Raw genomic sequence first — 72,089 nt, 5'->3', positions numbered from 1 at the left:
GACTGGGGCTGAAATTCAGCCCTGGCATTTGAAATCACACAGGCCCATGCTGTCCCTGCCCCCGAGCACCAGATGGGCATATATTACTATATATATAGAGGTGTTATCAGTCATTGTACAGGAGGAGGAGGCGAGCTGTGACATCACCTATTGTGAATGTGGATCCTGTGTTATCTACTGTATATAGAGGTGTTATCAGTCATTGTACAGGAGGAGGAGGTGAGCTGTGACATCACCTATTGTGAATCTGGACCCTGTGTAATCTACTGTATATAGAGGTGTTATCATTGTACAGGAGGAGGAGGTGAGCTGTGACATCACCTATTGTGAATTGTGGATCCTGTGTTATCTACTGTATATTGAGGTGTTATCAGTCATTGTACAGGAGGAGGAGGTGAGCTGTGATATCACCTATTGTGAATGGTGGATCCTGTGTTATCTACTGTATATAGAGGTGTTATCAGTCATTGCACAGGAGGAGGAGGTGAGCTGTGACATCACCTATTGTGAATGTGGATCCTGTGTTATCTACTCTATATAGAGGTGTTATCAGTCATTGTACAGGAGGAGAATGTGAGCTGTGACATCACCTATTGTGAATGGTGGATCCTGTGTTATCTACTCTATATAGAGGTGTTATCAGTCATTGTACAGGAGGAGGAGGTGAGCTGACACATCACCTATTGTGAATGGTGGATCCTGTGTTATCTACTGTATATAGAGGTGTTATCAGTCATTGTACAGGAGGAGGAGGTGAGCTGTGACATCACCTATTGTGAATCTGGACCCTGTGTAATCTACTGTATATAGAGGTGTTATCATTGTACAGGAGGAGGAGGTGAGCTGTGACATCACCTATTGTGAATGTGGATCCTGTGTTGTCTACTCTATATAGAGGTGTTATCAGTCATTGTACAGGAGGAGAATGTGAGCTGTGATATCACCTATTGTGAATGGTGGATCCTGTGTTATCTACTCTATATAGAGGTGTTATCAGTCATTGTACAGGAGGAGGAGGTGAGCTGTGACATCACCTATTGTGAATGGTGGATCCTGTGTTATCTACTCTATATAGAGGTGTTATCAGTCATTGTACAGGAGGAGAATGTGAGCTGTGACATCACCTATTGTGAATGGTGGATCCTGTGTTATCTACTCTATATAGAGGTGTTATCAGTCATTGTACAGGAGGAGGAGGTGAGCTGTGACATCACCTATTGTGAATGTGGATCCTGTGTTATCTACTCTATATAGAGGTGTTATCAGTCATTGTACAGGAGGAGAATGTGAGCTGTGACATCACCTATTGTGAATGGTGGATCCTGTGTTATCTACTCTATATAGAGGTGTTATCAGTCATTGCACAGGAGGAGGAGGTGAGCTGTGACATCACCTATTGTGAATGTGGATCCTGTGTTATCTACTCTATATAGAGGTGTTATCAGTCATTGTACAGGAGGAGGAGGAGGTGATTTGTGATATTACATATTGTGAATGGTGGATCCTATATTTTCTATACACAGGAGTTACCTTGCATTACAAACTTACCTATGACAATAATAAAATGTTGATACACGAGTATGAGCAACCAATTAACAGAGCCTATGTGCTGTGCTGAAAATGGCAAGAATTTGTTTTTTATCTACATATTGAGATGGAAATAGCTATCTCTTGTAACTAGACAGCAGCCCCTAGCAGGCATCTGGTAATGGCATTCTTATACGGCACCTGTACAGGTTACCTGGAAATATTGCATCATTTTATTAGCTGCTTTGTACGAACCCTAACTCTCATGATCTCGCATGAACAGATCCCTTTCTCCGCAGCTTTTATCTCCATGATCAGCTTCGATTTCACTGCGCATTGGCAGTGCGTTGAATAAACCTTTGGCAGGAGCTCGTAGACGCCACTTGGCAGCACTTTACACACGATCCTGCCCCGTACATTGTTTCTAGCCGTCATAGAGCATTTGGTGGTGAGATGATTACACATCTTACAGGTCACTGCATACATACACCCGAAAAATAGCATTCACCTCCTGCCAGGGCATCAGGTAGCCCCATGGATTTCACAAGGGAACGACATGAGAGCTCCAGCACTTCCTCTCCAGTAAAGTAATACCGCCATCCGCCTGCCAATAATAGTGTACTCTGATCTGAGAAATTAATGAGCCCGTCTTACGGATATCAAATAGTCAATACTCCCATTTGGGCACTTTGTACATTGGGAATTCATGAGAAATTGAATTAATTCAGTGGTCGCATATTCTGGACGCAAATCACTTGTATCAATAATTACTGACTGCTAAATCAATGGCTAAGCCAGCCCCCTCCTCTCTCCGTGCCTCACCTGCCTTGTCAGTTTTGTTAGAAAATTACTTTTGTTGTTTTCTACTGATTAGGCTTTTTTTTTCCTGTGTTTTTATTTTAATAGCTTTCTTTGATTTGTTAATGAACCCATATAACTATACACCTATTTTTTTTTTTAAATGTAATAATCATATTAATATGATAATCATCATAGTCTTGGTGATTAAGAAAAAAAAGAGAAAAAAAAGTGGCTAAAAATAGACAAGAAAAATGGGCCACAAATCCAATAAAAATAAATAAAATAAAACAAAAGAAAACAAACAAAAATAAAGTAATAAAAAAGACAAAGAAATCTGTAATCTGTCTACAATTAGGAGAAGGGGCTCCAGTTATTAATTATTTTACTGCGCTTATTAGAAGTAAAGTGCATCTTTTTGTTTGCTCCATTTCTGGCTTTATACTATAATGAAAATTTGTTTTAAAAAGATCTGATCAAGTCGAGATTTTACAAACAGATATTTTCAGCATTTTTGTATGCACATTTTATTTTTTCACTTTCCCCCCCTAGTCTTAAAAGCGCTTTTTTTTTTACAATGTTACAATTAGTGATGGTTTTTATGGACTTTTGTGGCATATATAGATTTTTTTAAGGTGTTATGACCTACAAATAGCTCTGCTGTTTTTTAACTCTTTTTAAAACTTTTTAGTGTTAATTATTTCTTTCGAATATTGTTTTACTTATTTTTATCATTATAGGATGAAAAATATTTTTTTTCTGGCATCTCTTTTTATGGCTTGGCACAAGGGTTATATTAACAGGAAAACCCGAAGCATGTTCTAGAATAGGGACTTCCCTTTATTATACGTTACCCACAAAGAGACCTAGAATGCCACACCGCAAAGTTATAGAATACATAAATTGCAAAAAGGAGGAATGTAGCAGCACTCCGTAGAAACCAATATATACAGACAGCTGAGGTACTGGAAGCCGCAGGCAAGCAGGTAGGTGAGGTACTGGAAGCCGCAGGCAGACAGCTAGATGTGGTACTCGAAGCCGCAGGCAGACAGATAGATGAGGTACTGGAAGCCGCAGGCAAGCAGGTAGGTGAGGTACTGGAAGCTGCAGGCAGACAGGTAGATGAGGTACTGGAAGCTGCAGGCAGACAGATAGATGAGGTACTGGAAGCCGCAGGCAGACAGGCAGATGAGGTACTGGAAGCTGCAGGCAGACAGGTAGATAAAGTACTGGAAGCCGCAGGTAGATAGGTACGTAGATGAGGTAATGGAAGCCGTAGGCAAACAGGTAAGTGAGGTACTGGAAGCCGCAGGCAGACAGGTAGATGAGGTACTGGGAGCCACAGGCAAACAGGTAGGTGAGGTACTGGAAGCTGCAGGCAGACAGGTAGATAAAGTACTGGAAGCCGCAGGCAGATAGGTACGTAGATGAGGTAATGGAAGCCGCAGGCAAACAGGTAAGTGAGGTACTGTAAGCCGCAGGCAGACAGGTAGATGAGGTACTGGAAGCCGCAGGCAAACAGGTAGGTGAGGTACTGGAAGCCGCAGGCAGACAGGTAGATAAAGTACTGGAAGCCGCAGGCAGATAGGTACGTAGATGAGGTAATGGAAGCTGCAGGCAAACAGGCAAGTGAGGTACTGTAAGCCACAGGCAGACAGGTAGATGAGGTACTGGAAGCCGCAGGCAAACAGGTAGGTGAGGTACTGGAAGCCGCAGGCAAACAGGTAGATGAGATACTGGAAGCCGCAGGCAAACAGGTAGATGAGATACTGGAAGCCGCAGGCAAACAGGTGTTGTGAGCTACTGGAATCCGCAGGCAGACAGATGACATCCTGGAGACCCCAGACAGGGAACTATGCACAGACAAACTAAAACTCTTAATACTAAGACACAGGTGCATATCTTGGTGAGCCATATATAGACCCAGGTAGATGATCACATGGGCTCACGCCATCTGCAAAGCCCAATATGGAGCACAGTAGAGGTTAGTGGACATGAGTGATGGTAGCAATATAGCAATACCTGGATCCAGGACAGGTGCATAAAAATTTAAATTTCACCCTTACCCTTCTACAGGACCTTAAGTAAACTTTTTTCTTTAACTTTTTTTTTTCCAAATTTGACAATAAAAGCTAATTACATCTGAGTTCTGTACTGGGAATGATTTATCCATTAGCAATATGTGATCATTGTATTTAATAGACGACCATGACAGATTCCTGTAAGCCACAGTTGTAGCTGCCTTTCCTTTTGTTTGTCCTCGGCTTCCTCGTGCTCACGTCTTTTGGGCACTGCGGTTAATCTGACAAGACTCACTAGACAGATCAACTTGCATAAATATTTAATTCTGATTTCACATCATCATCGTTGAGTCAACAACTATAATTTCACATATAGCCCCATCCAAACTAAACACCTCCTTCACACGGTGTTACATTGTTGCACAATATTTCCTTTTCTCATCATATTATCCATCGTTTTGTTACTTTTCTTTTCACATAAAGATCAATATGTTGTTCCCGGTTTACATTCAGCTTCTAGAACAATAGCTCCGACGTTAATTCATTGGGTTTTAGGATATAAATGAACAAATACAAATATCTGTAATCACTTATCTGAAAGAGGATTTGTTCTGCTTTGTCAATAATCCGAGCAGAGCTTCCCACTGAGGCCGTGCCAGCCAGTCTTTACCTTTCCGATATCATGTGAAAATTCAATCAGGCCGCACTGCTGAGAATCTGGTGCACTGTTTGTACAAGTCTATGATACTTTTATCAAATTGGGCATATTTATTTTACATGCAATTTAAAGTTGTTTTTCTCCATTCTTTAGCTTTACACACAGCTCCAGTATGGTAAAAATAAAAAACAAGTCAGTGACTGGCAAAATTGCCAATTACTATGATTACCCAAAATTACATTTTAGACCCAAAAGATTGGTTCAAATTGGCAGCCAAAATGAGAAGGGCCAGGTGTTTATCTAAAGAGGAAGTGGGGGCGGGTCTTTTCCTCTCTACAGGAAGTGGGTGGCAAGAGTTTTCTCTCTACAGAAAGTTGGGGCGTGTCTTTGTCTCTTACAGGGAGTGGATGTGTGTCTTTGTCTCTTAAGAGAAAGTTGGGGTGGGTCTTTGTCTCTTACAGGAAGTGGATGTGAGTCTTTGTCTCTTAACAGGAAGTAGGGGCGTGTCTTTGTCTCTTACAGGAAGTGGATGTGAGTCTTTGTCTCCTAAGAGAAAGTTGGGGCGTGTCTTTGTCTCTTACAGGAAGTGGATGTGAGTCTTTGTCTCTTAACAGGAAGTAGGGGCGTGTCTTTGTCTCTTACAGGAAGTGGATGTGAGTCTTTGTCTCCTAAGAGGAAGTTGGGGCGTGTCTTTGTCTCTTACAGGAAGTGGATGTGAGTCTTTGTCTCGTAACAGGAAGTGGGGGCGTGTCTTTGTCTCTTACAGGAAGTGGATGTGAGTCTTTGTCTCTTAACAGGAAGTGGGGCGTGTCTTTGTCTCTTACAGGAAGTGGATGTGAGTCTTTGTCTCGTAACAGGAAGTGGGGGCGTGTCTTTGTCTCTTACAGGAAGTGGATGTGAGTCTTTGTCTCTTAACAGGAAGTGCGGGCGGGTCTTTGTCTCTTTACAGGAAGTGGAGGCGGGTTTTTGTCTCTCTACAGGATGTGGATGTGGGTCTTTGTCTCTCTACAGGAAGTGGAGGCAGGTTTTTGTCTCTCTACAGGAAGTGGATGTGGGTCTTTGTCTCTTACAGGAAGTGGATGTGGGTCTTTGTCTCTTACAGGCAGCGGAGGTGGGTCTTGTCTTTACAAGAAGTGGAGGCTGGTCTTTTTCTCTACAGGAAGAGTGTGGTGGGTCTTTTTTTCTTTACATGCGGTGGGGACTGCTCTTTTTCTCTCTACAGGAAGTGAAGCAGGTCTTTTTCTCTCTACAGGAAGTGGATGGTGGATCATTTTTTCTCTACAGGAAGTGGACACCGGTCTTTCCCTCTCTACAGGAAGAGGAGTGATGGGTCTTTTTTTTCTCTATAGGAAGTGGGATGGGTGTTTTTCTCACTACAGGAAGTAAATGTGGGTATTTGTGTCTCTACAGGAAGTGGGCTGGGTCTTTATTTCTCTACAGGAAGTGGGGATGGCTCTTTTTCTCTCTGCAGGAAGTGGAGGCAGGTATTTTTTTCTCACAGGAAGCGGCACTGGCTCTTTCTATCTACTGGAAGGAGGCAGGCTTTTCCTCACAACAGGAAGTGGAGGCGGCTTTTCCTCACAACAGGAAGTTGGGGTGGCTTTTTGTCTCTCTGCACCTGCTCTTTTGTCATATTGCATACAGTCACAATGGATTGTTGGGTTTTCCATGTGTGGCAATCAAGCCATTCACAGTCACAGGTGCCATGCATGGCAAGAAGCAAGGGAAAGGAAGTTTCAGCACCTATAGTGCTGGCAGAATGATAATGAAGAGGAAACACCCACTGAAAAAGAGCAGATTGCAAGTTACAATTCATGACAATCAGAACAGTTCCTGGATATATTAATAATATATTTTAATGATGTTTTAATATGCATTATAATACCCTCTTGGTGTCGTTATGTTTGAGGTTTTGTGCCCATCTGGGAGCCCTCACTATACTAATGCAATTTGTTCCTGGCATAAGGAACTTTGGAAGTGAACTACTTGGAGAATTTCCTTTTCAAGTGACAATTACAGCAGTCCATTGTTTTAAGCTGATGCCAGGTATAGTGGCCCGGTAAATGGAAATCTAAAACTGCTGAAGAAAGGCTCCGTCATCAGCATCAGATGATAAGAAATGAAGCGTTAATCTTCCAAAGCTGTAATTCCTTAAGAAAACATGGAAATTGAAGGATTCTCTGGTTACACGCTCAAGTTTCAGTTTGGCCATGATAGAGAAACAAGCCGGTATGGATTATCATCCCATTTCTGAACCATGGCACGTATTTCCGAGGTCTCCTTTCCCAAAGCAATTGCCGAGTAAGACATGATGCAATCGTTATAAAATCCGAAGGTTATTTCAGGTTTTGGAAAATTCCATAAAATCCACTAAATTCATCTCTTCATGATTGACAATTTCATGTTTATATAATCAGTTGTTTGGATGGCTAATTGGATAAGCTGAATGGGTTGTTCAATTTTAGGAGGGTTTCACCTGTCCACAGGATAGTTGGTAACTTGCCTATCACTAGAGATCCAACTGCTGGGACTCGTGCAATCCTGTTAATGGGACTATTACTGGAGGACCATCTGATGGGACCACCGCAACCCTGAGAATGGGACTATCACTGGTGGGACCCCTGCAACCCTGATAATGGGGCGATCACTGGAGGTAACATTGCTGGCCCTCGCAACCCTGATAATGGGGCTATCACTGGATGTCCAACTACTGGGACCCCCACAACCCTGAGAATGGGACTATCACTGGAAGTCCAACTGATGGGACCCTGCAACCTGGAGAATGGGACTATCACTGGAAGTCCAACTGTTGGGACCCTCGCAACCCTGATAATGGGGCTATCACTGGATGTCCAACTACTGGGACCCCCACAACCCTGAGAATGGGACTATCACTGGTGGGACCCCTTCAACCCTGATAATGGGGCGATCACTGGAAGTAACACTGCTGGCCCTCGCAACCCTGATAATGGGGCTATCACTGGATGTCCAACTACTGGGACCCCCACAACCCTGAGAATGGGACTATCACTGGAAGTCCAACTGATGGGACCCTGCAACCTGGAGAATGGGACTATCACTGGAAGTCCAACTGTTGGGACCCTCGCAACCCTGATAATGGGGCTATCACTGGATGTCCAACTACTGGGACCCCCACAACCCTGAGAATGGGACTATCACTGGAAGTCCAACTGATGGGACCCTCGCAACCCTGATAATGGGGCTATCACTGGAGGTCCAAATGCTGGGAACCTTGCAACCCTGAGAATGGGGCTATTTCTGGTGGACCAACTGATGGGACCCCCGCAACCTTGAGAATGGGGATATCACTGGAGGTCCAACTGCTGGGATCCCCGCAACCCTGATAATGGGGCTATCACTAGCGGTCCAACTACTGGAACACCTGCAGCTCTGATAATGGGGCTATCACTGGAGAACCCCCTACTGTGACCTCCGCAATCCTGAGAATGGGTCTTTCACTGGAGATACAACTGCTGGGACCTGTGATTGGGGCTGTCACTAGAAGTCCAACTGATGGGACCCCCGCAACCCTAAGAATGGAGCTGTTACTGGAGGACCAACTGATGAGACATCACAACCCTGAGAATGCAGCTATCACTAGAGGTCCAACTGGTGGAACCCCCTCAACCCTGAGAATCGGGCTATCACTGGAGGTGCAACTAATGGGACCCCAGGAACCCTGAGAATGCGGCTACCACTAGAGGTGCAACTGATGGGACCCCGCAACCTTGATAATGGGGCTATTACTAGTGGACCAACTGATGGGACCCCCGCAACCATGAGAATGGGGATATCACTAGAGGTCCAACTACTGGAACCTCCTCAACCCTGAGAATGGGACTAACACTGAAGATAAAACTGCTGGGACTGGGACATGAGCTGTGACATCATGTATTGTGAATGGTGGATCCTATGTTATCTACTGTATATAGAGGTGTTATCAGTCATTGTACAGGAGGAGGAGGTGAGCTGTGACATCATGTATTGTGAATGGTGGATCCTGTGTTATCTACTGTATATAGAGGTGTTATCAGTCATTGTACAGGAGGAGGAGGTGAGCTGTGACATCATGTATTGTGAATGGTGGAACCTGTGTTATCTACTGTATATAGAGGTGTTATCAGTCATTGTACAGGAGGAGGTGAGCTGTGACATCACCTATTGTGAATGGTGGATCATGTGTTATCTACTGTATATAGAGGTGTTATCAGTCATTGTACAGGAGGAGGAGGTGAGCTGTGACATCACCTATTGTGAATAGTGGATCATGTGTTATCTACTGTATATAGAGATGTTATCTGTCATTGTACAGGAGGAGGTGAGCTGTGACATCACCTATTGTGAATGGTGGATCATGTGTTATCTACTGTATTTAGAGATGTTATCAGTCATTGTACAGGAGGAGGAGGGGAGCTGTGACATCATGTATTGTGAATGGTGGATCCTGTGTTATCTACTGTATATAGAGATGTTATCTGTCATTGTACAGGAGAAGGAGGTGAGCTGTGACATCACCTATTGAAATGGTGGATCCCATGTTATCTATTGTTTGTAGAGTTGTTAAGACTGGTGAGAAGTGATTTCTATAGGTCAGGAAGAATCAAAGCTATATAGAAAAATTGATTGTGAAGGTAGATCTCCCTTTTAAGGCCGCATTGTAGTCATTTCATCATTTACCTCCGTCGTGCAGCGTAATCTTAGCTTTAACGGCTTTGGAATGAGTACAAGTGTTGTTCCTAATAATAATGTAACTTGAAGAACAAGTACAACATAAGATAAGTTTGGGGTCAGCTGGTCTAAAGTGTAATCGTACACCACCCTGTCAAATATCTGAATTTTCTGTTTTTCCTCCTTGGTCCTGTTATTATAAGCAGTGCACTCTATCATAGGAGATCGTTGGTGCACCCAAGGGAGATGTACCATAACAGCAAGTTATAATATAAACTTGGCAGTAGGGAGACAGATAATTTTGGTTACCATTTACATAGAAACATTGGACATGTTGAAAATCCAACATGCCCAATCCTTTTTTCACCTAACATCTGCAGCTGTAGGAGACCAAGGACACCCCATATACGCCATATGTTTGGTCCAGAGGTGTGACCGACGGTCATGTAATGTGTACGGCCACCATTGGAGGGAGCACATTGCATGCAGTCACCTATCCATAGGCAGGGCCAGCGCCAGGTTCTCCTGGGCCCGGGTGAAAGAGTCTCAGTGGGCCCCTTTAAACACATACCACAATTCATGATGCACAGATACAGTAGAGAAATATAGGTACAGAACAATGGCAAAGACTTCACTTCTTACATTACATGAGTGATTTCAACAGCTCAGAATCCAGACAGTATAGTCCTCCATACAGTATTACGGGCACCACAGTCCTCCATACAGTATTATGAGCACCATATATTGCTCCATACAGTATTATGGGCACCACATAGTCCTCCATACAGTATTATGAGCACCATATAGTCCTCCCTCCATACAATATTATGGGAACCACAGTCCTCCATACAATATTATGGGCACCACATAGTGCTCCATACACAATAATGAGACCCATATATTGCTCCATGCAGTATTATGAGCTCCATGCATATAGTCCTCCATGCAGTATTATTGGCACCACATAGTCCTCCACACAGTATTATAGGCACCACATAGTGCTCTATACAGAATAATGAGCCCCATATATTGCTCCATACAGTATTACGGGCACCACAGTTCTCCATACAGTATTATGAGCACCATATAGTCCTCCATACAGAATAATGAGACCCATATATTGCTCCATACAGTATTATGGGCACCACATAGGCCTCCAAACAGAATTATGGGCACCACATAGTCCTCCATACAGTATTATTGGCACCACATAGTCCTCCACACAGTATTATAGGCACCACATAGTGCTCTATACAGAATAATGAGCCCCATATATTGCTCCATACAGTATTATGGGCACCACATAGTCCTCCATACAGTATTATGAGCACTACATAGTCCTCCATACAGTATTATGAGCACCACATAGTCCTCCATACAGCATTATGGTCACTACATAGTCCTCCATAGAGCATTATGAGCACCACATAGTCCTCCATACAGTATTATGGGCACCACATAGTCCTCCATACAGTATTATGGGCACCACATAGTCCTCCATACAGTATTACGGACAAGACATAGTCCTCCCCAAAAAATTATGAGCCTCATATATAGCTTCATCCAGTATAATGACCCCATATATTGCTCCACACAGTATAATGGGCCCCATATGTTACTCCATACAGTATAATGGCCCCATATATTGCTCCACACAGTATATAATGACCCCATACAGTATAATGGGCTCCTTATATTTCTGTGGTCTCCTCAGCATCTTCTGACTCTCTATACTGCTCAGCAGAGGGTGTGCTGTAGTGACGTCATGGCGCCCTCTGCCCTGAGATGCCACAGAGTCAGGAGATGCCCAAGAGACCCGAGCACCATGGAACGGGGGAGAGGTAAGTATTTGGGGGGCAGTTTCAGCGCTGGCACCGGGCTCCCCGACTCACGGGCCCCAAAGCGTGCTGGTGTCCCTGATGGTGAGTGGGCTTCCAGTTCTTCCAGGGCCCTGGCGCTTGCCCTGTGCCGGGTGGTGACGCCGGCCCTGTCCATAGAACTAGCAAATTCTCAGAATCGGTGAACAATAGTAATGGGACATTGTGGTTCTCATAGATTGGCAACCAGTGGTAGGGCGTGCACGTATTTTACATCTATGACATATAATCTGTACAAGCATTAAATGTGTGAGATGAGAATATGATATGCCTTTACATGGTCACTGTGTTATCAATAATCTTTACATAAATCCATAGTACAAAAGAATTCTAGAAACGTTGTAACATTTCTTATCAGAGAAATAGGTTTCTTTCTCCACTCATGAGCCACTATCCCCTTATTGTCTTCTAAACTTATCATTTATTTCAATACACTGCTAAACTCTGCTCAAGAAAAGAAGCACTACCAGTTCACTGAGAAATCAGGTTATAGTTAACTATTGAAATCAACGGAGAGGAAGAAATGGTAAAAAAGAGAGTCACAAAGACACACGGACAGATACTTTCTAGTATGTGTTTATCTCACATCAGTGCCGGAGTCACAGCTACAATGTTAGTATCTGTTGCATTCTAGTGTTTATCTCATCTGGGAGCTGGAGTCACAGCTGCATTGCTCAGTATTGCTGTTTAAAGGGAATCTGTCACTCCCAAAATCGTATATGAGCTGCGGCCACCGGCATCAGGGGCTTATCTACAGCATTCTGTAATGCTGTAGATAAGCCCCCGATGTATCCTGAAAGATGAGAAATAAAGGTTATATTATACTCACCCAGGGGCGGTCCCGCTGAGGTCCGGGTCCGATGGGAGTCGCGGTCCGGTCCGGGGCCTCCCATCTTCATACGATGACCTTCTCTTCTTTTCTTCTTGCCGCGGCTCCGGCGCAGGCGTACTTTGTCTGCCCTGTTGAGGCCAGAGCAAAGTACTGCAGTGCGCAGGCGCCGGGAAAGGTCAGAGAGGCCCGGCGCCTGCGCACTGCAGTACTTTGGTCTGCAATCAACAGGGCATCAGTTACATTGGGGGCTTATCTACAGCATTACAGAATGCTGTAGATAAGCCCCTGATACCGGTGGCCGCAGCTCATATACGATTTTGGGGGTGACAGACTCCCTTTAATCTCCTCCGTGCTGCTGCTGATTCTGACCACTCGCTACATAGAGACAGGAGATCAGGAATCCCTAATGTCTAATCAGTGCTGAAGTCACAGCTACAATGCTAGTACTACTGCTGCCTAGTATTTGTTTATCTCATTATAGCTGGAATCGCAAGTACACTGCTAAGTACTGCTGTATAATCTCCCCCATGTTGCTGCTGCTTCTGACTACATATAGACAGGAGATTAGGAATCCCTAATATCTAATCCATTGCTGAAGTCACAGCTACAATGCTAGTACTACTGCTTTCTAGTAACTGTTTATCTCAAGTAAAAGCTGGAGTCACAGCTACACTGCTCAATACTGCTGTATAATCTCCTCCATGCTGCTGCTGGTTCTTGTTACATAGAGATAGGAGATCCGAAATTACTAATGTGTGTGTGTGCGCCGTGTATGGGAGATATCATAGTTGCTAGTCTCTACCCACAAGCTCAGAGACAACTGAAAATCAGAGATAGAGCTGGGAAACTGGTGAAAATGCAAGATACAAGACATATAATGGCTGGAAATAGTGTAACTCCTCATGTGCATACAAGACAACTTTTTTTTGTCACGTTTTTGCAGAAGGTTTCGAACTAGATTTTGGAAATAGGCTTAAAAGGAGGTCAGACGAAATAAAACAAAACATCACTTGTTACAAAATATATACATTTATTAGAAAAAGCCATTTTTGTTCATAATTCACTATAAACAATACAAAAAAAAAATACATAAAAATGTATAAAAAGGGTATAAAAAGGAGGCAGACACCTTGCATTTATAAAACATTCATAGCGTTGATTAGTAAGTCATAACGGTAAAAATAAATTTTCTCTTTTCGGCTGTCATCGACATTTTGTATCAAAAAAGGTTTTGTTTTTTTTTTTTTTTTTTTACAATTACTTATTTGGCTTTTCAATCCTCTTGATAGATTTTGTTCTAAATCCTCACCCTGAAAGGGCAGCTTCAAATAATTAAAAAAAAAAAAAAAGACTCAAGTAAGGACAATCATGGAATTCATGGAATCTTGTCCCCAAAGCTCCGGTTCTGCCGGCTCGTACTCGTGGGAACCTGTTTGGAGCTTGCGCAGGAGAAATACGTGACTTAAATAAAAGAGTAACATACTGGCGATAATGTAGTGTTTGATTTGTTACTGGCGGTAAGACTTGGCACAGTGCAATCGCTTTTTATATGTATGACTATATACATTCAATGCTCAGGAGGAGCGAGAACAGACTCGAAAAAAGGTATAAAAGTTTCCTTGTTATAATAGGTAACGGCAATGAGTGTGCTAGCTATGGATACAGTCCCTGACACTGCCATATTGGCCATTAAGAAGAAATGTGATATCTTTACTTAAATCCATAGATTTGGAATTAAAAAATAATAAGAATAAAAATGATTGCTGGCTACAGAATGGGTTAACTAAGAATTTGTCAGTGAGCTCTTTCTGATAAAAAAAAAAGTTGATAACTCATATGTACCCTCTGCTGAGCTCTTTTCACTTGATTTACGTCACCAAAGTTCAGCTCAACTTTTATGAAGTCATAAGCTCAGAAAAAGATTAATAAAAAAAAGACTACAACTCCCCCGTCAGAATGAGTTTACCTGCAGAATCTCAGTTGACTTAGACAGTGCAACACAGAGGCCATAGAACGGTGCAAAAAGGTGCTGAAACCCAAATGCAAAAATGACTTTTATCCCAAAATACATGCATTTAATTAAAATAAAATGCAATTTCTTATTTTTTCCTAGATTGCACAAAAATTAAAGGGATTGTCTGGGATTAAAAAAAAATAAAAAAAATAAAAATAAAAATAAAATAAAAATCATTACTTATCTACTAAACCCCCCCTGCTGCTGTCCAGCTCCGCCACTTCGGTTGTTACCACTGGATTTGTAGTCGTGAGTGACGTCATGTCCATCATTCATGTGACTGCTGAAGGCAATCACTGGTGAAGTGATCCAAAGGCCAGCATCAGTGCTGAGGCCGATGATTGTCTGCAGTGGTCATATCATAGGTGGCTATGAAGTCGTGAGGTCAGGAGTGCTAAAAGGCAGCGCCTGATTAGACGCCAATTTATTTTTCCTGCAAATTTTAACCTGCGTTTGTCAAAAATTTCACGCACATACATTAGTTTTTGTTTTTTTTCCTGACTGAATTGGAAAATTGTTGCAGCATGTCGCTTCTTTCTTTTTTTTCCTTCACCCATAGGAAGCGCAAAAAATGTAGCAAAAATCAGGTTTTGCTGCATTTTTGGTGCAAAAACCTCAGGAAGTTGCATCATGTTTTTTTTTATTTTTATGCAGGAAACTTTATCAGCGTGCACGAAAGAAAAGAAAATGCAGCAAAAATGCGACGTGTGAACATAGCCTTGGATTTTTTTTTAGAAAAGTCCTGGACAAGCCCTTTAAGCTTCGTAGGAATCCATCCAATGCCCTATTCTGCTGGTCGGTGCCGGACCCCCACAGATCTATCGTTCATCCCACGATTGGGTGATAGCTTTCCTTTACTGGACGACCCCTTAAAGTCCTGCAAATTGCTCGGATCAGACTTTATTTTCCAGCACATCCCACGGATGGGGAATCGGATCAGTATTTTGGGAATCTGGAGGCTTCATATAATATTTGTATCTCGCTGTTGGGGTAGAAGAAGGGGCCGACGTTCTAACACGGAGATACAAGAGTTTGCACGAATTGGATACGTTGTAATGAAAGGTCCAGTCCCTCGTTAGCTGTACATGTTGTAGATGTTGAGTTCTCTGGTAAGAAAGTCCTCCTCCGACGTCAGATATCCCAAATAGTCGGTATTGGGGTACGCGCAGGAATCCTGGGGGGTCACCGGCTCCTGAGAGTCCGCGGAGCAGCAATAAGCGCAGTAACAGAAGGTGGCGGCGTTCTCCTGGTGCTGGCAGCTCGGATAATCCATCTTGGCGTATGCACAACTCCTGTTGTCCTGGTGGGAAGGGGAACTGTAGCTCTGGGGGGCAAACTCCAGGCCCTGGTAACTCGGCGAGTATTCAAAAGAGTTGAACATTTCGGATGAATCCGACGGCGATTCTGGAGTCTGGAAGGAAAAAAAAAAAATGACACAAATGATATTCATCACCGTAACACAGTCTTATGAGAATGCATTGGAGAATAGAAGCAGATGCACAATTTGCGAGGAAAATGTATCATCCATATTTATTTATTATTTTCTTTTTTGTATTTATTTATTTATTTATTAAAACATTGTCTTTTTCCTAATGTAGTTTTCTTTTTTTAATAAAGTCAGACAATTTTCTAAACTTCTGGGACATGGCAGAGCATATTAAACATTATAGGAATTAAAAGAAGTTATTAAAAATATTTGAAATATATATTTTTTTAAATATATTTTCAGTATCATTTTGGACAATCTCTTGACTGCCATCTGGGGTTTGGGAATTAACCTGAGCACCCAGATTATCATTGTATTCAGTTGGGAAGTAATTATGAAACATTTCTATGAGATGGTGTGGTGGGCATGCTCTGCCATCTGCGCAAAGGAGGAGGAGGTGAGCTGTGACATCACCAATAGTGGATGGTGGATCCTGTGTTATCTACTGTATATAGAGGTGTTATCGGTCATTGTACAGGAGGAGGAGGTGAGCTGTGACATCACCTATTGTGAATGGTCGATCCTGTGTTATCTACTGTATATAGAGGTGTTATTGGTCATTGTACAGAAAGAGGAGGTGACCTGTGACATCAACTATTGTGAATGGTGGATCCTGTGTTGTCTACTGTATATAGAGGTGTTATCAGTCATTGTACAAGAGGAGGTGAGCTGTGACATCACCTATTGTGAATGGTGGATCCTGTGTTTACTGTATATAGAGGTGTTATCAGTCATTGTACAGGAGGAGGAGGTGAGCTGTGACATCACCTATTGTGAATGGTGGATCATGTGTTATCTACTGTATATAGAGGTGTTATCAGTCATTGTACAAGAGGAGGAGGTGAGCTGTGACATCACCTATTGTGAATGGTGGATCCTGTGTTATCTACTGTATATAGAGGTGTTATCAGTCATTGTACAGGAGGAGGAGGTGAGCTGTGACATCACCTATTGTGAATGGTGGATCCTGTGTTATCTACTGTATATAGAGGTGTTATCAGTCATTGTACAAGAGGAGGAGGTGAGCTGTGACATCACCTATTGTGAATGGTGGATCCTGTGTTGTCTACTGTATATAGAGGTGTTATCAGTCATTGTACAAGAGGAGGTGAGCTGTGACATCACCTATTGTGAATGGTGGATCCTGTGTTTACTGTATATAGAGGTGTTATCAGTCATTGTACAGGAGGAGGAGGTGAGCTGTGACATCACCTATTGTGAATGGTGGATCCTGTGTTATCTACTGTATATAGAGGTGTTATCAGTCATTGTACAAGAGGAGGAGGTGAGCTGTGACATCACCTATTGTGAATGGTGGATCCTGTGTTATCTACTGTATATAGAGGTGTTATCAGTCATTGTACAGGAGGAGGAGGTGAGCTGTGACATCACCTATTGTGAATGGTGGATCCTGTGTTATCTACTGTATATAGAGGTGTTATCAGTCACAATTATTGTTATTGTGAAGTGTTAAGCAAGTTGAAGATGAAATGATCTCTAAAGGGCTAAAATTAAAACTGACACATTTCCTTTGTATTTTAAGCAAAAAAAAAAATATTGTAATTTTTCACATGTTAAAATATATTATGCAAAGTTTGGGCACCCTTGGAGATTTGTGTGCTCAGGTAACTTTGACCAAGGATTCAGAACTTAATTACCCTGTTAGGGTTGTGGCTTGTTCACCATCATTGTTAGGAAAGGCCCGGTGATGCAAATTTTGCAGCTTTATAAAAACCCAGCCTCCTATAACCTTGTGCTAAAAACAGCAGCCCTGGGTTCTTCTAAGTAGCTGCCTAGCACTCTGAGAATGAAGATGGTGGAGGCCCACAAAGCAGGAGAAGGCTATAAGAAGATAAAAGTGTTTTCAAGTTGCTTTTTTCTCAGTTCAAAATCCAATTAAGAAATGGCAGTTACCAGGAACAGTGGAGGTCAAGATAAGGTCTGGAAGACCAAGCAACAGTTCAGTGAGATGCTTATAGGATTGCTAGAGAGGCAAATCAGAACCCCTGCTTGACTGCAAAAGACCTTCAGAAAGATTTACCAGACTATGTTGTTGTGGTACATTGTTCTACTCTTCAGAGACACCGGCACAAATACGGCCTCATGGAAGACTCAATAGAAGAAAACCTCTCCTGCGTCCTCACCATAAAATTCAGTGTCGAAAGTATGCAAAAGAACATCTAAACAAGCCTGATGCTTTTTGGAAACAAATCCCGTGGACCGATGAGGATAAAATAGAACTCTTTGGCCACAATGTTCAACGTTATGTGTGGAGAAAAAGGGCACAGAATTTCAGGGAAAGAAAATCTCACCAACCATTAAGCATTAGGTGGATCAATCATGCCTTGTGATTGCGTTGCTGCCAATGGCATGGGGGAACATTTCACAGGTAGAGGGATGAATGAATTAACTGAAATTTCAACTAATTATTGATGCAAACATAACACCATCTGTAAAAAAGCTGAAGGTGAAAAGAGGAAGAGGATGGCTGCTACAAATGGATAATGATCCTAAACACACGTCAAAATACACAATAGACGACCTCAAAAGGTGCAAGATGAAGGTTTCACAATGGCCCTCACAGTCCCCTGATCTGAACATCATTGAAAATCTGTGACTAGACCTCAAAATAGCAGAGGAAGCAAGACGCCCCAGGAATCTCACAGAACTGGAGGAATTCTCCAAGGAAGAATGGAAAAAAATCCCTCAAAAAAAGAATGAAAGACTCTTGTCTGGCTACAAAAAGCATTTACAAGCTGTGATACTTTCAGAAAGGGGGTGCTGCTAGGTACTAACCATGCAGGGCACCCAAACTTTTGCATTGGCCTATTTTCTTTTTTGTGATTTTTTAAAATGTAAAAGATTTTAAAAAATATTTTTTTTTTTGCCTAAAGGGAATGTATCGTCTTGTAACAACTTTAGGCTTTTTAGAGATTATTTCATCTTAAACTTGCTTAACTGTTCACAATCACAGTAACATTTTGACCAGGGGTGCCCAAACATTTACATGCCACTCTTTGTCATACTCCATGCCAAAGTGTTAGGCTGTGTGCACACTTTGAGTTTTTTCGCGACAAAAACGCGACAAAAACGCATACATATGCATCCGATCATTTAGAATGCATTCTGCAATTTTTGTGCACATGGTGCGTTTTTTTCCGCAACGCAGCATGTTCATTAATTTTGCGTTTTTTTTCCACGTTTTTCCCGCTATATAATGCATTGGGAAAGCTCCGGAAAAAACCGCGCAAAAAACACAAAAAAAACGCATGCGGTTTTCTTGCAGAAAGTGTCCGGTTTTCTTCAGGAATTTTCTGCAAGAAATTCTTACGTATGCACATACATTCACACAACCATTTCTCCTCATTTTTACAATTTGGTATATAGTGCTTTTAAATAAGTATTCATATCCCGGGAACTTTCCAAATTTTTTCACATTACACCCTCAAACTTCAATGTATTTTATTGGGATTTTCTGTGATACCAACACCAAGTAGCTAGTATATCTGAAGTGTGAAGGAAATAATACATTCTTTTCTAAATATTTAAAAAAATATCAATCTGATAACTGTGAGGTGCATTTGTATTCAGCCCCATCTTGTCTGATACCCCTAAAATAATTCTTGAGTGACCAATCATCTCCAGGAGTCACATAATTAGTACATTTAGTCCACCTGGGTGTACTTTCTTCTCAGTATAACCACAGTGGTCCTTTGAAGGCCTCGGAGGTTTGTGTGAGAATATTAGGGATCAAACAGCATCATGAAAACCAAAGAGCCCACCAGACAGGTCAGAGATAAAGTTGTGGAGAAGAGTAAAGCAGGGTTAAGTTTATCAAAAATAGCCCAAGCTCTGAACATCTCACCGAGTACTGTTCAATCCATCGTCCAAAAAAGGGAGGAGTATGGCACAACTGCAAACCTACCAAGATGTGGCCGTCCACCTAAACTTACATCCCAAGCAAGGAGAGCACTAATTAGAAAAGCAGCCAAAAGGCCCATGGTCACTCTGGAAAAGCTGCAGAGATCCAAAGCTCAGAGAATCTGTCGACAGGACAACTATTAGTCATATACCTCACAAATCTGCCCTCTATGGAAGTGTGACAAGAAGAAAGCAATTTTTTTTAAAGCCATACGTCCCTTTGCAGTTTGTAAAAACCAAAGTATGGGACACAGTGAGCATGTGAAAGAAGATTCTGGCCAAATGAGACCAAAGGAAAACTTTTTGTTCCAAACGCAAAATGCTATGTGTGGCGGAAAACTAACACTGCACATTACCCTGAAAACGCCATCCCCACCGTCAGACATGGTGGTGGAAGCATCATGCTGTGGAGAGACTTTTCTTCAGCAGGGGCAGGGAAGCTCGTCAGATTTGATGGGAAGATGGATGGAGCTAAATAAAAGACAATACTGGAGGAAAACCTGTTAGAGGCCGCAGGATACTTGAGACTGGGGAGTAGGTTCACCTTCCAGCAGGACAACGCCCCTAAAATATCCTGCCAGAGCTAAAATGGAGGGTTTAGATCAAAGCATATTCCTGTGTGTGAATGGCCCAGTCGCCGTCCAGACCCAAATCCCAGAGAATCTGTGACAAGATGTGAAAATTGCTGATCACAGACGTCTCCATCCAATGTCACTGATTGAGAGCAAGTATGCAAAGAAGATGTGTAAAGCTGGTAGAGACAAACCCCAAAAGACTGCAGCAGATATTGCAGCAAAAGGTGGTCCTACATATGAAATCACGGGGGCTGAAAACAAATGCACAACGTCACAATTTTCAGATTTATATTTTTTTAAATAATTAGAAAACCCTGTATCATTTCCTGCACGCTTCAGAAATACTCGCTACCTTATGTGGACATATCACATAGAATTCCAATAAAATACATTTAACTTTTCGGGAAATAGGTGAAAAAAAAATGTGGAAAAGTTCACAGGATATGAAGACTTTTTCAAAGGCGCTGTAAGTGCTAGAAAATTATATATTAAATGGAATAAAAAATGACTACATATGGTGAAAAGGAAAAACACACGTACGTACATATGGTGAAGGCATTTAGGACAAGGGTCCAAGCTTTGTCTTAAGTGCCTTCACCATATATATAAATTTTTTACTCCATTTGATACGCAATTACAGTGCCTTGAAAGAGTCTTCATACCAAATTTTATAAAACGCGCAAAGGCGAATATGATAAATGTCCTATACTGTGTGTGTAATGCTAGAGAATATGACCAGATGTTTCCTTAGGTGGGTTGAAATGCTGAAGTTATTAAAGGTTGGAAAAGAAACTGATTCCATGTGTCCATAAATTAAACAATTCCTTGAAGTGGTCATCTAACAAGACACATTGACCAGTGGAGAAACTTGAGAAACTTGGAGAAACGTCTATAATGTTCTTCACGTGTTACATTATATGGAAGGAGGAAGATAAGAATGAAAGTTACCATGTTCTGGTAGAAGACCGGAGATGGCTGGAAGGCTTCTTCCCGGAAGCACAAAGACTGGTTCTGGAATATGTTAAAGCTGGAGTCGGTGAGAGGTTTTGGGTGAAGGTAGGCATCCACGAGACTGTCCTCTTGGGCACCATAGATTGGAGGCTGCCTGGTCTCTTGGTAACTGGGTACACAGGGTGTAGGATCATAGGCACTTATCATGTCTAGGATTAGGACACAAGACCAAGGTTAGTTTCACCTATACAATGGCAGATTTGCATATCAAACATGAACATGAAAATCTTTTTTGCATAATCCTGTTTGCCTTCAACAACAGCCTTCACATTTTGATCTTGGCCACGAGTGGTCAACAGGACGCCTGCAATAAAAGCTCATTGTTCTTATCTGGAATCTTAAGATACTTCCATTTAGAATGTTTCAAGGATCACGTGATACAATATCAACTTGTGTTTCTATCAGCTACAATTAGCCACACAGGTGATTGCTCAGGTCCTTCATGACTTGGGTTGACCTTCCAAAACCATTTCCATTCTTCTCCCAAAATAATCTAACAAAACAAACCCCCCTTATCTGAAATGAGGATCAGCATGGGAATAATTAAAGCAGCAGCCCCATAAACCTGGGATATGGAACGTCCAGATTTAATCTCTCCTCTGCAACAAAGAAACCAGTTTGCAGGGTTTAAAGAGTAATATTGTAGATCGTTAAAGGTCCCAGATCAAATACGTCACAAAATAACCCCTTACATGGTTTTCACCTTCTCCTCTGCAATCCTTCTACCCCATTGGTCGGAGTAATGACTGAGTAGATCTTAAGTCGAGCCTCTGAGCTTTAATCCTGCCATCTATGAACAATTCCCCGTGGCTTTATCATGATTTTGTAACTTTTTTTGTTTTATAGATTTAAAAAAAAACAAAAAAACACCAACCTGAAGAAGAAGAATGAGGAGGAGGAAGGATTGGATGAGAAACCTGCATTTTGTTCTGTCTGGACTCCTGCAGAAAAAAATAATAATTTTTGGATTAGAGAAGATAGAGAAGACCTTGGGGGTAAGTTCATATTTAATTCATTCGTGTTGTTTATGGAGATGCGTCCATTGTTTCCTTTCCATGCATATTGTATATATTGTGGTGGTAACATTGTATCTGCAGGCGACATATAACAGATACAACGTAGCAAGAGTATTCAATGTGTATGGAAACAAAGAAACTTGCTTACACTGGATTATTAGAACTATCTGGCATATTAAGATCTATTTCTGTTCTTCATAAAACCCCCCCAACTTTTACCATTTATGTCATTTCTGGGTAGGGAAATCATAAAGCCAGGCGTCTTGTGGCTGCACCTTGCCTCAGATTCCCCATGCACAGGAGATAATACCTACATAAAGGAGGCAATAGATGCATAGGGGTGGTAAGACTACCAATTCCAGCACGGAAGGTGTTAATGTTTAAAGGGACGGCAGAGCTGTACCTTCCCTGCCAGCAGCTTATTCTGGTTTATTGTTCAAGGGTTCAATGCTGGGAACCAGGAAGCGCTAATGATTTACCAAAGCAAATAATTCTAAGTGCAAAACCCTTCAAAAGTGGTTATTATTATTATTATTATTATAATGATGATAAAATAAAAAAACATAAAACGGAAAACATGAAAACAAACACAAATAAGTAAGTAAATAAAATACATAAATATTGACGCTTTTAGATATTACACTTGTCAAGGCAATGATCGTCCATCTACAAAAAAAGGTAGAGGATGAGGCAGAAAGTCCCTGACCCTCAGCATCTGATTTATTGGCCATGCTGAGAGTTGTGGTTCTGCAGCTTGTAATAATGACCTATGGGTTAGAGATTTTAGAATACATCCAGTCATCCACGTTTCAGACCGGACGTGACCCGTCCGTGCATTGCCGTCGGCGTCCACATGTGTGAATGTAGCCTTAGGCTACTTTCACACTAGCGTTTTTTTTCAATACGTCGCAATGCGTCGTTTAGGCTTCTTTCACACTAGCGTCGGAATCTCCCCGTCGCAGAGAGATTCCGACGCTAGCGTTTAGCGCATTGCACAATGGAGGCAGGGGATGCATTTCTCCGGCGCATCCGCTGCCCCATTGTAAGGTGCGGGGAGGTGGGGGCGGAGTTTCGGCCGCGCATGCGCGGTCGGAAAAAGCGGTCCGTCAGGAGCAAAAAACGTTACATGTAGCGTTTTTTGCTCCCGACGGTCCGCAGAAGCACGACGCATCCGTCGCTCGACGGATGCGACGTGTGGCAATCCGTCGCAAATGCGTCGTCAATACAAGTCTATGGGGAAAAAACGCATCCTGCAAGCACTTTTGCAGGATGCGTTTTTTCTGCAAAACGACACATTGTGACGGATTGCAGAAACCGCTAGTGTGAAAGTAGCCTTAGGGGAAAAAAACGCATCCTGCAAAGTTGTCTGCAGGATGCGTTTTAGCCCCATAGACTAACATTAGCGACGCATTGATACATGTCGCAACCGTCGTGCGACGGTTGCGCGGTGTTGTGGCGGACCGCCGGGAGCAAAAAACGTTACATGTAACGTTTTTTTGCTTCCGACGGTCCGCCATTTCCGACCGCGCATGCGCGGCCGGAACTCCTCCCCCACCTCCCCGCACCTCACAATGGGGCAGCGGATGCGCTGGAAAAATGCATCCGCTGCCCCCGTTGTGCGGCGCATTCACTGCTAGCGTCGGTAACCTTCGCCCGACGCACTGCGACGGGCCGAGTACGACGCTAGTGTGAAAGTAGCCTTACCCTACAGCTTTGGGGTCTTGGAAGCGAATGTATCTGAATGGAGTTTCTATGTTCTCCCCTAGATTTCCTCCTACAAATGCACACTAGAAGGTTTCAATGAAATTTGAGTGTAGTTTTGTATTTAGATAGTAATCACCCCACAATGATACGGAATATGTTGGTGCTACATGAGCAATGCACATATATGGTTTCTCCGATTTCATTATTTGAGCGTTTGCTCCATCCATGGGTTGCGTGTCCTGTGTTCAGGTGCAGATGGCCAACCTGCAAGCCCCGAATCTGCCCATGAAGAGACGAGGAGCAGCTTATAGAAAAGAAGCCATATTATCCCTATAGGGATTCCGGGAGACAGGACGTACGTTGGGGTACTAAGGCTATGTGCACACGTTGCCGATTTCCTGCGGATCCGCAGCTTTTTTTTTCCGCGCAGATTCACTGCAGATCCGCAAGTGATTTACAGTACAATGTAAATCAATGGGAAAAAAAAAAAAATGCTGCGCTGATGGTGCGGAAAAATCCACCCGGAAAACGCAGCATATTAAAAAAAAAGGAGCATGTCAATTCTTTTTGCGGATCTGCAGCGTTTCTGCACCCATGCCATAATAGAAATCCACAGGTGTAAAAAAAAGGAAGAAATCCGCACAAAATAAAAAAAAAAAAACGCGTGGATTTTGACCTGCATTTTCTGCCAAGAAATGCAGAATCTGCACAGAACATTCCACAGTGTGATCCGCAACGTGTGCACATAGCCCTAGACTTAATAGTTGCCTTATTGCTCTTTGCCCCAACCAAAAAAATGGATCCCCCACTTCAGTCTGCCGTTGATTCAACCCCGATCCTGCAGCGATCACCAGATCTTTGGTTAACAAACTATTGGCAGGTGATCGCTGCAGCCTCAGCGGTGTCGACAGGAACGTCAGTAATGGCTTCTATCACTAAAGGTCTGTACTGCGGCACATGACCAGTAATGGGCTGTAATGGTCACATGAAAGATGGACGTAATCGCTGCAGAACGCATGGCGCTGGGGCAGCAGAGGTCTGAATTGTTCAGTAATGGTTCCTGCCCTAAATAGTTAGTAATAACCTGGCAAAGTGGTAACCTATCCACAGTGTAGGCGATAAGTTACTGATGAAGGGTCACCACCAGATGATCTAAATGATCCTTGGAATGGGGCTCATCTGTGTAGCACTTGACTATCCCTGGAGCATCGGCGCACATTAGGAAATGGTGGATGGGCTGAGAACCGACCTCCATCACTGGGTCCACGAGTCATCTCTTACTACCTTTTTAGGACCTGAAGGACCTGATGATGATTGACCAATCTGATGGCCGATATAGTCTACTATTATACGGAGAAAGCAAGCACTGGAGAAGGACATCCTGGTCGGAAGAACAGAAGGAACGAGGAGAAGAAGACCAGTAACTCGATGGCTTGACAGTATCAAGATGAAGTGGAGAAGACCTTGATGGACCTACCTAGGCTTCCACAAGATCCATCTTCCTACAGATCGTTCATCAATGAAGTCGTCATGGCTTGAGCCGACGGACGTTAAAAAAAACCAAAAGTCTAGTTTTATAGCTATAAGATTGGTGGTGGCATCTTGGGATCTTGCTTATCTCCATGTAAGTTATCGCAGGGTAGATGATAACTTGATCTCTTGGGTTCTGACCAATGGGACGACCGGAGCCTTGAAATGTTGGGTTGGAGCCCTGCCTGCGCATGTGCTGCACTCGACCACCTCTGGATGTCCCACAGACAATAAACAGAGCGGCGGTACGTGGGCACAGCTCCGTTACCTTGGGGCACTTCACAGATCCGTTCTTGAGACTTGTGGGGTCCCAGCAGATGGGTGATAGATGGTTAAGATGGGGAAAAAGCATGTAGACTAATGCTAATGAAACCTTTGCTCCACCACCAGATGTTAATCTCCAACCCCCAGGAATACAGAACTGAAGCCACGGCCTTACAATGTATGTAGATAGATTAGCTTCATATGCGGGCGGAGACCCTAAACCGCACGCGCATGTAGCACAAAGCCATTGTTCTCCTGGAACCTGCCCTATTAATAATTACATCTACCTGGCAGGGGCTTAACACAGGTGAGAAAAGCAAATAGCGCTGCTGTGTGTCTAGGGCTGCAGATGGCGGCATTAACACTGGGGTCATGGTCTGATGGCGGCGCCACTGCAGGTATGGGGGATGGAAGACTTACTGAGGCGGTCTTCTCTGCTTGTAGCGCCCTCCGCTGTTCCAGCATCTCTTTCACGGTCATCCTAACTTTAACCCCTTGGTACACCTTCGGTTTAGCTAAAAAAAGAAATGGAAAAAAAATGAAAATTTGCTTCACGAGAAAAGCAAATTAGGAATGTGTTCAGAACATTGAGCAGGACACACTGGCGGTGTGGAGCTAGCCGAAAGCATCTGGATGAATATTAGACTTTCTTAGGCCTTTAATATTGATAATCTATCACTATCAGGCACTCCACAATCAGCTGATCAGTGCATACATTGTGTAGTGGCCGTGACCGGTACTGCAGCTCCTATGCACATGTATGTGACAAAGCCTGCAGTACCAATCATGGCCACTACACAACGCATGGCGCTGTTACACAGCTCTCAACATCACATAGTGGCCGTGAATGGTATTGCATCTCCTATACATGTGTATATGTGCAATACCGTTCACTACCAGTATTATTATTATTTATATAGCACCATTAACTCCATGGTGCTGTACATGAGAATGCATTATATGCATTTCCAGTGTGCCGCTGCCCCATACATCAGCTGATTAGCAGGATTTGACCTCCAATGGGTGAATGGAAGTGTATGCATACATAAACATCAACATAGTGTCATCGACAATGACAGCACAGGATCTATAGTGATCAGCTGGTCACCTGGCTGGATCATTTGTAAAGAGGTCGCTAGCAGGCAATCCCTGCATGTGTTTTGGTCGTCGGGACAGTCAGTCATGAGACACGCAGCTGCGGGGACTTGGACATATTATTCGAGCACGCCGGAGACACTGGGTTAGCGCCAGAGCATGCTCAGATAACACCTTATCCCAGCACGTTCGCTCATCACTAATGAGTATGAAAAGCTTAAAGCGCCCCATCCACATTAGAAAGAAGTTGACCAACTTCTACAAGGGTTGCCCCAAATTAGAGATGATCAAATATTTTGATTTTTTCCCCAAAAAAAATGTGATTATCCGTGAATCAAAAGTACAGAAGAGTCTCAAATTGCTCTGATGTGATGTATGTAACACTCTGTGGTCTCCTAGGACTGTATCCAACCCATTTTAAACTATTAAGTGCAAACACCGTCCTAGTGCTGTCAAAGTGATCCCTAAATATATCTGTGGGTAAATGGATGGTAACCAGGGTGCGACAGCACAGCAGTGAACATCTATAGTGTTTAGTCAGTGTTTTATGGCTTTAGTTGCGACCTCTCACTATCCTGATTAGCACAATATGGCGGCTGCATTCCCTGCACACTATGGCGGCTGCATTCCCCGCACACTGTGGCTGCTGCATTCCCCGCACACTATGGCTGCTGCATTCCCCGCACACTATGGCGGCTGCATTCCCCGCACACTATGGCGGCTGCATTCCCCGCACACTACGGCTGCTGCATTCCCCGCACACTACGGCTGCTGCATTCCCCGCACACTACGGCTGCTGCATTCCCCGCACACTACGGCTGCTGCATTCCCCGCACACTACGGCTGCTGCATTCCCCGCACACTACGGCTGCTGCATTCCCCGCACACTGTGGCTGCTGCATTCCCCGCACACTATGGCGGCTGCATTCCCCGCACACTATGGCGGCTGCATTCCCCGTACACTATGGCGGCTGCATTCCCCGCACACTATGGCGGCTGCATTCCCCGCACACTAGGGCGGCTGCATTCCCCGCACACTACGGCTGCTGCATTCCCCGCACACTACGGCTGCTGCATTCCCCGCACACTACGGCTGCTGCATTCCCCGCACACTACGGCTGCTGCATTCCCCGCACACTATGGCGGCTGCATTCCCCGCACACTACGGCTGCTGCATTCCCCGCACACTACGGCTGCTGCATTCCCCGCACACTGTGGCTGCTGCATTCCCCGCACACTACGGCTGCTGCATTCCCCGCACACTACGGCTGCTGCATTCCCCGCACACTACGGCGGCTGCATTCCCCGGCTGCATTCCCCGCACACTACGGCTGCTGCATTCCCCGCACACTACGGCTTCTGCATTCCCCGCACACTGTGGCTGCTGCATTCCCCGCACACTGTGGCTGCTGCATTCCCCGCACACTGTGGCTGCTGCATTCCCCGCACACTGTGGCTGCTGCATTCCCCGCACACTGTGGCTGCTGCATTCCCCGCACACTGTGGCTGCTGCATTCCCCGCACTGCTGCATTGGCTGCTGCATTCCCCGCACACTGTGGCTGCTGCATTCCCCGCACACTGTGGCTGCTGCATTCCCCGCACACTGTGGCTGCTGCATTCCCCGCACACTGTGGCTGCTGCATTCCCCGCACACTGTGGCTGCTGCATTCCCCGCACACTGTGGCTGCTGCATTCCCCGCACACTGTGGCTGCTGCATTCCCCGCACACTGTGGCTGCTGCATTCCCTGCCTGGGCTTTTCTACAGGCTCTGATAGTCCTTCCTGATGTGGCCGCTGCAAGGCATTATGGGAAGCTGCTCAGGAGCGCCCTCTCTGGCTGAGGCAATGTACAGGCCATTTGTATGATGTGAGATTATTCTAGTAAATGAGCAGCAAATTTGTGAAATTACAACAAATTCGGTTCTCGTTGATTTGCTCATCTCTTCTCTGCATATTGGGGCTTCATGTGTCTACGGGGGAAGCCGCAGCCGGTGTGTACAGGCACCGAACTCTGCATGTCGGCGGTGAGGTGGACGGAGGGGCCTGGAGCCCCAGACACCGGAATCACCGAACAATTCACCTTCTGCGGAAGAAAGGGGGGAACATTTATCATTAACCCTAATTGGCAAAATGGAGCTCAGTGATCGCAGCGGCTCCGGGGTCCCCGGTCTGCACTGAGAGAGCACACAGAGGGGCTCCCGGGAGCGGAGGGAAGGGGCGACGTCCGTGCACTGAGGCTGCAGGTGAGTGCAGGGTCTGAGGCGGGGAACGGAAGGAAGAGGCAGGGAGCGGAGGCTCCGGGGCAGAGGCAGGGAGCGGAGGCTCCGGGGCAGAGGCAGGGAGCGGAGGCTCCGGGGCAGAGGCAGGGAGCGGAGGCTCCGGGGCAGAGGCAGGGAGCGGAGGCTCCGGGGCAGAGGCAGGGAGCGGAGGCTCCGGGGCAGAGGCAGGGAGCGGAGGCTCCGTCCGTGCACGGTCACTGGCTGCACCGGTTCAGGCTCTGCCAGGTAAGTGCAGGGTCTGAGGGCGGAGGGAGCGGAGGACCCGGGCAGAGGCAGGGAATGGCGGCAGCTCCAGGTGTGTGCGGAAGTAAGCCCCGGCCTATATACAGTATATACTGCCTGCTGTGTACTGAGGAGGATAAAGGAACAAACCTGTGTCTATGGGGTATACAGCCTGTCCCCTGACCTCCCCCCCCCCCCCCCGTACGCAGCCCGTCCCCGACCCCCCCCCCCCCCCCCCGTACGCAGCCCGACCCCCCCCCCCCCGTGCGCAGCCCGTCCCCGACGACCCTCCCCCCCGTGTGCAGCCCGTCCCTGACCTCCCCCTGTGCGCAGCCCGTCCCTGACCTCCCCCTGTGCGCAGCCTGTCCCCGACCCCCCCCCGCGCAGCCCGTCCCCGACCCCCCCCCCCCGCGCAGCCCGTCCCCGACCCCCCCCCCCGCGCAGCCCGACCCCCCCCCCCGCGCAGCCCGTCCCTGACCTCCCCCTGTGCGCAGCCTGTCCCTGACCTCCCCCTGTGCGCAGCCTGTCCCTGACCTCCCCCTGTGCGCAGCCTGTCCCTGACCTCCCCCTGTACGCAGCCTGTCCCTGACCTCCCCCTGTGCGCAGCCTGTCCCTGACCTCCCCTTGTGCGCAGCCCGTCCCTGACCTCCCCTTGTGCGCAGCCCGTCCCTGACCTCCCCCTGTGCGCAGCCCGTCCCTGACCTCCCCCTGTGCGCAGCCCGTCCCTGACCTCCCCCTGTGCGCAGCCTGTCCCTGACCTCCCCTTGTGCTCAGCCTGTCCCTGACCTCCCCTTGTGCTCAGCCTGTCCCTGACCTCCCCTTGTGCGCAGCCTGTCCCTGACCTCCCCCTGTGCGCAGCCTGTCCCTGACCTCCCCCTGTACGCAGCCTGTCCCTGACCTCCCCCTGTGCGCAGCCTGTCCCTGACCTCCCCTTGTGCGCAGCCCGTCCCTGACCTCCCCTTGTGCGCAGCCTGTCCCTGACCTCCCCCTGTGCGCAGCCCGTCCCTGACCTCCCCCTGTGCGCAGCCCGTCCCTGACCTCCCCCTGTGCGCAGCCTGTCCCTGACCTCCCACTGTACGCAGCCTGTCCCTGACCTCCCCTTGTGCGCAGCCCGTCCCTGACCTCCCCTTGTGCTCAGCCTGTCCCTGACCTCCCCCTGTGCGCAGCCTGTCCCTGACCTCCCCCTGTGCGCAGCCCGTCCCTGACCTCCCCTTGTGCTCAGCCTGTCCCTGACCTCCCCCTGCACGCAGCCCGTCCCTGACCTCCCCCTGTGCGCAGCCCGTCCCTGACCTCCCCTTGTGCTCAGCCTGTCCCTGACCTCCCCCTGTACGCAGCCCGTCCCTGACCTCCACCTGTACGCAGCCCGTCCCTGACCTCCCACTGTGCGCAGCCTGTCCCTGACCTCCCCTTGTGCGCAGCCCGTCCCTGACCTCCCCCTGTACGCTGCCTGTCCCTGACCTCCCCATGTACGCAGCCTGTCCCCGACCTCTTCTTATAGACAGCCTACTCCTGACTAGAGATGAGCGAATTTGTTTGGATTTGGTTCTGAATACGATCGGCATCAAATATTGTTTTGCAATATTCGTCGAACACAGCCGAACGTGATTAGTCAGTGGGAGTAGAAATTACCGAATATGTTCAAAACCGATCATGAAACATACATTCACTCATCTATACTCCTGACCTCCCCTTATGTACAGGCTATCCCTGACCTCCCCTTATGTACAGCCTATCCCTGACCTCCCCTTATGTACAGCCTATCCCTGACCTCTCTATCTACTGCATATTCGCAACCTCTACCATATCCACTGACTTTTCCTTATACACTGCATATGTCTGATCTCACTTGATATTCAGCATATCCACTGCTCCTCACCCAGTATACAGCATATCCACTGCTCCTCACCCAGTATACAGCATATCCACTGCTCCTCACCCAGTATACAGCATATCCACTGCTCCTCACCCGGTATACAGCATATCCATCGCTCCTCACCCGGTATACAGCATATCCACCACTCCTCACCCAGTATACAGCATATCCACCACTCCTCACCCAGTATACAGCATATCCACCGCTCCTCACCCTGTATACAGCATAGCCACTGCCCCTCACCCTGTATACAGCCTATCCTCTGCCCCTCACCCTGTATACAGCATATCCTATAATCAGCAGTAGGATGTCTGCAGGAACATGATGCATATATGGGATTTGTGGGGTCTAAAGGGGGGATGCAGCAGGAGGATAGCCCCTGGCAGGTGCCTAGACTGATCCCAGCAGGAGGATAGTCCCACCAAGAAGCATGAGATGTGCTGCAGGCTGGAAATTTTCTGCATTCTCTCCATGTGTTATATACCTGCAGGTGCTCTAGTATACAGGCAGTGTACTGTATATAGGGGTGTGTGTACTGTATATAGAGTGTGTATACTGTATATAGGGATGTGTGCACTGTATATAGGGGTGTGTACTGTATATAGGGGTGTGTACTGTATATAGGGGTGTGTACTGTATATAGGGGTGTGTGTACTGTATATAGAGTGTATACTGTATATAGGGATGTGTACTGTATATAGAGTGTATACTGTATATAGGGGTGTGTGCACTATATAGGGTGTGTATACTGTACATAGGGGTATATACTATATAGAGGGATGTGCACTGTATATAGGGGTATATACTATATAGAGGGGTGTGTGTACTGTATATAGGGGTGTGCACTGTATATAGGGGTATATACTATATAGAGGGGTGTGTGTACTGTATATAGAGGGGTGTGTGTACTGTATGTAGGGGTGTGTGTACTGTATATAGAGGGGTGTGCACTGTATATAGGGGTATATACTATATAGAGGGGTGTGTGTGCCGTATATAGGGGTGTGTACCGTATATAGGGGTGTGTGTACTGTATATAGGGGTGTGTGTGTGTGTGCTGTATATAGGGGTGTGTGTGCCGTATATAGGGGTGTGTGTACTGTATATAGGGATGTGTGTGTGTGTACTGTATATAGGGGTGTGTGTGTGCTGTATATAGGGGTGTGTGTGCCGTATAGAGGGGTGTGTGTGCCGTATATAGGTGTGCGTGCTGTATATCAGGGGTGTCAAACTGCATTCCTCGAGGGCCTCAAACCATGCGTGTTTTCAAGATTTCCTTAGCATTGCACAAGGTGCTGGAATCATTATGTGAGTTGGTGATTAAATTATCACCTGTGCAGTACAAGGAAATCCTGAAAACATGACCTGTCTGCAGCCCTCGAGGAATGCAGTTTGACACCCCTGCTGTATATAGAGGGGTGTGCACTGTATATAGGGGTATATACTATATAGAGGGGTGTGTACTGTATATAGGGATGTGTGTGCCGTATATAGGGGTATATACTATATATAGGGGTATATACTATATAGAGGGGTGTGTACTGTATATAGGGGTGTGCACTGTATATAGGGGTGTATACTATATAGAGGGGTGTGTACTGTATATAGGGATGTGTGTGCTGTATATAGAGGGGTGTGCACTGTATATAGGGGTGTGCACTGTATATAGGGGTATATACTATATAGAGGGGTGTGTGCACTGTATATAGGGGTATATACTATATATAGGGCTGTGTGTGCTGTATATAGAGGGATGTGCACTGTATATAGGGGTATATACTATATAGAGGGGTGTGTACTGTATATAGGGATGTGTGTGCCGTATATAGGGGTATATACTATATATAGGGGTATATACTATATAGAGGGGTGTGTACTGTATATAGGGGTGTGCACTGTATATAGGGGTGTATACTATATAGAGGGGTGTGTACTGTATATAGGGATGTGTGTGCTGTATATAGAGGGGTGTGCACTGTATATAGGGGTGTGCACTGTATATAGGGGTATATACTATATAGAGGGGTGTGTGCACTGTATATAGGGGTATATACTATATATAGGGCTGTGTGTGCTGTATATAGAGGGATGTGCACTGTATATAGGGGTATATACTATATAGAGGGGTATGTGTGGTGTATATAGAGGGATGGGCACTGTATATAGGGGTATATACTATGTAGAGGGGTGTGTGTACTGTATATAGAGGGGTGTGCACTGTATATAGGGGTATATACTGTATAGAGGGGTGTTTGTGCTGTATATAGAGGGGTGTGTGCCGTATATAGGGGTGTGTGTACTATATAGAGGGGTGTGTGTACTGTATATAGGGGTGTGCACTGTATATAGGGGTATATACTGTATAGAGGGGTGTGTGCTGTATATAGGGGCGTGTACTGTATATAGGGGTATATACTATATAGAGGGTTGTGTGCCGTATATAGGGGTGTGTGTACTATATAGGGGTATATACTATATATAGGGGTGTGTACTGTATATAGGGGCGTGTACTGTATATAGCGGTGTATACTGTATATAGGGGTGTGTACTGTATATAGGGATGTGCACTGTATATAGGGGTATATACTATATAGAGGGGTGTGTGTGCTGTATATAGGGGCGTGTACTGTATATAGGGATGTGTGTACTGTATATAGGGGTGTGTACTGTATATAGGGGTGTGTGTACTGTATATAGGGGTGTGCACTGTATATAGGGGTGTATACTATATAGAGGGGTGTATACTATATAGAGGGGTGTGTGTGCTGTATATAGGGGCGTGTACTGTATATAGGGGTGTGTGTACTGTATATAGGGATGTGCACTGTATATAGGGGTATATACTATATAGAGGGGTGTGTGTGCTGTATATAGGGGTGTATACTATATAGAGGGGCGTGCACTGTATATAGGGGTATATACTATATAGAGTGGTGTGTGCTGTATATAGGGGTATATACTATATAGAGTGGTGTGTGCTGTATATAGGGGTATATACTATATAGAGGGGGGTGTGTGTGCTGTATATAGGGGTGTATACTATATAGAGGGGTGTGCACTGTATATAGGGGTATATACTATATAGAGTGGTGTGTGCTGTATATAGGGGCGTGTACTGTATATTGGGGTGTATACTATATAGAGGGGTGTGCACTGTATATAGGGGTATATACTATATAGAGTGGTGTGTGCTGTATATAGGGGTGTGTGTACTGTATATAGGGATGTGCACTGTATATAGGGGTATATACTATATAGAGGGGGGTGTGTGTGCTGTATATAGGGGTGTATACTATATAGAGGGGTGTGCACTGTATATAGGGGTATATACTATATAGAGGGGTGTGTGTACTGTATATAGGGGTGTGTGTACTGTATATAGGGATGTGCACTGTATATAGGGGTATATACTATATAGAGGGGTGTGTGTGCTGTATATAGGGGTGTATACTATATAGAGGGGTGTGCACTGTATATAGGGGTATATACTATATAGAGGGGTGTGTGTACTGTATATAGGGGTGTGTGTACTGTATATAGGGATGTGCACTGTATATAGGGGTATATACTATATAGAGGGGTGTGTGTGCTGTATATAGGGGTGTATACTATATAGAGGGGTGTGTACTGTATATAGGGATGTGTGTGCTGTATATAGGGGCGTGTACTGTATGGTGCGTATAATAAAGTGCATGTGACAATTCTGTTAATTCTATAATAATCTGCAGAATAGAACGTGTGTGTAGAATCTCCAAACAATGGACTTGTTACAATGTATCACTGCTGTAAGATGTGACCTAATATGTGAACGTTCTCACTGAGGCCACATATAGCGGGTACATAGACACCAGTGGGTTATTTGCACGCAGAATATTCCTGTACGAGGAGTTGGTACGAGCTCCGGGGTCACAGGGGTAAAGCTGCGCTGCAGCAGCCGCGGGATGCGGGGACATAGGCGGAGGAGCGCGCCCGGGGACAGCGGCGCCTGCTGGTGACGGGCGGACTAGCAGCGCAGCTCTCGCAGGCGAGTCCCGATCGCGGCGGGGGGAGAACACGGGAGAGAACACGGGAGATCCGTCCCGGGGGGGGGGAAACTCGGCGTAAAGGGACTTGTCCGTGACCCCTCTGTGTGTGCAGACAGGAGCAGGGAGGAGGGGATCTGACTGCAAACCCCTGATCACTTGTCCCAGCCATAGGGGAAACAGAAACGCCCAGAGATAGGGGGGGATCCACAATGTGCGATTTCTAATCTCTTTTTTTTTTTAAAGTTCACAATGTCACTAAAATGAGGCGATTTGTCATTGAACGTTGTTGCTCCCGGAGTGTGAACAATGGCCATGTGCCTGGTGCCCTGCTGCCAGCACTCCCCACCAAATCCTGCAAAATGCAGAATATGCAGCAAAAAGTGCAATCATCTGCAATGCAGAAGCCCCCCCCCCCCCCACCTGCAGGAAAAAAAAAACTGCCCCCAGCAGCCCTGAATCCCCCCCAACAAGTGCCACAGTGCTCCTCACTCCAGTCCCCCCATTACCAAATCTACCCCCAAAAAAGTATCAATAAAAAGTGCAAAGTATCCAGAGTGCAACAATGTATCTTGTTTTTGTAAATATGCAAAATCCTTGAGAAGCCTTCAGCCTGTGTGCAGCAATCTGCATATTAATGAAGTCTCTCCTTCTTCTCTCTTTTAAAGGTACAGCATGTAAGAAGCAAAAGTCAGCAATCCTGCCCCCCACCCCCCCCAACCCCCCAAAAAAGGGGCCACAAAATCAGAATAAAATCCACTTACCAGACATTGGAGAAGATGGATGGTTTTGTGTAAGGAGAGCAGTTCCCCCGGCTGAGGCTGCACAAGCCCTCGGTATAAGGAGCCGAGTCCCTCTCTAGAAAGGCAGAATAATAAGGCTGAAGAGAGTAATTTCTGCAAAGTTGATGAAATGGAGCGATGGAGGCTGAGGCTGCGCAGCACCGATGTATTATGGCTACAGATATAGGTTTGGATTTTTTCCCCACCATGCCATCTATTTAAAAACTCCAGAATCCAATGATTTGACAATCAATGATTGCGCGATACTTTCAATTTGAATATTCAAAGCCCTAACAAAAAGACAGATCTTTGGGTGAAACAAAGCCCTCGTGCCTGTCCCTGAGGGTCTCTGGGAATAAGATTTCGCCTCCGTCTCGCCCACAACACTTTTTGGGTTGAAATTTTCAACATTTTACCAAGCTTTCCCCCAAATTTGCAGGAAGAGGGCAAAAAAGCCCAGGAATTGTGCAGCCGAGAGCTGCAGGTCCCCGGCGACTGGCGTGGGTGTCAGAGCTAGTGCTGTGGGACCTTATGGGACGGGGGGCAGGTTTTGGGGGGTCACCCAGGGCTTGTTAGAGGGGATTTTTGGGGGATGGCAGGCAGGTAGGCCAGCAGGGGGCGTGGCGGCTGAGCAGACGGTGCTGAGCATTGTGTGAGGAGCATTGTGTGAGGGGCAGGCCGGGCACCTCTGTGCCTCTGCACCCCTGGGGTCACCGACCTGCACCCCTGGGCGACCGCGGGTAACGGGGCGCACTAATATCATCACTGCGCCCCAGGGCGATTGTTCTACATTGGAATCCTTATTGTGGGAAGTGAACATTCTATGCATTCTGCTACTAATTACACGTGTGTGTGCGTGTGTATGTGTGAGTGTATGTATGTATGTATATATATATATATTCATATACTCTACATCATAGCACACTGTATAGCAGATCAGCAAGGTGTAACATATGCACTATAGAATGACAGGTATACAGCATATATACTGTATATAATTGCATATATGCACTATAGAATACAACCTATACAGTACAAATCAACTGATACACACTGTATAGTGGCATATATACTGAATATAATGTGCATACCATATGTAACAGATACTCTAATAAAATGTATACAGTATATAACAGACTAGCTATCTCTCTATCATCTATCTATCCTTTTTTTTAGCAGATATACATTATATGGTAACATGCGTAGTATAGAATAAGATAAACCCGGTATATTCCCCTTATAACTTATATATATGATATACGGTAATATGTATATATAATCAGATACACTATATTATAGCAGATATACACTATGTAACACCCATCAGTGTAAGTACTGGGATATCTGCAGAGTCGGAGCGCACGGACAGAACCCCGCATTCACCCCATTTTTACTATCAGACATTTATTACAGGGTGGGCTCCTGTTAAAACAGTCAATGCACTTTTGCTGGGTTACAATGTATCACGACGTGGTATATGCTCGAACTCCTCATTTATATCACATGGCGGACAACTAGGAGGTCGGGGGTGTTTTTGTTTCCACCCTTAGGCTGCCGTCACACTATCAGTATTTGGTCAGTATTTTACATCAGTATTTGTAGCCAAAACCAGGAGAGGAACAAATAGAGGAAAAGTATAATAGAAACATACGCACCACTTCTGTATTTATCACCCACTGCTGGTTTTGGCTACAAATACTGATGTAAAATCCTGACCAAATACTGATAGTGTGACGGCAGTCTGATACAGAACATAAAAATCTGCTGCTACCGAGTTTATAGTCATGCACTTTTTCTTTTTCTAAACAATTCTGATGCAGAAAGTGTAAGCAATATAATTTCGTGTGCACATGTGCCCCTATGTGTGTGATAGATTGCTGGTATGTTGGGCTGCATGTAGTGACACGTCTGCATTCTGTAATGTTACGCACACTTTCGCACAAATCCATGCTAATCATCATATATATACTGGTGCACATGTATATGTGTGTGTATATATATATATATATATATATATAATATTGTTATAAAAAAATAAATAAATATATATATTTATTTAATAATAATAATAATATTATATATATATATTTTAGTAATAATAATATATATATTATATATATATATATATTTATTTTTTTATAATAATAATAATATTATATATATATATATTTTAGTAATAATAATATTATATATATATTATTATTTAAAAAAAAAAAATATATATTAATTTTTTAATAATATTATATATTTTTTAATTTTATATATATATATATATATATATTATATATATATATATATATATATATATATATATATATATATATATATATATATATATATATATATATATATATATATATATATATATATATATAATATGTATATTATATTTATTTTCTTTTTCTTTTTTTTTTGTACTCCCCACAAAAATAGGCATTGAGGTTTTCGATCCATTAACACTGCAACTGGGTGATTATTGTGTTTTTACATTTGCCGGGGATTCTCAGATGTTATACATATATTACTTGATCAGGACTTTTTTCCAAGTTCTGTTAGTAAAAGTTTGGGAGAGGCAGAGTTTGTTGGCTCAGTAAATAGCAATGGTTACACTGCCACCTGCTGCTCACAGAGAGTGCTGCACCCCGCTGTTGGTTTTCGGTCTCTACATGTGTCTCATCTATCAGCTAGGACAACACAGGTGATGGATAAAAGATAAATTGCTATAGGAAAAAAAAAAAAAAAGGAAAAATTAAATGCGCTCTCAGGTCGTCTGTAGGAAATTTTTTCAAATCCATGTACTCCCAACTACAGTTTTCCTAAAGATATAATTGGTGCAGTTAAAGTGTTTTTCTTTTGGTAACTGGTATGGATTATTTTGATTATTACATTTCGCCCCCTTTTTAGCATGAATCGAAGACTCATTAATGTTTTGTTTCATCGTGAAAAGGCGGCTTTGGTCCAAAATTCGTAATAAGTATAGAAAAAAAACTGTCGAAAGTTGAGCTAAACTCAATGCGCCCGATTCATTTTTTTTTTTTTTTTTTTACAATTTTATTTTAAATCCTTTTTTCATTTTTTGTCTTGTGGTATTTGACATATTAAATTAAAAAAAAAAATATTCTTTTATTTTTGCCTTCAACCAATTTTTACTATTTGAAAGCACCAAAAGTTGCCAATTCATTAACAGGTTGCAGAAATGCGCCAAATAGAAAACACATCCACAAAACGTATTCCAGAGAGTAAAGTGAAGAGCGAAACATGCTGCATCTGATAAAAGCTGCATTTCATGAACCGGCCTAAAACATTGGGATATTATGCAGAGTTATCCAAGGGGTAAAAAAAAAACTTTAGAAAGAAAGAGAACTTAAAAAGTGGCGCAAAACTTAGAGAGAAAACGGTGGAAAAAGGAGGAAAATACTCCAGAAAAGTGGAGAAACGGCAACGGTGTGCAGCGGAGATTTGTCTGGTACAAACCTAAAACCTGCGTGTACTGTACTATAAGATCCGTGCGGATTTTACACCCAGAATTGCTCTGCAGAGTCACACTTTCTGTATTTGGTGTTGATTTTTCTTATATCTGCTGGTGTTATATTCGGATTTTGCAAAGGTTGAAACCTGCAAGAAATTGACGCGCTGCAAACTGGTGTTTAGCACCAATGCTGTGGATTTTACAGGAAAATCTGCGCATAAAATCCGCACCAACTTAACCTAAGGTTCGGGCGACACTTGCAACCAAGCCAAAGTTGCTGCAGCATCGCAGAATGGGGCGACATTGTGACCCCGGAGGGTACTGCGTCCGCGACAAGTAAGTCGTAAGAAGCCCAGGCGCTTCGGATTTTATTATGACTTGCTTGTCGCTGACACTTGCGGTTGCAGCACGACTCTTTCACTTGCAGCGACTCGGATTTAATTATGACTTGCTTGTCGCTGACACTTACAGTTGCAGCACGACTCTTTCACTTGCAGCGACAAACTTTCGTTGCGTACCAAATGTTGCAGCCCCGGTCACCGTGTAGCCGCAGCCCAGGGAATATTTCCATTGCTTGCATTGTGCGTGAGATTTTTTTTTGTGTGTTAATCTCATGCCCACGCTGCACAGACAGCGCACTCATATTTTCCGCTTGTGCGGCACAATCCCACTCACCCGCCTGGGACTATAATCCGCCGCGGCTTTGATCATGAGAGTTTTCCGTAATTAAAGGAGATGTAGCGAATGGTATTTTACGACTTCTTTACCGCGTGTACGCCCGGTGTTAGTGCGGGGTCTGCGGGACAGGGACAGCTCTATAGACTGCGGTTATGGAACCCGCTTCCTTTCTTTGGGTGGGCCGAGCGCCCGCTGCAGCTGTGCTCCGACCTGACATCAGGAGGCAGAATCACAGCCTAGGTGGAAGGTTTGCACAGTGGCGGAGATTTACTGCTCCTCCTAATGCTTTCAGCGGGGATAAGCTTCTACTAATGCCGCTGATTTACGGCACACACCTACTACATGTCCGAGCACAAGACTAGGCATATCTACAAATGCTTGATATAAATGGGACAACACCTTCATTTTGAGATGAGTTGATGAGTGTTTTTTTTTTTTGTTTTTTTTTTTACAGAGCCCATCCTTTTATACTAAAGCCGTAGAAAAGGTGGTCCTGTCCTCCACAAGAAGGTAAAACTTCTTCTTTTAGTGCATCTACCAGAAACTGTCCTGGTTCTCATGTTTTGAAATTTGCCTCCTACTTTTATTCAAAAAAGGCGGTTTCTTTCCATCAGCATTCTGCTAGCACTATAGGTGCTGGAACTTCCTTTCCCCTCTCTGCCAAGCATGCGTTGCTCTTGTCGCTGTTTAATGGCTGTGTTCCTCCTCTATGCTGTTTGACAGACAGGAGACCAAGAGCCACTTCCCGTAGAGAGACAGACCCACCTTCCACTTCTTGTATAGAAAAACACCCCCCCCATGCCACGTCCCATATATGCAGGCAGAAGACCGTCTAGTACCAGGAAACTGCTCTCTTCAAGCGGACTTCCCACTAAATACATTTCCACAAGATAAAAAAAAATGTCTGATTAGTGGGGGTCCAACTATTGGGAATGAGGGTCCCAAAGTCCTCTGTGTGAGTGGAGCAGTAGTGCGCATGCATTCAGCGGTGGTTGCGCATGCTCATTTCTGCTCCTTTCACAGAGGGGATCTGAGGACTCTTTTTCTAAAAAGAAAAGCGCCGCTGAGCTGCCCTTCAACCCTCCCCGTCCGGGGCCCCATAGCACCGACACACGCGGCCTCTTCTCTCTGATGGCTTCTGTCTTGTGAGATGATTTAATTACTTTTATTTAAAAAAAAAAAAAAACTCTCCTGCAATAAAATGCATCCAGCGACTCTAGTAAAAGTTCCCTCCCCGTGATCGTGCGGGTTTATAACCTCGTAATTCCCTACGAGCGGGTCATTGACGAGTCATCCGATGGTTTACCGCCTATTGTGAAACAGTCATTTAATAGTTAACTTGCATTCTCCATGATTGATTGATTCACGTCTTCAGGTTTGGACACTTACTATCTATACTGTCATGGTGGAGGCTCCCGCTACTCTGTACCGCTCCTTTGTGGATACAAGGAGTCCTCTCCAGTTCTCATATGGTTTAAATTGTAAAGTGCTGCCGCAGCTTGCATGTGAACCGTATCCATTGCAAGCTGTTTAACCCTGCGGTTGTCTTCAGTCTGGGGAGACCGATTTTGAACTTTGGTATTTTTTGGGGGTGTTCAAGATGCGGTTCTGAAACTTGTGGTCGATTGACTTAAATGAGGATGGGTCGGTCGGCCACGGGTTTCAGAGCCGCATCTTGAATATTTTAAAGAATATTGAAGTTCAAGGTCGGTCGTTTTTGACCGAAGACAACAGCAGGGTTAATGCTGTTCAGCGCCACTCCTGCTGTCTTTCGGCTCCTCTCCTGCTGTCTTTCGGCTCCTCTACTGCTTTCTTTCGGCTCCTCTCCAGACCTTTCTGTCTTCTGCTAATTCGATTAGATTTCACAGAAGGCTAGAGAAACCGGAGACTGAACTAACAGGGGCGCAGCTATCGGGGTGCAGGCTCAAAGCATTAAGCAGCTTGCAGGCATGGAAGTTGCAGAATCAATTAGTTACAAGTTTTTCATCAAAATCAATTACGGAATGTTTTTTATTTTTTTACATAATGCATGCAGCACAATAAAGAAAGAAATATGAAGCCTGATGAAGATCTCAAGGCGAGGTGGAAACGTGTACAGATTGCGTGTTAGTTCACATCGCGTGTGACTCCTGTGGAATCGGGTTTGGTAAAGTATAGCATGCTGAAGATCACAGTATGAGACCCCTAAAATAGATCACAATATGAGACCCCTGAAAATAGATCACAATATGAGACCCCCTGAGAACCAGCCGTACCGATCACAGCAAAAATCTACATCTTACAATAGTCTCTTATATTAAATGTCCACTAAAGTACAAAAATAGCCGGACTCAGAACCAGTCCGGACATAGACAAACCTGCCCCTTCGTGGTCTCCTACCCCCCCGTGACATTAGAATACCAACACCTATAAGAGTAAACATTTCACTTTCTTACCTAATGTATCTCTGAGACAACAACACCCTCAAGTATTTACAGCTTTATACATTTCTCACAAAAATACTGTTTGGCTAAAACCAATTCTATTCTAAACATGAATGTGACGCTTCAAAATCAACATTTTTTTTTTTTTTGGTACATCAGCACCTTTTATATATGAAAACGATATCTACCAGGTGCAAAATAATAAGCTAATGCCCGATGCCACATCTAGCTTAAATGTGTACCTGGATGTAGTGTTGAAGATTTGTCCCAATATTTTACCAGATAAACTGCATACTTTATTAAACAGTTATTTAGACCTGATGATACTGGTGTACTTACTTTGATATTCACGTCAGGGTAGCCAGAAAATACTTTTTGAAAATTAAAATTGAATCTCTGCCGCCCTAACCTGGTTGGCCTCTCCTCAGTGTCCCTCCTCCCTGCCGCTACTGAATCTCTGCCGCCCTAACCTGATTGACAGCTCCTCAGTGTCCCTCCTCTCTGCCGCTACTGAATCTCTGCCCACCTAGCCTGATTGACAGCTCCTCAGTGTCCCTCCTCCCTGCCGCTACTGAATCTCTGCCCACCTAGCCTAATTGACAGCTCTTCAGTGTCCCTCCTCCCTGCCTCTACTGAATCTGCCCACCTAGCCTGATTGACAGCTCCTCAGTGTCCCTCCTCTCTGCTACTACTGAATCTCTGCCCACCTAGCCTGATTGACAGCTCCTCAGTGTCCCTCCTCCCTGCCGCTACTGAATCTCTGCCCACATAACTGACAGCTCCTCAGTGTCCCTCCTCCCTGCCGCTACTGAATCTCTGCCCACCTAGCCTGATTGACAGCTCCTCAGTGTCCCTCCTCTCTGCTGATACCTCACACTGCTCAGTACAAGCTGCAGCTGTCATTCAGGTGAGATGGGTGGAGAATTAATCTACTTGGATTCATAAAATGCTCAAAGTAAGTACATCAGCCTCACCAGATTCCATATATCTATTTAATATCCTATTCAGTTTGTATTGTGACTTGTGGTGACTCATGCACTTTAGGAGAGATGTGACGCACCACCACATTAAACACATCACTGTATATAGGTAGGAACTTCATGGAAACATTGATATATTTTTGCACTGTGATCGTTAAAGTTCTTGGGTGAATTCATGCATATGTCTGATTCAAAGAGAAGAAATAGAGATTTTCAAACTAGTAGCTGGAAGCGTTTCATTCATGAATCCACGTGTAATAGTTTAAAGGGAACCTATCATGTCCCCCAAAGTAATTAATCTGCAGTTCTAGGGTTAATCTGCAGGTTAATAGCGTTACATTGCTGCCTACCGCCTTACTGAAAGACCAAACCACTGGGAGGAAATTAACTTTATTCTTCCCAGGAGCAGCCGGCTTTTAGTGATCTATAACTGAAATCTGGCGGCTCCTGGAGGAATAAATTGAATTTTCTCCCAGTACCTATGTTCTCAGTAAGGCAAACGGACAGCATCGTAACACTATTTACCAGCGGACTAAGCCTATATCTGCAGGTTAATAGCGTTACATTGCTGCCTACCGCCTTACTGAAAGACCAAACCACTGGGAGGAAAGTAACTTTATTCTTCCCAGGAGCAGCCGGCTTTTAGTGATCTATAACTGAAATCTGGCGGCTCCTGGAGGAATAAAGTGAATTTTCCCCCAGTACCTATGTTCTCAGTAAGGCAAACGGACAGCATCGTAACACTATTTACCAGCGGACTAAGCCTATATCTGCAGGTTAATAGCATTTGGTTCCTTGACAAGTTCCCTTTGAAATTCCTTGTCTTCAAGAAGCGTCATTCATGTGGTTATTGGCCTCGGTAACCCTCCTAAATGTGGAACAATAGTAAAGTCATATTAACCATAATCTAAAATTAGGCATTAAAAAAAAGCAACAAAACATTACATGAAACAATAAATAATACAGATCTTAGTAGTTTCTTCGAAGTTCGTACGGTCCCCATACTGTACTGGCGTCCTCCTTTGGCCAAGAATTGTCTTGCAGAGTATTTGTCTCGCTCGAGTCCTCTGGAGAAAGATGATGAACCATCTTGGGGGTCAGTTCATTGGACACCGTCATGAACGGCGAGAACGTGTACGAAGAAGCGGTGGGAAAGCTGCTTGGGTAATGCGCGTCATCGAGCGAGTGCAGCGAGTAGGACGGCGTTCCTTGCGTCGACGAAGACCCTCTACTTGCGCTTCGATAGTGGAGAGCTCCATTTTCAGCGGGCAGACAACTGGTGGACGACGAGACAGTCTGTGATGCGTCGGTGCACAAGGCATCCAGCTGGTTCATGTTGTCGGGAACCGTTTGCTCCCAGGACTCTCTCTAGGGAACAAAAATTGCCATGCGCAAAAATTAAAGCCTGAAAAAGGTCATCATTATTCGTCAGCAGCACATCATCTCACAAATGTCACCAATCGCAGAAAATTCTCGCCATTATTGAGACTAGCGTACATATGTGTGACTAAGGAATAACACTATTTCTGGCCATTATATGACTTGTAGGTTGCATTTTTCCCCTCTGCAGGCTTTTTTTCCCCAGTTGTCTCTGAGCTGGTGGGTGCAGACTAGATGCTATGATGTCTCCCATACACAGCGCACACAGAGACACGAGTGATTCCTGCTCTCTGGTCTCTATATCACGCAATTTCCAATTTCCAGCAGCAGGGTGGAGGAGTAAATTATGCATTCATACTGAGCAGTGTAGCTGTGATTCCAGCAGCACTGGGTGTGAGATTAAACACTAACAAATCAGCAGCACTATCCTCTTCCCCATCTTCTCTCCTAGTCAATATGCAGCTGTAATCTGACTATTAAGTGAGCTGGCAGTCCATCCTGTTCTGACCAAATCAGATTGGAACTGTTTTTCAGAGAGAATAAGATCAAATGGAAGGGAAGAAGTGGCTCATAAGTGGAGAAAGAAGCCGATTTCTCCACTAAAATATGTTCAGTTTCTTATATTTGCGTGTGCTATTAATACCAAATTTGTGAAATGACCGTGAGCTTCCCCTTAACCCCCCGGAGCTTTTTTTCGGTTTTGCGTTTTCGCTTTTCACTCCCATCCTTCCCGGAGCCATAACTTTTTTTTAATTTTTCTTTTAATATGGACATGTGAGGGCTTATCTTTTGCGGGACGAGTTGTACTTTTGAACAATATCATTGGTTTTACCATATCTTGTACTAGAAAATGGGAAAAAAAATTCCAAGTGTGGAGAAATTGCAAAAAAAAGTGCAATCCCACACTGTTTTTTTTTTTTTTGTTTTGTGCTAAATTCACTAAATGCTAAAACTGACCTGCCGTTATGATTCTCCAGGTCATTACGAGTTCATAGACACCAAACTTGACTAGGTTATTTTTCAGTAAAGTGGTGAAAAAAAATTCCAAACTTTGTTAAAAAAATAAAATAAATAAAATTGCGCAATTTTCCGTTACCCGTAGCGTCTCCATTTTTCCGTGATCTGGGGTCGGTTGAGGGCTTATTTTTTGCGTGTCGAGCTGATGTTTTTAATGATACCACTTTTGTGCAGATACGATCTTTTCATCGCCCGGTATTGCATTTTAATGCAATGTTGCGGTGACCGAAAAAGCAATTCTAGTGTTTTGATTTTTTTTTCTCGCTACGCCGTTTAGCGATCAGGTTAATCTTTTTTTTTATTGATAGATCGGGCGACTCTGAGCACGGCGATACCAAATATGTGTAGGTTTGAGATATATATATATATATATATATATATATATATATATATATATTTTTTTTTTAATTGTTTTATTTTGAATAGGGTGAAAGGGGGGTGATTTAAACTATATATATATATATATATATATATATATATATATATATAATTTATTCATATTTTTAACAACCAGATTGACAGCGGCATTTAACTAGTTAATAGCCGTGGGTGAATCGCGATCCACTTGTGCCTATTGCGGGCACATGTCAGCTGTGGCCCGCAAGCGGGGGTTCTACCATCGGACGTACTATTCCATCCGAGGTCAGAAAGGGGTTAAGTGAATGGCTTCTTACTGTGATGGGTGGAATCAGGTTTTTTTTTTAACTCCTTACCACATCCTGTAACTACAGATCGAAACCTAATCAAGTCGTTAAAGGGGATCTTCCAAAATGAAAATGTGACGTAGAAGGAGCAGAGGAGATTGCTATAATTTTGGATACATTGTATTTTATTTATTTAGAGTTCTGCTCATTTTACGCTTAGGAGTCCAGTGGGCGGTGCTAATAAGTTATTGATAATTTTTTTTCGATACAGAGATATATAGGGAAAGCTGTTGACGACTGGGCAGGATTTCTATGTATAATTGATGACTATCTGTTATTTCTTACCAATAAATAATGCGATGGGTCACCGGAGAAATGAGGTAGAAGAGGCGGCAGGGATGAGGCGCTGAACAGCGAGCTACCTGCCGACGTGATCGATGAGCTCCTGTAGTCACCGATGGTGTCTGAGAAGTAGGGATCCAGCAATGGGGGGTAACTCTGTAGGGAGGCCGGCTCGCACCCTATTGATTTGGACCCCAGGGATGACGAGTAGATATCGGTGGAGTATTGCTTTGTGGAATGGAACTCGGAGTCAGGAAGGAAAGATCTTCTCACTCCGTAATATCCCGATAATACAGGAGAACCTGGCAGAAAGTACGAAAAGTTAGGAACATTGCCTGGCCTATATGTCTCCTTACACTGGCATGTCAGGCGAGTCACGCTCCACAATAAGAGATGTTACTTCTTGGACTCCAGTCAGAAGCCTCTCAAGCAACTAAATCCATTCTCTTGCTTTGCGCTGATGAGGGGCAACACCCCGAAACACGTGTCTGCAAACTGAGATTCCGGTCTGGCTTTGATCCTAAGTCATGTGGCAAGGTTCATTAAAGGGTCGATATTGACCTTCTCTTTCTCTCTAAAGAGGCATTTTCTGGGAGGAAAGTGGCGAAAAAAAACCCCCTAGGGGGCGCCATAACAAGTATGTAACAGTGATATTTACACATCAGAACGCTTTCTGAATTTTTATATTTCAACTTTTTTAATCTGATTTAACAAAGAAATGTAACATCTTAGCAACATCCGCGAAGTTAAGGAGTCAGCTAAGAAGCTGAAAAAAAAATAAATAATTTGATGAAGTTTTGCATCAAAATCTGCTTGCAAATTTTGGTGCAGATTTTGTACAGATTTTACTCTGTGCATTAAAAAAAGTAACATTTTTTGGCTGAAAATCCACAAAAAGGGTGCAGATTAAAAGTTTTGAAATTTCATTCACTTTACTGCAGTTTTCTTTAGGTGTTAAGTTCACACGTTGCGTATTGGTCGAAAGTTTACCCATGCAGATTTGAATCCAAAAAATGCAGAGTAATACAGTTCCAACTCCAGCTAAGTAGATGAGAGTTCAACAAATCTCATGCACACATTGCGGATTATTTCTAAGTCTAAATGGACTTACGATGCAGATTTTAAAATCTGCAGCATGTCACTTCTTTGTGCAGATTTTGCCGTGGAAAGGCCCCCAAAATCTGCAAGAAAATCAGCAGCAAAATTTATATGTAACACACACACAGATTTTTCTGCACAAAAGCTGCAAATGTGCATGTAAAATATTCAACGTGTGAACTTGGTCTTAACTTTGCAAGTACATAGTGGAGAAATAAGTTCCAAATCGTGAACTTATTGCAATGCCATGTTTCCACATCCAAAATGATTACTTTTTTTCTGCTACAAGTGTCAGCAATCTGCAATTTTGCAAGCATTGTCCCCCCATTTATTCATAAAATATATTTTTTATTCTAGCTGCTGTTTTTATGCTTTGAGTGCAGAAACGTTGGGATTCTGCACTTTATAATGAAATTGCATTTTTTTTATATATTATTTTTTTTTTTTCATTTTTAATAAGGTAAAAATTAACCAAAAAAACGCACAGATCAGCACAGGGGGCATGAATTTTCATGAAATCACATGAACTGTGGATTTTCTGCACGAAAAAGTGCAGCATAAAAAAAGCCCAGTATTTACAATATGCCGGAACACGGCACAAAGTGTGACCGGTGACCTGAAAGTGTTCCGCATTAGTCGAGATCCTGTGGATTGAAAATACCTAATATCATACAGCAACAAAAATTAATGATCTTGGGCTAAAAAAAAAGGCTAAAAATCCTGAACTCGGTGATGGTAATAAAACAATATTTAATACTTTATCATAAAACATTCTAAGTGAATTCTGTGCAGGAGATTGTAGTCATAGAAATGGAACAAAATGAAGAACATTTCGTGGAAGGATTTTTGCCAGACGCTAGACGTCCAATGATTGATATTACCTGGGAGAAAATACTTACTTGACATTTGGACAAATGGCGTCTGGGAAACATTGGTACTGCCCTGTAAATGAAAGACAGGTTTCAACCCTTTAATTCCAAGAGCAATCCAAGTTTAAAACAAAACTGTAAAACATGCAATACATCAGCCCTTTACTGAATGCCAGAGCACGGAAAATATTTACGATAGTAAGAATGGGCTGAAAGTCCAGCAAAATGGAAAAATATTACAAAATGCAAAAGTCGTCTTCCAGTGAATCACAGGTATGGGCTCTTGTGTAGCAAGAACACCGCACCCCACAGAACATCAGTGTAGACATGGTGGTCCTGGTTCCTGAGGGGTCCAAGGACCCTTATGCCATAGAAGTAGCCACCAGTATTAAAAACGTCACATGGAAGACGAGACACACAACCGCTTAATTATGTCTCTGGAATGCAACATGGTATTTAATGTTGTCTTCATCTGCTATTGTAGGCAGTTTGTCAGCGCAAAATGGCTGTTCAAACCAAGCACAGGCACTCAGTGCACCCCTGGAATGACCAAACATTTCCGTGTACCTTCCCACCAACTTGTTTTTCATCCATCTCCACCCTTTTCTTCATTGATTGACCGCTCAGGCTTCACATGAGATAGAACATGAGTAGGTTGGAAGGGTATCCTGCTAAGACAAGGGTACAGCGAGCGCCTGTGCTTGGTTTGAACAGTCATTTTGTGCTAACAGACTCCCTTAACAACCCAACTGAATTCTGTCTACCTTCTTTAAAAAAAAGATTTATTGCTTCAAGACTGATAAACCGGGTTTCAGTTATTATTGCATTTTCTCCAAATATATGTAGTAGATGGCGACTTATGTGCTTTTTGCTCCAAATTTATAAAACACTTGTGACAAATTTCCATTGTTTTTCGCCTCATCCAGCAATTTTCTATTTTGTTGGTCATAGTGGGCACCGACCCTCTCAGCTCTAGATTGAAATGTTTTATTTATAAGATGCATCAAATTAAGTGCCACATTTTGTAAATATGGTGAACCCCCCCCCCCCTTACTTTGATTATCTCTGTAACTTAAAAAAAGAAAAAAAAGACACACAAAGAACCCTTTAACAATGCCGGAATCAGGGTCTCTGTCTCTACATCAGATTACTTAGAAAAAAAATGCAGATAGATTCCCTTTAATCTCATTCTGCAGCCAGCAATGTACTGGGAAACAAAGTGTCTGTAAAAACTAAACAGTGCTACATTTTTTGAATAAAATTCAATTACAAAAATATTTTCTTATCCCAAAAGCAAATGCAGTTAAGTAAAATACAAAATGTTCAACAGGATGCTGTTTTTTTTAATTTCAGAACTTTCCTTAAAATGCAAAAAAGTCCCCATATATTTACCCAAAATCCGCCTTCTGCACAAATCAACTCCAACTAAGTAATTGTAACAATAGAAAGCATTTTTCTCTGCAGGGCCACAGCTTTACGATGGTCGTATTTTCTATGGGGCATTCTGTGTATAACCCCGCCCACACCACTGATTGGCAGCTTCCGGGGTATAACCCCGCCCACACCACCAATTGGCAGCTTCCAGTGTATAACACCGCCCTTACCACTGGCAGCTTTCGGTGTATAACCCCGCCCACACCACTGGCAGCTTCCTGTAAATAACCACGCCCACACCACTGATTGGCAGCGTCCGGTGTATAACCCCGCCCACACCACTGATTGGCAGCTTCCGGTGTATAACTGCACCCACACCACCGGCAGCTTCCTGTGTATAACCCCACCCACACCACTGGCAGCTTCCTGTGTATAACCCCACCCACACCACTGGCAGCTTTCTGTGTATAACCCCGCCCACACCACTGATTGACAGCTTCCTTTGTATAACCCTGCCCACACCACTGGCAGCTTCTTGTGTATAACCCCGCCCACACCACTGATTGTCAGCTAGCTGTGTATAACAGCGCCCCCTGTTTGACAGCTTTCTGTGTATAACCCCGCCCACACCACTGACAGCTTCCTTTGTATAACCCCACCCACACCACTGGCAGCTTCTTGTGTATAACACCACCCACACCACTGATTGTCAGATAGCTGTGTATAACAGCGCCCCCTGTTTGACAGCTTCCTGTGTATAACCCGCCCACACCACAGATTTTTATGATTTCCATGTAAATTGTATTTTAACAGCTGCTAATCAGTGCTGGGGGCGTGGTTGGACTAGGAGGCACGAGAAACCTAGTCCTGTAGTGATAATCTCTTGGTGATAAAACACTGTATTGACAGAAAAACACAGCCCAGTAAGTGACACAGCGCTGGAATTTGGCTCTCTTCCCCTACATCATGCTGCTCTCAGATTACATGTCAAAACCTGCTGACAGATTCCCTTTACCTAAGAATCTGCCAGTGAGTTCCTACTGACATAGAGATTGCAATTTTTTTTTCTGTCTTTTCCGGAGCTCCTGCCAGCTTAAGTTTCATGTGATCATAAACAAAAGTGAGAGGAGCTCGGTAAAAGACAGATAAAAGACTTACCAATGCTCTGTAAGAATGAGCTCACTGATAGATGCTCAGTTTACTCTTTCTGCATCCAGGTTATAGAAGGGGTAACATTTTAAATTAAACTGAATTGCAAAAAATAATTTTTAGCCTGAAAAAATAATATAAACTTGATCCTTTGTATCCGTTAATGTGCACACAGGCCACACAATTAATAAGAAAGGTCACTACACAAACCATAATCTAATGGTAAAGCAAACGCCAGCGAGAAAAATAAACAAATCAGTTGCCTGAACGATGAGCAATTGCGGAGTTTTTCAGACTCAGGAGATGACGATTCTGACATTTTTGCATACGGCAAAGAGCGAGTTCCTGCGACGTATGGCAGACAAATTCAGAGGCGAGAATTTGAATGTCATTTGCCCATTCGAGGTTTTCCTCCAGAGCAGCAGCTGGTCAGAGAGAAGAGACCCCGCGTGGATGCCGGCACTCCACCGGCCGCGTACTGACCAGCCGGCAGCCGATGACGGATGCAGGAAGGGTTCTCTGCAATGATCCAGACCTGCACTAAGTATCAGCCACCTCTGACTATTCATGCGGGTTTCTAAGCTTCACAGATAAACCTACAACTTAGGATGAACGCAGAGCCACGTCAAGGATGACAGACAATTTAATTACATGGGTTTGGACGGTCATTCTGCAGCCTACGGGAACACTAAGATTTAGTTTGCTTGAAAAATTCTAATAATAAAAATATGGTCACTTTCTTTCAAAAATAGCGCCACCCTTGTCTTCAGGTTGTGCGTGGTATTGCAGCTCCGCCTCATTCCGTTCAAGTTGAGCTCAGCCGTGATACCAGATGCAGGCCATGGACAAGCAAGGTGATGTTTTTGCAGGCCAAGGACAAGCAAGGTGATGTTTTTGCGTTGGCAGCGGATTATTCTCTTGTGAGCTTTTTTTTTCTCATTTATCTTTATGTGATCCTTTTTCTTGTATGATGAGCTATGAGGCATGGCATGAGTGTAAGTCTTACATTGTTTTGTTATTCTTTATTGCATTAGTTCTGAAGAAAGCCATGTTAGGCCGAAAGTTACCGCTGCAAATGGTGAATACTTTTTTAAATAAAAATTGGTTATCTTTGCATCAGTGGAGTGCCGAATTTATTTTTTTATTAATCTCTGTACTGTCCAGCTGTTCATCAGTGAATATATATTCAGGAACAAAGATAACACAGCTTACAACTGGTGTTTATTACAGCTTAGGATCTTAGCATCTTCTCTGTTAGAGTGAAAGCTCCAAACATTTTGGAAGAAAGCCGCCATGTTGTTCTAAACAAAAAATGGAAAGAAAAACGACCTGCAGTTCAACCGTCCAATTTACTATCTTCCTCTTCATGGACCACAGCTACAGGTAATATATGTGAACCCATAAGACACAACCTGCTCTTAGATTAGGCTATAACTGAGTTCATGGAGAGCCAGTCCTCCGCTTTCTTATAGGGGTTGTCTGTGCTATAATGATGACCTGTGCCTAGGATAAGTCATCTTTATCAGATCATTGGAGGTCCGACATCTGGAATTCCCACCAAACAGCTGGTTTCAGGGTTTAGACACTAATTCCAATAGGTTTTTATCTGTGGATAGGGCATCAGTATCACAAGGCCGGATGTCATGGCGGTAACTTGCATGCGTTCCCACCGCCGTGCTACTCACTGTGTTCACCGCTCTGCTTATCCTCATGTCAGGCCGTCTAGCTGAGTTAATGCAGCGCTTTCAACTCTGCTGCTTATCCCTGATGTCTCCACATGGCTATAGGACCAGTTCTTGCCGGAATTTAACCCCGCTGTGTTCTGCAGGGTTTGGATTCCCCAGCCAATCACCAACCAGCAAGTGTTATTTCAGGCGACTCCACCCTCCATTCCTTGCCTGACCTTAGGTTCTTAGTAGCTCTGTCACTTGTGCCTGCACTGGTGTGTCCTTGTTTTGTCTCCCCTATTTTCGGCCCGGCTTGCCTTTGTGTTTATCCTGATCTCTCCCCTTCTGACCTTCGCTATGAATTCTGATCCTGTGCTACCTTCTCCGCTTGACTATGCGGGTGAGCGGGAGACGGCGTGGCGTCCTGCACATCTCCACCTGGTATGTTACTCCCTGTTTTACCTGTATTCTTCTAAGCATATTGTTAGATGAACTCTTACATATTTATTGATTTATTTATATAACTCTATGTGAATGGGACTATGAGCATGATATGTACTACTTGGGTGGATATAGTTACCACTGTGGATGTGATAAGTACTAGGCAGGATCGCCGCCCTGTTTTTCTTGCCTTTTGATATGTGCTTGATTGCCAACTTTTTAACCCACTGTCCTGTTGGAGATCTTTTGTATCTAAATAAATTTTGTTTGATTTATTCTAAATTCTTGGACTCTTACACTGTGTCCTCTTTGTGGTCTGCGTTTTTAATTAGTTTGCAGTGTGTCCTGTACTGATCCTATATACGGGTTCTATGATCCTAATATTTGTAATTTGTTTGATTATAATGTTTAGATTGGTTATTGTGAACTCTGTGTTTTTCTTGTTTCTAGCTGAGTTCATGCAGCGCTTTCAACTCTGCTTCTTATCCCTGATGTCTCCACATGACTATAGGAGGGCGGGACCAGTTCTTGCAGGAATTTAACCCCGCTGTGTTCTTCTGGGTTTGGATTCCCCAGCCAATCACCAACCAGCAGGTGATATTTCAAGCGACCCCACCCTCCATTCCTTGCCTGACCTTAGGTTCTTAGTAGCTCTGTCGCTTGTTCTTGTTTTGTCTCACCTATTTTCGGCCCGGCTTGCCTTTGCCTTTATCCTGATCTCTCCGCTTCTGACCTTCGCTATGAATTCTGATCCTGTGCTTCCTTCCCCACTGGACTATGTCTCTGTCTCGCCCACTTTTACCCCATACACGAGTCTGACCCTCCGGGGACTGCCCTGAAGTGGTACCTGGTGTCTACCGGTAGCCCAGCTTATCCTCACCATCAGAGGCTATAGTGAATTCCCAGTAGACACTTAGTCACGCCCCTCAGTGGTGCAGTGGGTCCACACCCACCAGCGTTACATCGGACAATCCCTTTAAGTTACATAAAGGGCATCTCATTCCACAAGCCAAACTCTGCTTTGCACTGATGAGGGGCAAGTACCCAGAAACAGTTGTCCGTAGATTGGTGTCTGGTTTGGCTAATGTAACATGATCAAAGACAAGTCTCTTTAAAGATGACTTATCACTTGCCATAAATATTTTTTAACCAAGATTCTATTAATTCCGATTTAATTGCTTTCCAACTTTTATTGCTCCTTTAGAAATGAATGGTTAAAGTCACAAGTGTCCAGACACTTCTCCATACTATCACATCATGTGCCAGCACTTCGCCCTCATTATACATGTGGCACTTATATCTACAGGTCATTTTATGGCATATCCTATCAGTATGCTATACATTTTCCAGATGGGACAATCTGTTGAAAAGGTGTTCATATCCTAAAAGGCTATGGACACCTTTGCGTTGGACAAAATTATTTTTCATCTTCAGATCCCTTGATATTCAGTTTTGAGCTTATACAAAAGTTTTTGACTTCTTTAATTGAAGTGTTTTTCCTAGTAGTATAGGCTGGATGTGAGGTCTGCGTGTCTCTCCCAGTAATATAGGCTGGATGTGAGGTCTGCGTGTCTCTCCCAGTAATATAGGCTGGATGTGAGCTCTGTGTCTCTCCTAGTAATATAGGCTGGATGTGAGGTCTATGTGTCTCTCCCAATAATATAGGCTGGATGTGAGCTCTGTGTGTCTCTCCCAGTAATATAGGCTGGATGTGAGCTCTGTGTGTGTCTCTCCCAGTAATATAGGCTGGATGTGAGCTCTGTGTGTGTCTCTCCCAGTAATATAGGCTGGATGTGAGCTCTGTGTGTCTCTCTCCCAGTAATATAGGCTGGATGTGATATTTGTGTGCCTCTCACAGTAATATAGGCTGGATGTGAGGTCTGTGTGCCTCTCCCAGTAATATAGGCTGGATGTGAGTTCTGTGTGTCTCTCCCAGTAATATAGGCTGGATGTGAGCTGTGTGTGCCTCTCCCAGTAAATAGGCTGGATGTGATATTTGTGTGCCTCTCCCAGTAATATAGGCAGGATGTGAGTTCTGTGTGTCTCTCCCAGTAATATAGGCTGGATGTGAGGTCTGTGTGCCTCTCCCAGTAATATAGGCTGGATGTGAGTTCTGTGTGTCTCTCCCAGTAATATAGGCTGGATGTGAGCTCTGTGCCTCTCCCAGTAATATAGGCTGGATGTGAGCTGTGTGTCTCCCAGTAATATAGGCTGGATGTGAGTTCTGTGTGTCTCTCCCAGTAATATAGGCTGGATGTGAGCTGTGTGTGCCTCTCCCAGTAAATAGGCTGGATGTGATATTTGTGTGCCTCTCCCAGTAATATAGGCAGGATGTGAGGTCTGTGTGCCTCTCCCAGTAATATAGGCTGGATGTGAGTTCTGTGTGTCTCTCCCAGTAATATAGGCTGGATGTGAGCTCTGTGTGTCTCTCCCAGTAATATAGGCTGGATGTGAGCTGTGTGTGCCTCTCCCAGTAAATAGGCTGGATGTGATATTTGTGTGCCTCTCCCAGTAATATAGGCTGGATGTGAGCTCTGTGTGTGTCTCCTAGTAATATAGGCTGGATGTGAGTTCTGTGTGTCTCTCCCAGTAATATAGGCTGGATGTGAGCTGTGTGTGCCTCTCCCAGTAAATAGGCTGGATGTGATATTTGTGTGCCTCTCCCAGTAATATAGGCAGGATGTGAGTTCTGTGTGTCTCTCCCAGTAATATAGGCTGGATGTGAGGTCTGTGTGCCTCTCCCAGTAATATAGGCTGGATGTGAGTTCTGTGTGTCTCTCCCAGTAATATAGGCTGGATGTGAGCTCTGTGCCTCTCCCAGTAATATAGGCTGGATGTGAGCTGTGTGTCTCCCAGTAATATAGGCTGGATGTGAGTTCTGTGTGTCTCTCCCAGTAATATAGGCTGGATGTGAGCTGTGTGTGCCTCTCCCAGTAAATAGGCTGGATGTGATATTTGTGTGCCTCTCCCAGTAATATAGGCAGGATGTGAGGTCTGTGTGCCTCTCCCAGTAATATAGGCAGGATGTGAGGTCTGTGTGCCTCTGCCAGTAATATAGGCTGGATGTGAGCTGTGTGTCTCGTCCAGTAATATAGGCTGGATGTGAGTTCTGTGTGTCTCTCCCAGTAATATAGGCTGGATGTGAGCTGTGTGTCTCCCAGTAATATAGGCTGGATGTGAGCTGTGTGTCTCGTCCAGTAATATAGGCTGGATGTGAGGTCTGTGTGTCTCTCCCAGTAATATAGGCTGGATGTGAGTTCTGTGTGTCTCTCCCAGTAATATAGGCTGGATGTGAGCTGTGTGTGCCTCTCCCAGTAAATAGGCTGGATGTGATATTTGTGTGCCTCTCCCAGTAATATAGGCAGGATGTGAGGTCTGTGTGCCTCTCCCAGTAATATAGGCTGGATGTGAGTTCTGTGTGTCTCGTCCAGTAATATAGGCTGGATGTGAGGTCTGTGTGTCTCTCCCAGTAATATAGACTGGATGTGAGTTATGTGTGTCTCTCCCAGTAATATAGGCAGGATGTGAGCTGTGTGTGCCTCTCCCAGTAAATAGGCTGGATGTGATATTTGTGTGCCTCTCCCAGTAATATAGGCTGGATGTGAGCTCTGTGTGTCTCGTCCAGTAATATAGGCTGGATGTGAGGTCTGTGTGTCTCTAATATAGGCTGGATGTGAGCTCTGTGTGTCTCTCCCAGTAATATAGGCTGGATGTGAGCTCTGTGTGTCTCTCCCAGTAATATAGGCTGGATGTGAGCTCTGTGTGTCTCTCCCAGTAATATAGGTTGGATGTGAGGTCTGTGTGTCTCTCCCAGTAATATAGGCTGGATGTGAGCTCTGTGTGTCTCTCCCAGTAATATAGGTTGGATGTGAGCTCTGTGTGTCTCTCCCAGTAATATAGGCTGGATGTGAGGTCTGTGTGTCTCTCCCAGTAATATAGGCTGGATGTGAGGTCTGTGTGTCTCTCCCAGTAATATAGGATGGATGTGAGCTCTGTGTGTCTCTCCCAGTAATATAGGCTGGATGTGAGCTGTGTGTGCCTCTCCCAGTAAATAGGCTGGATGTGATATTTGTGTGCCTCTCCCAGTAATATAGGCTGGATGTGAGCTCTGTGTGTCTCGTCCAGTAATATAGGCTGGATGTGAGGTCTGTGTGTCTCTCCCAGTAATATAGGCTGGATGTGAGTTATGTGTGTCTCCCAGTAATATAGTCTGGATGTGAGCTGTGTGTGCCTCTCCCAGTAAATAGGCTGGATGTGATATTTGTGTGCCTCTCCCAGTAATATAGGCTGGATGTGAGCTCTGTGTGTCTCGTCCAGTAATATAGGCTGGATGTGAGGTCTGTGTGTCTCTAATATAGGCTGGATGTGAGCTCTGTGTGTCTCTCCCAGTAATATAGGCTGGATGTGAGCTCTGTGTGTCTCTCCCAGTAATATTGGCTGGATGTGATATTTGTGTGCCTCTCCCAGTAATATAGGCTGGATGTGAGTTATGTGTGTCTCCCAGTAATATAGGCTGGATGTGAGCTGTGTGTGCCTCTCCCAGTACATAGGCTGGATGTGATATTTGTGTGCCTCTCCCAGTAATATAGGCTGGGTGGAGGAGAGCAGAGAGAACCATCAGGAGCGGGAGCTTTGACGGATTTGTAACATTTTTGAAGTGAGCTGAGCTAAATAAATGACTTCTAGACACTCTGCAAAGCAAAATGGTAGAAAAGTTTTAATGAAGACTAATAAGATCATTGCTTAACTTTACATTTATGAAGCAAATGACCAAGAAAAAAAAAAAGTTGTAAAGGCGTGCGTAACCTTTAAAATACCTACAATATGACCAGATACATTTGTATTGCCCCCCAAGCGCTTTAGCCGATCTCTACTGATCTAGTATAGAAGTGTGTGATTGTGATTGTTTCATCGAAGTGCTTCCATCGTGAACCCATCTTTGGAGAGTCATCTTTCCTTTTCTTCAGGTATTGTATCCAAAAGAAATCCATGGAGTTTGTAAGGAGCGGATTAGGATCATAAAAGGAGGTAGGTGCGTCCCTGCTACCAGGTATCGTGAGCAAACACCGGCTCTGATTTACATAAAGCTGGTGAATGTGTAACAAATGGCGATGGAATGAGTCCAAGCCTGTCGTCTTCCATAATGAACTGGCGCTATTGTGCCGCCGTGTTTGAGAATTTGCTTTGTTGTGTGTTCTCGGTGGGAGGCAATAATATGACATTTCTTGCAATCACAGCTACATTTTGTTCCTTTTTTCTAAATCGAATTCCTGACCCCGATGTGGTGCGACTGTTTTTTTTGAGTCGAAGAATAACTGATCCTAATTACTTTCCTTGTATTTACATTCATTAGAGACGAGAGAATCGAAAATGTTTCCAATTTCACAAAAATTTTTTTAGAATTTACCAGGACTCAAAACTTTTTTTTTTTCTGTTTCGTTTCCTGGAACCAAGTAAAATTTCGACCTTCTGACTGCCATTTTTGCTTCATTCTTTTAAGGCAGAAAATGGATTAAAATATATAAAAAAAAATATTCGCTCCTCATCTGTCCTGGTGGCGGCAGCTCCCTGACCGGTCCTCAGTTGGCTCGCTTTTCTCGCTTTTCTCATCAATCTTAACCCTGCTGTTGTCTTCGGTCTGGGGAGACCTATTTTGAACTTTAGTATTTTTTGGGGGTGCTCAAGATGCGGTTCTGAAACTTGTGGTTGATTGACTTAAATGAGGATGGGTCGGTCGGCCACGGGCTTCAGAGCCGCATCTTGAATATTTTAAAGAATATTGAAGTTCAAGGTCGGTCGTTTTTGACCGAAGACAACAGCAGGGTTACCTTCTGTTACGATTAGGTCTCAAATGATATTATGACGTCGTTTGAGGAATAGGAAGCGCCGGAGGCATAGAAGAGTGAAGACGGAAGACAAGACTGTAGCCCAAGGGAGAAAACGAGTCAACGTAGAATCGGGCAGGGAGCTGCCATTCAAGGCTGGTGAGGGGTAAGGCGAGTATAACATTTTTCCAATTTTTTTTATCCGCTTCGTTTTTTACGATGGAGAAATCTCGGAGCATAATAAAAGTTTTTTTTTACCAGTTTGCATCAATTTTCCAGGCCTAATTTGAGCGAATCCGGCAAATCCAGTTGCTGTATCTGTTATGTACGGAAACAATTTTGTTGTGTATGTAGCAGTTTTAGATACAAAAGCAGTTTACATGGTAACTCTATAGGAACCATATCAAATAGATAGATTTAAAGGGGATCTGCCTTCACTCCTGAAATGTCTTGTTTAGTAAGCAGTCGTATTTCCCATTAAATAAATATTTCGGATCATCATTTTTTTACATCACTACGTTGTTCTATCCCTCTGTTATTCCTCTTAGAAATGTAGAGCGGTAAATTGATAACTGGAGTCACCATTCCTCTAGTCAAAGGGGCGTGGCTCAGCACTGAGAAAAAGAACTGCACTGATTGGACAGTGTCAGACTGTGTAGGGACACTCCCCCAACTGGTAACAGTTATCAGTTTGTTCAAGATTCTATGAAGAATATTAAAGGAACAGCGCAACATAGAGTTCTAAGAAAAGATGCCCCACAATCGGTAGATTTTGAGGAATTAAAATTATTTACTAAAATAAATAAAGTCAGGAGTGATACGAAGCCTCCTCTTTTTTTAAAATGCAAAAATATAAAATAATTAAAAGTATTAATTAAAATAAAATTAATTTTCGCTAAATTCCACCTTTTATTTCTGCAAATTAACAGCATTTCAAAATACTCCGAATGACCTGAAATCCTCTTGGATATTTTCCCTACCATTAATAAATATTTTGTAGAGCTGATATTTGTTGCTATCTATCTATCTATCTATCTATCTATCTATCTATCTATCTATCTATCTATCTATCTATCTATCTATCTATCTATCTATCTATCCATCCATCCATCTATCTATCTATCCATCTATCTATCCATCTATCCATCATCTATGTATTATCTATTTATCTGTCTATCATCTATTTATTATCTATCTATTATCTATCTATTATCTATTTATATAGTTTGCATTGATTTCTGATCTTTTATTATACAAAGTTTCAACATAAAAGCAAATATGTACAATCCTTGAATGTGTGGGAGAGTGTATATAGGAATTGGGCATGCTGGGCAATAGCGGGTGCCCTTCACCTATTAAAGGGGATGTTCGTTACTTTATAACACTTTCTAAATGCACATGGAATGGTGAGAAAATAATAATATAATAATAATAATTTTATTTATATAGCGCCAACATATTCCGCAGCGCTTTACAAATTATAGAGGGGACTTGTACAGACAATAGACATTACAGCATAACAGAAATACAGTTCAAAACAGATACCAGGAGGAGTGAGGGCCCTGCTGCTCGCAAGCTACAAACTATGAGGAAAAGGGGAGACACGAGAGGTGGATGGTAACAATTGCTTTAGTTATTCGGACCAGCCATAGTGTAAGGCTCGGGTGTTCATGTAAAGCTGCATGAACCAGTTAACTGCCTAAGTATGTAGCAGTACAGACACAGAGGGCTATTAACTGCATAAAGTGAATGAGAACATGATGCGAGGAACCTGATTTTTTTTTTAATTATAAATAGGCCACACAGGGATCGTTAGGTTAATGCATTGAGGCGGTAGGCCAGTCTGAACAAATGAGTTTTTAGGGTACGCTTAAAACTATGGGGATTGGGGATTAATCGTATTAACCTAGGTAGTGCATTCCAAATAATCGGCGCAGCACGTGTAAAGTCTTGGAGACGGGAGTGGGAGGTTCTGATTATTGAGGATGCTAACCTGAGGTCATTAGCGGAGCGGAGGGCACGGGTAGGGTGGTAGACTGAGACCAGGGAGGAGATGTAGGGTGGTGCTGACCCATTGGAGTGCTTTGTGGATGAGGGTAGTAGTTTTGTACTGGATTCTGGAGTGGATGGGTAACCAGTGTAATGACTGGCACAAGGTAGAGGCATCGGTGTAACGGTTGGTGAGGAATATGATCCTGGCTGCAGCATTAAGGACAGATTGGAGCGGGGAGAGTTTGGTAAGAGGGAGGCCGATTAGTAGAGAGTTACAATAGTCCAGACGAGAATGAATAAGTGAAACAGTAAGAGTTTTTGCAGAGTCGAAAGTAAGAAAATAGTAAGAAATGAATAGTGATGAATGGTGAATAGTAAGAAAGTAAGAAAATACAAACTAGGTCAACGCTTATCTAGCGGACTGACGCTGCTCGCCCCCCGTACTATCCACAGTGTCCCCGATGGTCTTCTGGCTTCTTCCAGCAGGGGAAGTTGTGTGATTCCCTGCAACCAATCAGAGGCCATGATCAGCCACAGTCCTTACATTTTATTAAAACCAGAAGAATCAATCTGTGGAACGTCAAAAAGTGAAGGCTGCAGCCAATCAACCACCTGTGATTGACTGCAGTCATACGACACCACATACTGGAAGAAGCCAGCGAGTGGCACAGCGGTGAGGAGCATGGAAGCCTGGATTTAGTGCAGTAGGTGAGTTTTGGTGAATATGAGTGACGGACGACCCCTTTAATACATGATTGCAGGGGAGTATTTGGAGTGTTTATGTTGGGGCATATTACCTGAGTACTGACTGCCAGGAAAGGGTGACAACAACCAGTCTTGCACTGGGTTAACAAATGCTCACCAATAATATTGATTTTTGGAGGCCACTTTTCTGCCGCATGCAAGAATAACTTGACCCCCAATACACAAATTTACTCTTGGTCCTATATAATATTAATTTGGCTAGCTTGTTTAATGAATGATTAGATGAGATCTGTTTCTGCAAATTGTGAATCAAGTGTAATAGCACTGCTCATTAGCATTCCTACACCGGGGCGGCCTACAAAACTACGGAGGTAAAAAGAAACTGACTGCCCTTTATAGCTCCAACACATCTATAACAATGCAACACTGGCTGACATTGTGTCATTTTGTGTATTTGTAACAGTATTAATAAGGAAGCTGTAAATATTTTTTTATAATTTATTTTAGCAAATCCAACTCTGAAGTTTTTTTTTAAAGTTCTCACTTCTGAAAATAATTATTTTTGAAAAATAGCTAAATACATAATGAATAAGTAAATAAATGCAGTGATAAAAACATTATACTTATCAAGAGCAGCTATTGTAGCAGCTTGACTAATAGAAAGATATTTAACAGGGAGAAATGCAAGATTCTACATCTTGGCAAGAAAAATGAAAATGAAATCAACAAAGTTTGAGACATAGAACTAAGCAACAGCATGTGGGGAAAAAGACTTGTTTATACTAATAGATCACAGACTGCACATGAGTCAACAGTGGGATGCAGCAGCAAAAAAGGCAAACACAGTTCTAGGAAGTATTAAGAGAAGCATAGAGTCTAGATCTCGGGAAGCAATTCTCCCCCTCTACTACTACTTGGAGACTTAATAGCTATCTACAAATATCTGAAGGGCTGTCACAGTGTTGAGGGATCATCCTTATTCTCATTTGCACATGGAAACACGAGAAGTAATGGAATGAAACTGAAAGGGAGAAGATACAGATTAGATATTAGAAAAAAACTTTTTGACGGTGAGGGTGATCAATGAGTAGAACAGGCTGCCACGAGAGGTGGGGAGTTCTCCTTCAATGGAAGTCTTCAAACAGGCTGGACAGATACCTGTGCTAGCCACCGCTGCTTTAGCCAATCATAGCCGATTGTCAGCAGTCACCACTGCGCTCCGTGCATGAGCCGCTAATGTCAGCAACATGTGACATCACTGCTGCACCCAAAACGCCGGAGCAGCGGGGGGAACCTAGGCTGGACCCAGGGAGGGTGACCACCTGCTTAGTTGATTTTAGGTATTTTGCATAGTTTACTTTCCCATTTAGTGGAAAACCCCTTTAATAAAGCAATAGCATTGGTTGCAGTTTGTGTCATAGTTGCAGTAATTATTGCCTCTGGGAACACATAATTTGTGATATTTGTGGCATTGTAGGAACTCACATTTATCCTGGATCCCGTTGTCTGCCTGGACCTTTTCTCTGCTAGGAGATCCTTGACTGTATGTTTCACGCGGACTCCTTGGTAGACCCGCTTGTTGAAGTCAGTAGGAACTAAAGAAACACAGAAGAGGCGAGAGCTGTGATTAATTTGCAACGGAAAAAGTACCGTAAACGTATGAAAGTTTCCTGAAGCTCTGCATACGCATGACGTCTTGGAAACTCTGTCTATGGTGATCAGTGGATAACTGCGTGTTTATTTCCGTAAGGAGAGGGGGTTTCACCCTCTGTCCATGGATTTGCTTACTTCACAGCTGAACCAGGGACCATGCATGGTCCAAAATCACAACTCAAATAGTCCTGTACAACATTTACACCATCCGCTCCGTATGAGAGGTGCCAGGATTTCCCAGGTTTTCTCCCTATCACCCCTATATGGGGATCAGTCTGTTGCCACTGGCCGGTGGAGCGAGCTGAAAGCCAGTAGAAGAACAAAATTGGAGCCAAAATCCTAGTCAAGGATAGCCATGATCAAATCCAGGGGTTCAGGAAGTAACAGAAAGAAGAGAGAGACCGGTCTGATTGTCTCGGCAATTCCTCTTATCCTACGGTAGACGTGTGTCAGTATGTGAGAGCCAATGAGTTCAGATATAAGCTTTACTGTTCACTCTTTTATTTCACCCACACTTCCAGCTATATAGTCTTAGAATATTATTGCTTCTATTTTTACACATTCTTATACGTTCACTCCCATCAGTACATAATAGAAACTCATTGGTATTTTGTTTCAGGTATTTAGTCGACGAAACGTGCGTTGGGGCGGCGGGGGCACCTTCATTATAACTGTGTTACCAATGTAAGTTTTTATTTTTACTCTTCCATACTTTCTATGACGCTTCTTAGCAGCACCTTACATTTGATGCACTTTAGCTGTTAGTGGTTCAGGTCCACTGTATCTACTTTGCACACATGACTTGCATCAGGTAACACCAATATATATATAATATATAGTATCTCCCATTTATTATATCTGGTATTGCAGCCTTTGTTACTGTTTAAGCAGAATTGTATTTTAATCTATATTTAATAAAATGTATGTTTTATAGCACATATACTCCATTTTCTATTTGTTGTTATTATTCAGTTCAGTGTTTTGAGTTGTGCACATTTGCTGTTCCCTATATTTTTAGGTGTTTTGTTGTTATCTATGCCCAATACAAAAGTTATGTTCATATGTTCATTACTTAGTCATTTACTGGTGTGTTTTTTTTATTTGTCGCCATTGAATGCATTTTTGCATATTTCTTGAGAAAAGGGCATGATAGGTGCAATCAGCCATATCGTAAACCTGGGCACAAGCCAAAGCTTTGTGTCAGCAGAGCAGAGTAACGGAAGACTCCTTCCATGGAAAGTCAGGGACAGTGTCAGGACAAAGCCGAATAAGAGGATTACCGCCTCCAACACCGCACCACGGACCTTACACCCACTGATTATATTTACTCAATGTGAAATGCGTTCTTCAAATTTCCTTTTTCGCTCGTTTAGTATATGTTTGTCATCACCACCAAAGCCGGTGACTGTCTGCAGCGGTCTGGTCTACATAGGTACAGCACATCATCATTTCTGCTAGATAAAGATGGGCAGAAGGGATCTCCGACTTGGAGCAAGCGCCAGGGGATTTAAAAAGAACTAGTCATCTAATTCATGCTTCCAAAACTGCGGACGGCATTAACCGCAGCCCAGCTGCAAGATTTTAGTTAGGCAGATGTTTAGCTGAAATTATCTGACGTTTCAGAGAAAATATAATTAGAGTGCTGGGAAGAGCCGGCCGGGGACTAGTTTGGTCTTTGGCTATGGTCCTTGGCCGGCTCTTCCAAGCATTGTTCCCTGAGGTGATTGACAAGTCTCTTCTTATGTACGACACGAGAGAGATCTGTCATCCTCTTCTAGCAGCGCTGGGAAATGCCGGCTGGTGACGGAGCCGGACTAGTCAGGTATCTCCCTATGGTCCCCAGTTGGATCCTTTAATTTCAGAGAAAGACATACCTGGCTTCTATCATACAGCCATGATCTGATTCGTGCTGCCTGTGGTTTGGGTAGCCATGATGACAGATTAATCCGAGATTACCTTTCACAGATGAATACAGTATTGTCTGTTGGATTAGTTTGCTGCTCTCCCTTAGATTAGTCATAAGGCACCAGATAATGGACGACATGGTATCTACACAAAAAGTATCATCCAGGTGGACTGTGGTGAAGGTTATTGTCTACATCCCTAGTGGTCTAGACCTAGTTAAGCCCCCCCATACACATTAGACTAAAGGTACCTTCACACATAACGATTTCGTTAACGATATAGTTGCTTTTTGTGACGTAGCAACAGTATCGTTAACGAAATTGTTATGTGTGACAGCGACCAACGATCAGGCCCCTGCTGGGAGATCGTTGGTCGCTGGGGAATGATAAGGACCTTTTTTTGGTCGCTGATCACCCGCTGTCATCGCTGGATCGGCGTGTGTGACGCCGATCCAGCGATGTGTTCACTGGTAACCAGGGTAAACATCAGGTTACTAAGCGCAGGGCCGTGCTTAGTAACCCGATATTTACCCTGGTTACCATTGTAAAAGTTAAAAAAAAAAAAAACACTACATACTCACGTTCCGATGTCTGTCACGTCCCCCGCCGTCAGCTTCCCTGCACTGACTGTCAGTGCCGGCCGTAAAGCAGAGCACAGCGGTGACATCACTGCTGTGCTCTGCTTTACGGCCGACGCTGACAGTCAGTGCAGGGAAGCTGACGCCGGGGACGTGACAGACATCGGAACGTGAGTATGTAGTGTTTTTTTTTTTTTTACTTTTACAATGGTAACCAGGGTAAACATCGGGTTACTAAGCGCGGCCCTGCACTTAACCCGATATTTACCCTGGTTACCCGGGGACTTCGGCATCGTTGAAGACAGTTTCAACGATGCCGAAGTCTTTCCATGATTGTTGGTCGCTGGAGAGAGCTGTCTGTGTGACAGCTCCCCAGCGACCACACGACGACTTACCAGCGATCACAGCCAGGTCGTATCGCTGGTCGTGATCGTTGGTAAGTCGTTTAGTGTAACGGTACCTTAACATCGCCCAAACCCACAGATATCAATGGGCTCGGCCGGCAGTCTAATGATGTCAATGGAGATAAGGATCCGGAATGCCCGATTTCAGACTACTGATCCTTTGTAATCGGCGGGATAAGCTGCCGCCAGAAATGTCTGACCGCGGAGCATTCGACAGAGCGAGCGCTCCTGTGTTTGGAGGAGTCAAGAGAAATAACTGCCGGCCGAACAATTGGCCAAACCGATCGGCAGACAGATATCTAAAGTGTTTGGAGGTTTTAATATCGAGGGGGGTGAAGGGTTTAATCTCTGCAGACCTAGTGGTGGTCACTAGTCCTGGTGATCCGGGGCAGTCAAGACATTATTGGACTTTTCTCGCAGACAAAAAATATTTTTCAAAATGGATAAAGGATTGAAATAAATAGGAAAGATTATAAAAAGTAGCGTTATACTTCCTACTACTGATCACCGCCAGCTGCAGGTACGGCCTTTACCTGGTTTATACTTTCTGGTCCCATCTTGACTCACCACAAGTGGTAAAGCCGGTCATTGCGTTTCCTAGAACTTGGCTACATGGGAATCTCTGGTGCGTCTTCACAGAACCAGGAAAAAGAGACCAAAGGAAACGGGAAAAGCATCGGAACGAGAGCTGCGGAGGTCAATGAGCCTTATTATTAAATCACCTGGTTTATGGTCAGAAAAGAAGTTCATGTCTAGTAACGGGCAGTAAAGATGTAGCTATCACTATTCCTGGTGGTACAGGCAGTGACCGTGTTATTGTCAGATTTCATGGTGGTCTCGGTCAGTGAAAAGATTTATGGACTGAGGCGGTAAGGACGGTAATGTAAGGGTCACATATGTCATAGATGAACAATGAGGAAAATATGGCCGGTACGCAACGGTAGATGTTTGGTGCTCAGTGGTAGTGGAGATACAGGTGATGATAAATCCCAGGGCACCCATAGGCTATGTTCACATGTTGCGTTTTTTCCTGCGTTTTCTTTTTCTCCAGGACAAAGCTGCTCTCAGTAAAGCAACTGCTTACAAAAAGTAGGCTTTGCTGCGTACTTGCTGCTTTTTTTCCCCGCGTTTTTAATATCTCTTGTGCGTGCTGATAAGGTTTAGTGTCCCCCCAAAAAATCATGATGCCACTTGATGCTTTTGCATAAAAAAATGTTGCGTTTTTGCACTTGTTCATTGCTTTCTATGGGTGAAAAAACGCTGAAAGAAGCAACATGATGCAGTTTGCAAAAAGGCATAAGTCAGAAAAAAAAACCAATGTCTGTGCAGGAGATTCCGGAAATATCAGCTTTTGCTGGTACTGTAAAACGCAGCTTAACATTTTGCATATAAAAAAGCAGCAAAACCGCAACGTGTGAACATAGCCATAACGATCCAAATGATATACGTATTTATTAATGCAGCATGCGTCTGTACAGAAGAGGGCCAACAATGTTTCGGTCAACAGACCTTTTTCACGGCCTACAATGGAAGTATGTGTGTGTGTAATATATATAATCTGTATGTACACACACGAGAAGCATAAAAGAATATATAATGCAAAATTGCATGTGAAAAAATGCTGAAAAACTCATTAAAATAAGTTTTTGCAAGTCCTAATCATACACATCTCTCCCAAACCCGGCCCCCCATGTTATAGCCAGTCAAACCTCCCAACTGCTACACTCAGAAACCCCTCTAACCTTATTAATATTCCCTGCATGCCTTCTGCCTCTTTGAATTGTGCCCTTTGGAATTCTCGCTCTGTGTGTAATAAACTCTCCTTCATTCATGATTTCTTCCTTTTTGATTCTCTTAATCTCCTGGCTCTTACTGAAACCTGGATCCAGCAGTCAGACACCACCGCTGCTGCTGCTCTTTCATATGGTGGACTACACTTTTCTCATACCCCAAGATCAGACACCAGAGCAGGTGGAGGCGTTGGTCTGCTATCACCCAAGTCTACCTTCCAAGTTATCCCCCAAGTACCCTCACTTGTCTTCCCTTCCTTTGAGGTCCATGCTGTCAGACTCTACGTCCCCTTCTCCATGCGAGTGGCGGTGGTGTATCGTCCTCTCGGCCCCTCTCATCAGTTCCTGGATCACTTTGCCACCTGGCTTCCTCACTTTCTCTCCTGTGACACCCCCACCCTCATAATGGGTGATTTCAACATCCCCATTGCTTCTCCACTCTCCCCATCTGCTTCTCACCTTTTATCTCTAACCTCTTTCGGCCTCTCGCAGCATACTAACTCTCCAACGCATGAAGACGGAAACTCCCTCGACTTGGTCTTCTCCCGGCTTTGCTCAGTGGATGATTTCACAAACTCCTCTCTCCCGCTTTCTGACCACAACCTTCTTCATTCTCTATCAAGAACTGCCATCCTGCTCAGGTCACCCCCACTTTCCACACTTATAGAAACATACAGGCCATTAACACCCAGAAACTTATGAAGAACTTGCAGTCATCATTGGCCCCAATCTTCTCCATCTCATGTCCTGACTCTGCTCTGAAGCATTACAATGAAACCCTGCAAAGTGCCCTGGATGAAATTGCACCTCCTATATGTAGAACAACTCGGCACAGATGGCGACAACCGTGGCACACGCTGTAAACACGTTTCCTACAGCGGTGCTCCAGGTGCGCCGAACATCTATGGAGAAAATGTAATCTACCCGAAGATTTCATCCATTATAAGTTTATGCTTAAAACCTACAACTCTGCCCTTCACCTCTCCTAACAAACGTATTTTAACACCCTCATCACCTTGCTGTCCAATAACCCTAAACGTCTCTTTGACACTTTCCAGTCCCTACTCAACCCATGACCGCGTATGGCCAATAAAGGATCCTTTCCGTAAAGCATCCCCCACCCCCAACTACCTTGCCCCTCTTAACCCCTCCATCTATTACCCAGGAAAACACACCACCACGTTAATTTCTTTTTGGATAATTTGGCCACAGCGGCCATTTTATTAACAAACAAATACATAAATAACAACATGTAAACAGTAAATATATAAAACCTCGAGGGGGGGGCTCTTGGAGCTAAAAAATCTGGCTCATAATAGGCAGAGAGCCTACCCAAAATTTTTACAAAAAACACGTATTTACCCTCAGCCGTAACCACCAGCTCGAGGGCACCATGTAACCCATTTCGGGCAAACCAACCACAAAGCTCCCGAGGTAAACACCCCGTCCAGAGCCCGTACCAAAAGCCAGATCAACCCTATCAGCATCATCACCAACTCCAAGAACCCCACCCCCCGCCAACGCCACTGTGACAATAATACAGAATGCTTGCCTTCAATAAATCAACAGAAAAGAAATATAATTCAAAAGACCCCTTTTTTTTTTTTTTTTTTTTTTTTTTTACCTTAAGAATTGACGAACTCGCCGATCTTGCCTAAAGCTACGTTGCCTCATAGAACCGCTAAAACAGGGAGGGTGGGAGGGTCTCACTTCGCCCGTCTAAGGTAACTGATCTCCCCTTTTCCCGCACTTTCCCAAGCCCCCACCTCCCTTTTTGCATAAATCCCCACCCCAAATCCTACTCTTCCAATCCCCGGGCTCCTTTACTCAATAACACCTTTATTTTTTAAAAGAAAACCTACTGCACTGCTCCCATGGCAACGCAGTCATGTGGGGGCCTCCTTTTAGCTGCGCCCCATACAGCCCCCCCTCTTGACCGCGTATGGCCAATAAAGGATCCTTTCCGTAAAGCATCCCCCACCCCCAACTACCTTGCCCCTCTTAACCCCTCCATCTATTACCCAGGAAAACACACCACCACGTTAATTTCTTTTTGGATAATTTGGCCACAGCGGCCATTTTATTAACAAACAAATACATAAATAACAACATGTAAACAGTAAATATATAAAACCTCGAGGGGGGGGCTCTTGGAGCTAAAAAATCTGGCTCATAATAGGCAGAGAGCCTACCCAAAATTTTTACAAAAAACACGTATTTACCCTCAGCCGTAACCACCAGCTCGAGGGCACCATGTAACCCATTTCGGGCAAACCAACCACAAAGCTCCCGAGGTAAACACCCCGTCCAGAGCCCGTACCAAAAGCCAGATCAACCCTATCAGCATCATCACCAACTCCAAGAACCCCACCCCCCGCCACACACGAACAGCCCTGACCACCTCAGGCTCGTGAGTGCCCCACCACCGCCAAAGCTCTTTCAACTCCTTCCTGTAGACCGAGCGCCCATAAATCCATCCCGATCTCGTTAAGATGCACTCCATCATCCCTCCAAAAATTACCGACCCCGGCCTCCAGCTCGAAATGCCTCACGGCAATACCCCCATTCCGGGACACAAAACTCGCCACCATCCTGTTCAATTTTACCCTGGCTCTGTTAATCCCTTTATGGGAACGGGCCTCCCGCCACGTCTTCCGCGGCACAATGTCTGACCACACAGTCAGCATACCGGGAAAAGATACCCACAGCCTCAACAAGTCATAACGGATATCCCGAATGAGTTCCCTCACGGGTTTTGCCCCCAAATCATTACCCCCCAAGTGAACCACTAAAATATCCGGAGGGCGATCCAGACGGGCGGCGCGGGAGAATTCCGGCAAAAAACTACGCCACGACATACCACGAGTCCCCATCCAACGGATGATCACTGCCTCTCGGCCGAAACCCAGTTGCCTACCATTCGCGCGCGCATCGGCCCGGAGGGCGCCCCAATAAACGAAAGAGTGTCCGACAATCCACGCCAAAAGAGGGGTACGACCTGAAAAACACAACCATAATTAACAATCCGCAAAGACGTCCCTCTTCACCCCGCATTGTTGATTTAATGCTGCACATAAGACAGGTAACGATTAGAACTCCATCTGCCTATTTTCTTGATCACCTCCGGCCCAAGGCCCAAACCATCGGCCTCAGATGCGGCCCCAATCCTAAAAGAATGCGAGCCGAAATTTTCCGGGTTAACACCCAGCAAACCCAAGCCCTTCTTCAAAATGGCTACAAACTGGAAACGTGACAAGAAATCCCCCTCTTGGTGTTGCAACAGAGGGCCTGACCTGACTGATGACAAATTCCAATATGCCTCTAAGCAGCGTTGCGGACACATCCCGCTACCCGCCACCCTTCCTAGCACTACTTTCTTTCCCCTACCTAGCTGATCCGTCTTTGAACGCCTTATCCAAAAGGCAACTCCCCCTTCCCAAAAAACCACATCTTCCGCCAAAAGACCACCTGACCTGTCCTTGCTCGGGGAAACCAATTCACCCAGACGCA

General features: G+C 44.1%; 2 protein-coding genes across 4 annotated transcripts; both read right to left on the bottom strand.

The window, feature by feature from the left end:
* Positions 1–13,420: 13,420 nt before the first annotated feature.
* On the bottom strand, positions 13,421–36,266 carry POU2AF3 (POU class 2 homeobox associating factor 3). 3 transcript variants are annotated; one of them, XM_069741046.1, is made up of 5 exons: positions 36,180–36,266; positions 26,344–26,438; positions 22,284–22,350; positions 21,347–21,558; positions 13,421–15,827 (listed from the first exon to the last, which is right to left on the bottom strand). In XM_069741046.1, the coding sequence occupies exons 1-5, from the start codon at positions 36,184–36,186 to the stop codon at positions 15,492–15,494; spliced, it is 717 nt and encodes a 238-aa protein (XP_069597147.1). In that variant the 5' UTR covers positions 36,187–36,266; the 3' UTR covers positions 13,421–15,491. The 3 variants fall into 3 exon arrangements, with proteins under 3 accessions (XP_069597147.1, XP_069597149.1, XP_069597148.1); XM_069741048.1 differs by lacking the exons at positions 26,344–26,438; positions 36,180–36,266 and adding an exon at positions 22,740–22,825; XM_069741047.1 differs by lacking the exons at positions 26,344–26,438; positions 36,180–36,266 and adding an exon at positions 22,645–22,691.
* Positions 36,267–44,398: 8,132 nt separating this feature from the next.
* Positions 44,399–65,947, bottom strand: POU2AF2 (POU class 2 homeobox associating factor 2). Its single transcript, XM_069741844.1, has 5 exons — positions 65,778–65,947; positions 63,736–63,871; positions 49,128–49,170; positions 47,134–47,432; positions 44,399–45,115 (listed from the first exon to the last, which is right to left on the bottom strand). The coding sequence occupies exons 1-5, from the start codon at positions 65,945–65,947 to the stop codon at positions 44,717–44,719; spliced, it is 1,047 nt and encodes a 348-aa protein (XP_069597945.1). The 3' UTR covers positions 44,399–44,716.
* Positions 65,948–72,089: the final 6,142 nt, after the last annotated feature.

Source organism: Ranitomeya imitator, chromosome 10 (assembly GCF_032444005.1).
Source record: "Ranitomeya imitator isolate aRanImi1 chromosome 10, aRanImi1.pri, whole genome shotgun sequence".
NCBI lineage: Eukaryota > Metazoa > Chordata > Amphibia > Anura > Dendrobatidae > Ranitomeya > Ranitomeya imitator.
The sequence above is the reverse complement of the archived record's forward strand: the minus strand, read 5'-3'. Positions and strand labels throughout refer to the sequence as shown.

What these genes read in the sequence shown, in the direction of transcription:
- POU2AF3 (XM_069741046.1), bottom strand. An exon ending in AAGCAGAGAAGACCGCCTCA is followed by an intron (nt 22,351 to 26,343) that starts GTAAGTCTTCCA and finishes TTTTTTCTGCAG; the next exon opens with GAGTCCAGACAGAACAAAAT. An exon ending in TCCTCATTCTTCTTCTTCAG is followed by an intron (nt 21,559 to 22,283) that starts GTTGGTGTTTTT and finishes TCCTAATCCTAG; the next exon opens with ACATGATAAGTGCCTATGAT.
- POU2AF2 (XM_069741844.1), bottom strand. Translation starts at nt 65,947, where the DNA reads ATGTCGTCCATTATCTGGTGCCTTATGACTAATCTAAGGGAGAGCAGC. An exon ending in CAACGGGATCCAGGATAAAT is followed by an intron (nt 49,171 to 63,735) that starts GTGAGTTCCTAC and finishes TTTCATTTACAG; the next exon opens with GGCAGTACCAATGTTTCCCA. An exon ending in GCCATTTGTCCAAATGTCAA is followed by an intron (nt 47,433 to 49,127) that starts GTAAGTATTTTC and finishes ACTTTCTGCCAG; the next exon opens with GTTCTCCTGTATTATCGGGA.